Source organism: Gadus chalcogrammus, chromosome 11, assembly GCF_026213295.1.
Source record: "Gadus chalcogrammus isolate NIFS_2021 chromosome 11, NIFS_Gcha_1.0, whole genome shotgun sequence".
In the NCBI taxonomy this organism is placed as follows: domain Eukaryota; kingdom Metazoa; phylum Chordata; class Actinopteri; order Gadiformes; family Gadidae; genus Gadus; species Gadus chalcogrammus.
The window spans coordinates 9,107,593-9,179,681 of NC_079422.1; the positions used below are offsets into that span (position 1 = coordinate 9,107,593).

A 72,089-nucleotide genomic window follows, 5' to 3' on the forward strand; every position below is an offset into this window, starting at 1 on the left:
GTGTGCATGACTCACTGTGTGTGTGTGTGTGTGTGAATATGAGTGCTTTGTGTGTGTGCCTACATATGTGAGAGTGTTTGCTTTACATATACGTATGTACACGATGAGTGTGATGTGTAAGAAGGGTCTGTTTCTGGAGCCGCGTGTCTATCCCTGTGTGTGTACTTCACTAAACCTGTGTATGTTTCATGTCCATGTGTGTGTGAATGTGTGCATAATAGCATGTGCATCATTCGAGCTACACAGTGCACCGGTCGTGGCTGGCAGTAGAGGGGGGCGCTCGGCCACCACCCAAATAACTCCCATGCCTTAGAGGAGCAGGCCTTTCAGGCCGGGACTGAGACAGAGCTCACCACCTCAGCCCCTTACCACCTGCACCTCTAAAGGACCCCCCCACATAGGTCGAGAGACCCAGAACCCTGTCCGGCAATCGCTAGGATGCAGGACGACGCCACCTTAGAAATTAACCGGCCGGCTTGATGTGGACGGAGATTCAGGCTCATTTTGGTGGGGGTGGTGGGGTGGAGGTGTTGGTGGCTTGGGGGGGGGGGGGGGGGGGGGGGGGGGGGGGAGGGTGAGCCGGCCTTGAGCCGGCGGAGTTCTTTACAGGCCGCTTTAGTCTGCAGAGGGCGGTTGGATCCAGTTCTGAGTAGGCCCAGCAGGATATAAATCACCCTTAGGCTCCTTCTCACTTTCCTCTTTCTCTCCCTCCCTTACTCTTTCTCGTTCTTTCACCCTCCCTCTCTCTCCTTTCTATTCCTCCGATTCCCTCTCTCTTCTCTCTCCCTCTTCCTCTCCATCACTCTCCTTGTATGTTGTTCTGCACATTAATCAACTCCTCAGAGCAAGTCTTTCTAATCCCCTCTTTCTCTCTCCTTCTGCACACCCTTATCGTCTCCTTACACCCTTTCTCTCATTATTCGTCATTCTTTTATTCGTTCTTTCTGTCCTTTCTTTTCCTTCCATCTTTATTGGCGGCAGTCTGTGGTTCACGCTCCGTTCCTTTCCCTCTCCCGACCGGAAGAATTAGCCTCTCAGACGTTACCACGTTTTTTTTATTTCATTTCATTTTTCTGAGGGGGAAAAAGAAACTGTACCAAAACAATTCTGGCTCCCTCCGGGGGCCCCGAGTCTCGCGTGCCCCCGGGGCCTCTTACCCTCGCTCTCTAATTAGATTAGCCGAGTCCCCAATATGGCAACACAGAGCTTCAATCTGGCAACATCGGCTACCTTTGCGGCACCATAATATCTGGTCTGAGGAGCAGGAAATGACCTAAATGTCGGTTAGTGCGGTGTTCTGTTACACCCAATGGTGAGCTGACAAATCAGAGCACAGCAGACGCCAGGGACAGAGGATAATAAAATACGAGGAAAGAAAGAAACAGAGAGAGAATAAAAACCTAAATAGGGGGATTTACAGCTGAGCTCTGCACCGGACCAGCGCACATGTGGAACATGGCTGTGGCTGGGCAGCCATTTTGGAGGTGGTGGTGGTAATGGTGTTGGGGATGGTGGGGTTGGGGAGGGAAGGGCTGGGCTGGGGGGTCGGCAGCTGAGGGAGCCATCATGGGTTGCTTGACTTCTTCAAACTGCCAATTAGGAGCCTGTGAGACGCAGTTCAATAGAGGTCCCTACGCATGCTGCTCCTCTGGGACCTATAGATAGAACAGGGAGGTAAGGAAAATAGCTCTCTGGAGCTCCAGGAAATCTGTTTGTTGACCTATACATAGAATGTCCATATATATTTCTATATATATATATACTATATATTATTTATGCATAATATATATATATATATATAAATAGTTTATATTATAAATATATAGTGCATAGAGTATACATTATATATATAGTATATATTAAATATACATCTGTACATAGTAAAATACAAGTAAAATGTGCAATTCGATGAAGGCCTTTATTCAAAGCTACTCACATCCTCTCAACATGGTGAGAGCACACATTTGAGTCTGGGTGGAAGCGGGTGGGAATCGAAGCCCTCGCCCTGGCACCTTATGGGCTCCCAGTGAAGCGCGACAGGAGCAGCTTTGAACTTCGACTCCAGCGACTCTGACCACAAGCAATTAAAGTCGAGACACAAAGGACCCAGTCACTCATGAACACTACAAAAGATGACTTGTCAAATCACACAAGTCTGTGGCGCACTCTGAACATTATCAAACAGGAACAATGAGGAAACGATAGAGAGTTCAAAATGAGACAGAGGGGGGGTCCTCTGTCTAGAACTAAAGAGAGAGAGACAGAGAGAGAGCGAGAGAGAGAAAGAGGGAGACAGACAGAGAGCGAGACAGAGACAGGGAGGCAGACAGACAGAGAGAGATACAGAGACAGAGAGAGGCAGACAGATAGAGAGCGAGAGAGAGCTAGAGAGAGCGAGAGAGAGAGAGAGAGAGAGATAGCGAGAGAGAGAGAGGGAGAGAGAGGCAGAGTGAGACGGAGGGAGAGAGAAAGAGAGGGAGAGCAAGAGAGAGAGAGAGAGAGAGAGAGAGAGAGAGAGAGAGAGAGAGAGAGAGAGAGAGAGAGAGTTCCGGCTGAGTGACGGCGGTTAAACGGCGCAGAGCTTCCTGTGGCGAAACACATGTGTATACAAGAGCGATACCGACGTGCACTAAATTCCACAGCCGGCCCTCTAGATGGGACGTGACAGTCTAAAGCAGGAGTGCGAGCTCGTCTGGAGAGTTGGCTGACAGGAAGTGAACTCCATGAATGATTTCGTCCTCATAAATCATTTGGCAGAAGGGGTGGGTGGGTGGGGCTGGGAGCGTCCTCACCCGCTGCGCAGGTCCCCACAAAGAGGGTCTTCATACACACACCGGTGGTCACACGGTGGGTGTGTGTGTGAGAGTAGGTGAGACAGTGATTTTAAGTGAGTGTGTGTGGGTATCAGAGTGAAAGTGTGAGAGAACATGTGAGTTTTTTTGTGTGTGTGTGTTTTACCATGCACATATGTACGCAGACGCACAAACATATGATAAGGCTTCAACAATGGAAGGCACATCAAGATGTTATGACAGGCCTGATGGCCAGCTCACTGTAGTTGTGTTGGAGGTTTGGCTACAGTGAGAAAATGGTTCCAGTACCGTGCTGGGCCTAATGGGAGGTCATTGGGTCATAGCTCTGCTAAATGAGAAGGATCAAGACTGCAGGACCTACTAGAACCTTTACCTTTCTGCGACTATACCCCAGAACCTAGACCTCGCTTATACTGTATGCCTGTGTGTGTGTGTGTGTGTGTGTGTGTGTGTGTGTGTGTGTGTGTGTGTGTGTGTGTGTGTGTGTGTGTGTGTGTGTGTGTGTGTGTGTGTGTGTGTGTTTACATAGAGCCAAAAACTAAAATCTATCAATCTCCAACCATTACAAATGTGTTTGTATCCAGTACGTATTGCATGAATCATGTTCAATACGTGTGGATTCACGCCATGTTTCCGCCTTAAACAGTGTATCCTGCAGCTGTGGGTGTGTGTTTGTGTGCATGTGTGTTTGGGTATGGACATCCTCTATCTGAAACATACACACACAAATTCTCTCTCTCTCTCTCGCTCTCTCTCTCTCTCTCTCTCTCTCTCTCTCTCTCTCTCTCTGTCTCTCTCTCTCTCTCTCTCTCTCTCTCTCTCTCTCTCTCTCTCTCTCTCTCTCTCTCTCTCTCTCTCTCTCTCTCTCTCTCTCGCTCTCTCTCTCTGTCTCTCTCTCTCTCTCTCTCTCTCTCTCTCTCTCTCTCTCTCTCTCTCCCTCTCACACACACACACACACTGAGCTTGGGTTTGACCGATTGGCGCCAGTGGAGATGAGTGATGAAGGGATATCTGCCAGATGGATGCTACAGAGTGAAGAGAGGAGAGAGAGAAGGATAAGAGGAGGAGCAAGGAAAGGGGGAGAGGGGGAGAGGGGAAGAGGGGGACATGTTGAGTTTTAGAATCATGACATTAGGGTGTGTGAGCAAAGTAGTACGAGGTGGGACGGATGGAGAGGGGAAGAGAGGAGGCTTAGAGGAAGAGATGAGAGGAGGGTGAGAAAGGAGGAGAGGAAAGGTGAGGCATGTGAGAGGGGGGAGAGGAGGTGAAGTTCGTGTTGATAAATAATCGTCTGTATCGCACATGGCTCTGCAACATGGCTGTCAGCATGACAGAGCTCAGCTCGTAAAGGGTGAGGGGGGGGGGGTGGGTGGGGGGGGGGGCACACAGACATTATCCACAGCTGCTTCCAACTACAGCAACATCTCTATTCTCCTCTCTCTTTCTTTCTCTCTCTCTCTCTCTCTCTGGAGGTAGGTGGGAAAGAATGTTCTGTCTATTTTTCTTCCTGTCTGTCCGTCCATCCGTCTTCATACATTTGTGTGCGTCTGCTCGCCAACACACACTGTCAACAGACAGATCCTGTATCTGCTCCGTGTCTCTCCTCCCTTCCCCTCAGATACCGTTCCATGGCTTACCCTCACTTCCTCCCGGTCTCAGACTCCCCCTTTCCAAACCACCCTCCTCTTCTATTTGTGTTGCAATTACGAACAATCTGCACATCATTTAGATGTCCTTCCAGAGATCCCCCCTCCCTGTCTCCATAGTGTAAACTCCCATCACCGTCCAATTAAGCCTCTTCTACGTCTCAGCCCACTGTTTTATACAGTGGCATCATCCCCATTTATTTATTAAGACAGTACACTCACACACACACACACACACACACACACACACACACACACACACACACACACACACACACACACACACACACACACACACACATACACACACACACACACACACACACATGCAAACACTTCCATGCCCACAAACGTACACACACACACACACACACACACGACAAACTCCCATGCCCACACACAAACAAACGCATGCGCCACGCCCACACACACCCGACTATGAGTCATTTTCCCCTGACTCCAGCAGTGATGATGGAGCACCCATGGGTCCATGCCATCCAGCTCCCTCCCGTACATAAATAATCACCCTGATGAGCTATTCATCCTATCTTGATAATTGTGGATAATTGTTGGGCCTAATTTGTGGGGGTAATTAACACAAAAGCTTGGTGAATCGTTGATTTCATTGGGGCGAGTTTTCACATAGGAAATGAACACCGCGTTTAAAAGTTGTTTGTGCATGGGCAGAAAAGGGGAGAATTTCGAAGGATTTTGTTGGCAAATTCTTCCAAATTATGAACAACATACCAACTATAACTCAAATAAATTTTTCAGAAATGACTTGTTCATTGAACTTGCCTCTCTATGACAGGTCAGAGGAAAAGCCCTCTGTGCCACAGGCCTACTAGCCGCACCACGAGCCCGGGGCCAGAGACCGAGCACTGAAGATCGGTTCACTTTCATCGTTGTAGTTCACCGCTTTACATCCTGAATAGGCTGCGATGCAGAGGAGGCGGGCAGCGTGACAGTGTCAAGTCTTCAGTCCATCAGTCATTGATCCCGCTCACCGATTGACAGGGGGCGATCGCCGGGCTGATTAGCTGGCTGACTCCTGCAGGCCGCTGGGTGGGCCGGTGAGCTGGCGAACGGGAGTCTCTCTCTCCCGTTCCTCTTTCCTGCCGACCCGTCAGTTTTCGTCACAGCTGTCAACAAGAGATTGGATGTCCTGCTGAGCCCGCGTGTCCCCGGCACGCCAGCGCAGCGCCGACCAATGACAGCCCAGACGTTTGGAAATGTGGAATCCATTTGGTCCGCGGGAGCAGCGGAAATATGCGGGGAAAGGCAATATAGAGGCGCAGCACGGCACAACAGAGACGTGCGCTGTGGAACATTCCTGCGGGCTCTATTGTGAGGGTCGGACGGTGCGTTTAATATCAACGGGAAGGCCGTGCTGTGTGTGTAAGGAATTATTCACCACTTGGTCAGCTGTGTTTTGTCAAAGAGCCGTCGTCCTGTTGGCTGAAGGCCGGTCACTGTACACTGGTCGTGTTATAAAATAAACTGATATGTGGGTCGTGGGATAGTATTAAGGTGGCCGCAAAGGTAGACTCAAAACAAACACAAACAACAGATAGAATACCCTATTGCATTGGTTTCCAGCCTGTGGGTCGCGACCCATGTGTGGGTCCCACTCCCTACACACCTGTTGATAGCACCGCTGCTTATGTGCTGTAGCGAGGGAGGCAGCGGCCCGAGCCCACAGTATGAGGGCTTGGCCGGGGCTCTGTGATGCCCTGCCAGGTACAGACAGTATAGCCGTTTCTCAATTCGCGTACTTTTGCGTGCTCGTGTGCTCGTGGACTCGTGAAACGTCATCAGTCGTTGCCCGAGCACTGTTCCAATTCGAAGCACGCATCAAGCGAGTACTGTCGTAAAACCCGGAAGTGTTCTGGATACGTGCTCGATATCGCCGTTTCACCGAGCATGCATCGGAGGTGGCTCGTGTGTGCTTGCTCCCGCTATAAATCCCAGGATGCATTTCGCACTCGCAGCAGTACGAGGGCGGACAATATGGAGAAGACGCACAAGTTACAACTGTAGCTTAAGTTACTCTTAACTTATATATTTATATAATATATAGGCCTAATATAATAATAATATATAAATATATATATGTAAGGTCGTGTGTGTGTATAGCTTATACACATGACAGGACACTCATATCTTTTCAATTGTTATTCATTCAGAATATTTACATACTATTTGAAAATGAAAGAGGCTGGGATTTTGTTTTATATCATTTGTTTATATTGTTCAGTAGTATATGCCTAAATGAGGCCGTAGCACAGTTAACGGACGAGCAGAGGTGGTGACGTCATCGAGTCCGCTGCTGTTCCAATTGCAGGTACGTACTCGCGTGCTCGCAAGTATGTGCTTGAAGTACAGACTTGCCAAGTACGTGCTAGCAAGTCATCGAGTCCGTAGTACGCGTGCTACGAATTGAGAAACGGCCTATGTCTGCACCCTGGCCGATACAGCCATGGTTGTGGCCTTGGTATTATAAAGGTGGACAGAAGGTTCAGCTGAACGCTTCATAACCAACTATGAATTAAATAGCTACATTTAACCACCCAGGAAATCCCTGTCAACCATATGTGTGCCAAAATAGCAAAACCACACTTCTTGTTTTGAATATAATCTTGGAACTAGCCAAAAGCTCTTTTGGTTCTTGGATCTTAAACGTCTCCTGGCAAAGTAAGAAGTTAATATCTTGAATACAGAAAGTAAACCAACGTAATTCCTGGTACGTGAGGTCATGTCTCCAGCAGGGTGGCCAACATTTAGTGGTAGCGCGAGCTGTCAGTGGGTTTTCCCCTTCATGACCAATTCTCTATCAGAAGTAGGGATTTAATTTCACCACTAGGTGGCAGTGCTGTCCAGTGAATGCATTGTTGGGTGTAAACATATGTACTTTTCTCGTGTAAATATCAAACAATCACAGCCTTACTCCGATAGTTCCACTCAGTTATAAAACCTGTTGATTGCCAAAGCAGAAGAAACATTCACAGATCAACGATGAAATCATTGCCAGCACCAAACAGAGCAGATACATTACACAAACATGTAGAAGAAAGCACATCGAGATTCCATCCCAGCTGGTGATGGAACAGCTTAAACAGAACAGTCCAGAGCAGACTGTATCCCTCATGGGCATATCACTTGTCTTTCAGACGTTTTGGATTGAACATGACAGCATGAGACAATTTTCTAAGACCCCATACCAGAGCTGTGTAGTCGGATGGTCCCATGAGATTATGAATACCTTCTATGTTATATAATACTCTACAATACATTCACAAATCATGGTTCTTATACATCGTGGCCACAAACGACCACATTCGAGCCCGACCCCTCAGCATGCGCCCTGGCACATCAGATCACAATTTGACGTCCTCCAGGTCTGATCTGGGAGTGTCCACATCTGACACTTAATAATGTGGCGAGCAGCACGGGAATGACCTGACAGGAGCCAAGGTTCAAAGGAGTCTGCAACTCTGGTGCCCCATACATCGCACAACCCTGAGAGTTGCCTTTATTTCAACACACCACAAACACATGAAACACACATCATACACTCCACAACAACGACGGCCTCCCCCGACCCTCCCAGGATCCTTTGCGGCACCCGGACACGTCGACCACGGCCATGAATTCCACAAAAGCGTGTCCCGGATCGGATCGCTAAAGTCTCATGGAAACGAGCAGTGTAGCCGAGGCCATGGCCACATGGTCTAATACTATAGTCTCATGAGACTATGAGACCAGGATCTAGACAAACTTCACGTCCTGGCTTCTGACTGCTGTGTCAGGTGGGCGGGCTAGGTGCTTCATGCTGTGTGAACACGCAACTCTGTTGACTCTTCTTTTTTTTTTTATTAACCAGTGTTATTTCGTCTGCCAAGTCTCTATGTGATCCAGAGCAGGAATCCTTTAGTGCAGGAGGCCCATTTCTCTCTCTCACCTACGCACACACACACACACACACACACACACACACACACACACACACACACACACACACACACACACACACACACACACACACACACACAACCTTTATAATACCATGGCCATGACCATGGCTGTATTGGCCAGGGTGCAGACATACTGTCTGTACCTGGCAGGGCATCACAGAGCCCCGGCCAAGTCCTCATACTGTGGGCTCTGGCCGCTGCCTCCCTCGCCACAGCGTACCAGCGGCGGTGCTATCTAAACAAGCCCTGGCCTGCTCTGAGGTATATTGGCTAATGCTTGTGGCTCTGGTTAGCATAGAGCTTACTCTTCTCTGACAGCACACGTAACCAAAGCTAGCCCCAATGTGCCTCAAGGATACTCACCTTGAGTCACGTCGTTGACTTGAGTTAGACTGTACATTTTCTACCTTATTTTCACGCATGGTGACATATTTTATAAAGAATTCAAAGCAAAGTGACTGTTTTTATCCTATCTTATTGAATCATGTATTCTACTTTCATGTAGCTATATTTAAAATTCAAAATACATAGGCCTACAACTAATAAACAACCATTCTTAGGAACTGAGGAAAACTTGGGAAAATAGTTGACATCACAACGGCTACATCAAAGGGACTAAACTACTAATTATTATTTCCAGCATAATAACGGTCAACTTCATTGTTGTAGGCCTACAACTCACTTAGCACCCCCTAGCGAGATTACAAAACACCATGCTACAAAATAGATGAAACAAAGAATATCATTTTATATCACTTTCTCCACCAGATGTCACTATGCCCAAATAATACAAACCAGTCTCTCAAACACTCACATGCAGTAGCCTAAACGTCACAGAATATAACTGGTTTACCCAGAAAAAAAGTTAGGATATGTGACAAAATATGTTTCTACTATCTTTGTCTTTGATCCATCTTTGATCCAAAAAAATACCCAACCAAACAATTTCCGTGGGTTTTGATTTAATTTAATCTTTTACTTTATTTTTGAAGTGTTCAAATTACCCAGAGATAATATATATTTTTCTTTAAAAGTTTCACATTAATGTCAACCGCATATATATATATATATATTTGATTGTTATTATGTTTTGTACAGTAATAACTGTACACAACATATTTAAGATAGCCTAAAGGTAACCGACTAAATATCAACACCTCAACATTAGAGAACATTTTCGGCGTCTGCATTTAGTGGCCATTCTTTGTTGCTGTCAAATATTGTCATATAGGCTACATAAGTCACCCTCCCCACAAGTCCAGAAGCAACAGCCATTAAATACCTCACCTCAATAAACCAGGAGAGGTGGGTTGGAGTGTGGGTGCGTGCGCGTCCGTGTGGGAGCGAGAGAGATTGGGGAAACTCTGGTGCAGTCATCATTTAATCGTAGGAGAAATGTTTGTCACAACGTGCTTGAAATGAAAAGCTGGAGATTTACAATAACTCTTCGGTAAGTCAATGGACACAGCATAGGCCCGGGGTGCGGGAGTAGCCCCTGGTTTTCTGAAGGGAAAGTTGAGCCAGCCCTCGTAAGCCCTATCCTCAAGGACTTGAGTGATGGGAGCGCTGCCAGTCGGCCCACCTGGCAGCGGGCCCCTGAGAGTAGAGGAGCCAAACAGTGCTGCACTCGTCATCCCTGTCGCACCTATACTGCGACAGGGACGTAGTATAGGTGCATCACAACGACCGCGTCCCTTTTTCGTGAGGTCAATGTTTAGAAATTAATCTTGGAATGACTTGTCAATTTAGAGAGACGTTGTGTTTGGAACTGCCGCATTGTTTCTCATGCGAGATGTGGCGAATCCGAGTTTTCTTTATCCTCGGTTTTGGTATATTTCCGTTGAGGGCTTGCAGTAAAGCTACTTGTTTGAGTCCCTTCAATATGGCGGATAATCTCCTAAAAAGATCCCATGATGCCGGTGGGGGGGTGTTCTGCCCCTCTGCTGTGGTGTGCCCACTAGGCACTAACATCACCCAAGGAAAAGGCCTGCTTCAAAACCAATTATACACATCAAGTCAAGCCAACGTTAGCCAGCATGACCTGTGGTCTCAGTAAGGAATTAACATTGAATGTGGCCCTGAGCCCTAAGGCCTTAGGAAGCTATGATCTGATGATCACACTGAAGATAAATGCGGAAGATGAGGCTTCGAAGGATCAAAACAATGCTACACAAAGAAGGTAGTAAACCATTAAGTGTACTGTGTGTTATCACTAGTGAGCATGTCGAGAGTAGTCATTTACATGCTTCATATTTAACCTTTATACAAGCCTATCTCTTAATAATAGCAACAAACACAGGATTTTACCAAAAAGCATTTTATTTCATGTAATGTTTATTCACAATGTTAGTGTATCAGTTTGGGAAATTAAACCTTATACAGTGTTGAGAAGTAAATATGTTTACATGTGTGAACATTTACATTTACAGTTTCACATACTTCCTCTCAATTCTGTTTGTACTCTTTAGTACAGAAATCACTTGCAAGCCACATTCCTGATCTATTCAGAATTAGAGGGAGATGTTTTGAAATGGAAGAACTTGAATTAAAACGCCTGTCAAGTCATCTACATGCCCATGAAGTTAACCACAACAATCGTCTCCTAGATAATGCATCAAGAATCAAACCAAATTTGGGATTTTTGTTGAACCTTTATGTTTCCCAAAGGGGCCCTTGGAGCATGAATACACATATATATATATACACACTATGAGTGGTATCTTAAGGTTTAACATGAAAACAGCTCAACATGCTGGACATGATTTAAGCCATGAAGCTCATTTCAGGAGATGTCAAATATCCACAGTACGTCATTCCAGGGTCCAACATCACCATGGTTACTGTACGGCTCCCTGTGTTCAGGCACACAGCATCTGCCCGGCCAGGAGGGCGTTTCGGTCATGGATCAAGGTGTAGGTGAGCTCAGCCAACCGCTTCACTGACCCCTCAGAGAACCCGGCGTCCTCCTGGAGACAGAGCAAGGGGAGGAGACAAAGGGGCATGGTCTAATCATTTAACCACTCAGATGATCATAACAAAGGTGAGTTGAGCTACAACAGGCAACTACAAATAATATCCACAGGCCAGTGAAATTATACAATAAAGACAAAGGTTTGAATTTGAGGGATGAAGAGAGCTGTGTCCCGAACGATGATAAACACAGATTAGCTGGATGAAGCAAGCAAAGTGACGTAAAACAGAACAAAATGTGCTGCCACTAGTGACAAGACTGAATAAACAAGACATGCAAGGCCTTGGATCTCACAGAACCCAGCTAATCACACAAATAAGGAAACTACTAACAGAGGGAATCGTAATGATTTGGGCATCATTCCTTGTTTAGTTCAATCAGCATGCAGAATACATTTTCTCATCAGGGGAAAGGACAATGTGATGCATAAAGTGAAGGGTTGGTGGACCTTTGTTGGTTCAAATGAATATCGCCGAATGCAAGCTGTGTGTGAGACAAATGAACGACGGCCTACTTTGTCGTTGATGGGGCATGATATTGGGCAGACTTTCATAGCACCACAAGTCAGAGGAACAAATTCGACCATTCTCTAAGTTCTCATTTGCTTCTGCCTCTGGTTTAAAAATAAAAGCCCAGATACACTGTTGTGGTTGTTTTGATTTGGTGATGCCTCTCTGCTTAATATCCCTTTTTAATTCTATGCCCCCCTCCCCAGTTCTGTGCATTCTACTTATAAGGACTTTGACTGCCTAGACCAGTGTTCCCAAGGTCACAGAAGTCCTGCATTGACTCAGCTTTGATCTGAGAATCACAAGTTTCACAGACGAAAGAGACATAGTCCATAAGGAACTTGCTAGCTTTGTATTTCCCCTACCTGCTATGCACTCCCTCAGAAGATGCTATTTAGTCCCAATATTGAGTTGCCAAGCAATGCAGGTAGGCTGCAGACACTTCGGCGAGGAGTCAAGTATTCACCAGGTTACCTCAGTCCCAAATATGACCACTTTGTTGAAACCCACTTTTGACGTTGCACCGGGTGGCAAACTTGCCACCCGGTGCTGCGCACTCTGCACAGTCATCTGTTTTTATTTCATTAGAAAACCCAGGAAATCATCTCTTAGCGGGTCTCCAAACCAAACCGTCTGCAGCAGCCAGCCATCAATCTGCTCTCCCGGACCTTAGACCTGCGTCAAGGTGCAGGAGCGGCGAGCGCTGACACGAGGCCCACCGACTATGGATAATGTGGAGCTGGAGAGCCAGGGAACCCGGGAATAGCAGATCCGAATCAGAACTAATCAGAACCAGCACCGCTTCAAGAAGGGTGACACACATTTTCCACATGGGCCCGGTCGCGAGCGGAGCTGAGGCGAGCGCACCGGAGGAGAGCCCGGCGAGATGACAGGCTCCTTGTTGATTAAAGCAGCACGGGCAGCAAAGTGGAACCAGAGGAAGACCGGTGGTGGCAGAATACTCCAGGGTCTCTGCATGCCTCAGAAACTGCATGGCGTTCACACATTTTCTGCCTGATTCTTATTGGCTCTCTGCCTCTTAGATGCAAAGTCCGAGACTCTTAGGAAATCAAAGGGAACCACAAATATTTCCTGTTTTCTTTATGGAGCACCAGGGTCAATCTCCTCGGGTTTAATTGCTGAAAGGGAGATAAGGGGGGGGGGGACGTGAGCCAATGCATCTGTAATCCACAGAACTCTGCAGATAACAAACCTAAAACACACAGAGCCCTCTGGAGACCCAGACTTTCATACTATAGTGTCAAGAAATCAAAGCAACTTTGCATCTTTTTTTATCGTTATACCAATTAATTAGATGAAAGCATTCCGAGTGTGACTGTTATCTAGCAGCAATCAGGGAGTTAACACGGACGTCTTTTGAGCTGTTGCATGTGTTGCTGCCGTGGTGTGCAGCCACCACGGGAGAGTGCATGTGATGTGATGAGTGGCCCGCTGCCACCCATGTGCATTGATGAGGAACATTAGGGGAGCTGGCGTCTGGCGGGGCTCGAACACGGCTACCTCTCCCCAAACCACAACTAATGACTCTATTACAGGCCTCTCTTCTGATGGACGCAAAACAAAAACACACTTTATACGTGTACGCACGCACAAATGATTAGTAAAAAAAAAAGAAGCAAACATTAAAAAGAAAAAGAAAATGGGCCGGGATCACCAAGGCGGATCAAAGCTTCGTCTGAGACTCCGCTGTGGAGTGTATTCCCCGTCTCCAGATACGCATTCTTCTCAATGAATCATACCTCGTAAAAAAGAGGAGAATGTATTATTAAATCAAGTAATCGCCTGCACACTGGAACACAAATGCCTGATTTGAAGTGTTTTTTGGCTCGTGGCGCAGATCTACCCCGTCACAACTGCCAGTCAACTCACGCTCCGCATTTGGACAAGCGCAAACAAACCCGGGGATCGCATAGCCTGAAAGGCAACAAACATGGTTGGCTCTGGACATTTGCATACCCGACCGCTCTCAGGCTGAAATGGATCTGGCGGGTGTGCGAGGGAGAGGATAAATAACTGAGTGATAGCTGCTGGGCTGTGGGCTGCTGTTCTTTTTTTTCTGGACTCCAGCTAGTGGATGGGGATGGTCTGGTCTTAAACGAGCTCTATCCTCATCCTGACCCGGGCTGTACCACAGACACATCTTTGCCGTTGCCTTGGGAGTGGTGAGGCTTGACAGAATCCACTCACAAGGATGCAGAGAGGCGGCTGCAAACCAAAAGCACGCTGGCTGCCCTCTTGTTATGGGCACGAGAACGTCCAAGGGTGAGCACCAGGACACGCAGAGACAAAACCGACACGCATACACAAAGAAGTCTCACACATCTTATTTGTCCACAATCGCGCGGGAAAGACCCCGGGATACTGGGTATATTCCCACATTTGACACACATATAAATATAGACACACTATATTAATGCAAGTGTGACCTCTCCCTCTCTCACACAATCAATCAACACATGCACAAATAGCCACACTAATTTATGTACATCGTGCAATCATTCACACACGCAAGAAAAGGGGATAGCTGATAGCCAACACACACACACACACACACACACACACACACACACACACACACACACACACACACACACACACACACACACACACACACACACACACACACACACACACACACACACACACACACACACACACACACACACACACAGCTATCCGATCCGGGTGGGATTTTAATGTCGCCAGAACTCCATCATCTTAATCATCATCACAGCTTTGAACACGTCCTGTGGGGCATATGAAGGAGAGGTTTTTCCACCATGTCTGTCATGGTGTCTCCTCCAGGGCAGTAAGAGGACCTGGGGAAGCATTTAGGAAGCACTAGGGCCCCCAAGAGCCCCTCTAAAACACACACACACACACACACACACACACACACACACACACACACACACACACACACACACACACACACACACACACACACACACACACACACACACACACACACACACACACGTAGCTGTTGGACGGACGTCAGACAAAGAAACCCATCCCTGAAGGACTTGAAGTGTAATAGAGCCCATGGGATGGAAAACCGCTCTTAATTAGCATGGTTGATTTAGCCGTTTGCGCTAGTGGGCACTTTGTATTGTGTGTACGGTGTGGAGTCCTTCACTGCCGAGGACTGTCTTTGCTGCCAAAGCTTTAAGGGCTGTAAACAGGGGGGAGGATTAGGAAATAACGGGATTAACACGATCACCAGTTACCTTTTTATTTGACCCTGATTAGACGAGAGAGAGAGAGAGAGAGAGAGAGAGAGAGAGAGAGAGAGAGAGAGAGAGAGAGAGAGAGAGAGAGAGAGAGAGAGAGAGAGATGGAGAGAGAGAGAGAGAGAGAGAGAGAGAGAGAGACGGAGAGAGAGGAGAGAGAGATGAGAGAGAGAGCGAGAGAGAGAGATGAGAGAGAGAGAGAGAGAGAGAGAGAGAGAGAGAGAGAGAGAGAGAGAGAGAGAGAGAGAGCATTGCGTTCCACTTCAGGATGATAAACTAGCATGCATCATCGCTCCAGGCTCGGACTGCCAGAAGCATCATCATTTATTCACATTAGTGGAGGGGGGGGGGGGGCGTTGGGGGGTTTGCCGTCACCAGGAATGTATGAAATATTAAAAATGAGATAGAGGCACATTTGAGTTCTGAAACGCTTTCCTTTCCACCGACAGGACAAGCCCCTGCTACATCGATTAGTGACACATTCGTCCCCTGGTGGCCTGCATGGTCTTTAATATCGCCTCTCTTGGTGGGTCTCTTGTTAAACTATTGGAACTGTCAGCACACGTATGAACTGGTATCAGGGGGGACACAAGTACGTAATGGTCCTGCTGGAGCCATTGTTACTCCCACCATTTTCCCCTCAATCGTCTCCAAGTAAACACATTCCCGCTCCAAGGGAATATTGAATATTGAAAAAGTGATACGCCATCATGATCATAAACAATTTAATAATGGCTGAACTTGACAATGAACTATAACTAATGCAATATACCTTCATGCGCCTGCCCAGACAGTTGCTATAAGGAATATGTTTTCAATTGCACGCACAAATGCATGAAACCGCCGCGCGGCCTCTTGTTATTCCAAACTGCCACCACAAGTTTACGCAATGGAACTTCAATCATTAGCTTCTATTTTTTCCTTTCTTTTTTGAGAGAAAGGGACTTTGACAAGCCGAATAAAGCGGCAGGTCTTTGAAAAAGAAAAGGAAAGGAGTGAGAGAAGACAGAGTGAGAAAAGACGGAGAGAGAGAGCGCGAGGGAGTGAGAATTAAGTCAGTAAGAAAGCACCGCCAGACCACACAATAAGCCACCTCCAGACTAACAAATCTTACATGGACCAGATGCTATCAATCTTTCCATCCAAGAGGAAGGCACACTGCGCCACACAAGCCGGCATCGGAGGACAAAGTATTCGGCAATTAGGTCTCTTTAGACGCCTGATCATTTGCACGCCTGTGTCGGTCCCCTGTGTTAACCAGTGGCCCCCACACCTGGGGGGATGGCTTTCTTGCTGCCGTGGGCTTCCACTTCTGTTCTCAACTGCGCCAGGGCCCCCCGGTCCCAACTGACAAATGGATCCTGGGTTGGCTTGGCACGGTGCCACTGGCCAAGGTTACTGAAAGAGCTGTTTGGATTAGACTAGCTACCAGGCCCAGTTGTATAATTGCCACTTCATGACATTTTATAAAACTTGGCGGAAGCTGCAGCAATAAAAACGGGATTCTGCTATAGTGGTCTTTGCCGGCTCCGATCCAGGCAGGGAATTATTCACACAAGGAATTTATTTTTCTTAATTTATATATTGGTTCAGATAATGGTCAGATCAGGTCAATTTCGTCTGAAAAACCTCAAGTCAACTCAAGAAAATATTAGTATAGCCCTCAATAACAGTTACAAGAATTATCCAAAACTTGAAATGTTGTATCCGGGCCAGCCTGCATTGAACTGAACACCATCCCATTGGTGTACTGCCCTTGCTAAAAGTAATTACTTAGCAGAAATCTCCCCAAGTGACCTGTGCACCAAGTTCCAGCGCTAAAACGGAGGTGAAATACACCTTGTGCTTCCCTGCAAGAGGGGATACGGTTTCATGGCTTCTGACAGCCTGACCCTTAGTGGTTATTGTAATCCTGCCCCTAACACCCCCCCCCCCCCTCCCTCAATGTCTCACTGAAGACAGGCAGTAGCCAGGGGCTACAGGTCCAATTACTGACCGCTCCGCAAGCCCTGATTAGAACCCTATATACTATAAACACTGCTAATGGAACCATGTTCCATCTCAGGTCTAGGAAGGCTACTGGTTGGATTGCATTTGCTTAAGCTTGTTGAATCTATCGTGTTGGCTGGAGAATAAAATAATGTGGAAACAGGCGAGAAACCGGCAGTTTCGTTTGCTGAAAGGCTTACTATCCAACCGTAATCCAACCGGTCGAGAAATGACTGGGCAGGGAACATAGTTCTTGCTTGGTGTAAGGGGATAAAGTACCTTCACCTGTCTTACTTACACCTAAAACCAGCAACACGTTTGAGAATTACTCAAGGTAGAAGTATAAGAAGCGGCCAATATGGCGCTTGTGATTCTTTTCTTGAGATTGTTCAACACAGGGAGAGTGTTAGTGGATTATGCATATTTAGGTGTTCACTGCAGTTGACTGGTCCTCCGTGGTTTCAATACCCATGTCATTTTAACTCCACACAATATCCACACAGTTGGCAAGAAAGAATAAACGAATGAAAGTATGAATATATGAATATATCTCTGGGCCCATCTATTTTTCCAACCAGTGATTGTATGTTCTTGTAGACTCTCCAAAGATGACGAATAAAAAAAGAAAGAAAAAGAAAAGATAAATACTTTATAGGGCCTCCTGCACAAGCACAACACAATCTCTCTAATGCAGAATAGGGATGAGTCGGTCGCGACCGATTCGTTCACAACGAACGAATCCCGAACGACAAGAACTGGTTCCCCAAAACAAGAAGAACTGGTTCTTTGATTCTTTTTATTTTTAACATAAACCAAAATATGGTCACGTAAATAAAATATACAAACCAACAGAGCTTCGTCTCCCTGTGACTTATATTGATTCAGTCTACAACGTTCTCAAAGATTCAGCCAATGAGAGGTAGCAATGCTGTTGCCATGGCACCTGGGTAAACAAATGACAAGGCGGTACCGTCGAATATGCACGCTTTCTCTGTCTGACGTATCTTGGTGTCTGTCCCTATCTTCGACTTGGGGCCACTCATATATCCCCCTACATTTCTGAAAATAGACTTGACCTCCATCTGTTTATTGGATAAACGCATTTCCCAATCCCAGGAGTCTTTGCTCCATTGTACGTCAATTCGAGAACAAACAAAGAAATTAAACAGCAGTTCGTATTTTTTATTTATGACCATGAAAGTTCTGTAATGCCTGAATAATGAAGAATAAAATGTAAAGTAAAATACAATTATAAGTATAAAACCATGATTGACATATAGAGAGTAAGCAAGTGGTATAAATATTGGTGGGACTTTTAGTTACCGTATACTATATAGTATATCTTGTTGATTTTCACGGGGGTAGAGCCTAGAAATCGCTTAAATTATGCTCAGGGCCGTCTCGCGGGGGGGGGGGCAGACACCAAATGGCGTAATCTGACGTAACGAACGAATCAAACAAACAAATCTTTATAGTGAACTTAACTGAAAGAACTAGTTCCCGGAAAATAATAATTTTGTCCATCCCTAATGCAGAAGGACCAGATCCAAGGTTTGGATGCATTTTCTACAGTTTCCAAAATATCCTGTCCTGTAAGGCGACAGGGGGAGGGGGGTGGTGTGGGTTCCACCGAGCCAATAAAACATCTTTGTCAGCGGAATGTTGGACTTCATCTCCCTCGTCTCTTTACCACAGTGGGCACAACACCACTGGTGAGGAGCGAGAGACCAGAGCACTGCAGTGAGGAGGAGATAATAATGAGAGGAAGAATAATGGCCAGAGAGTGCTGGCTGGTTCCCAGTGGATCGTCTAACTGTGAATACCGGCCCCTTTCACCCGGTGTTGCTGAGTGATGACTTTGTTTGAGTTTGACTCAGCGACAGACGTGTCTCACAACAGTGCGGCGAACAATGAACCTTTAGTCAAGGAGGTATGAACGCACAGGCAGGAGGATTAATGTGCGAGACATACCAAAGCCCCAAAAGCAGTGAGGGAGCCCCGCAACACACACACACACACACACACACACACACACACACACACACACACACACACACACACACACACACACACACACACACACACACACACACACACACACACACACACACACACACACACACACAAGCTGCAGCACACACACACACACACCCACTCAGTCAGTCCAACAGGCAGATAAAAGTCACGCTTCAATTGCTTATCACACCAGATAGTGTTTAACATGTTTATAAAGTCACAGCTATCACGGGTCATATAGAAAGTACACTGGGGGAATCCACACCCACTGTCATTACCTACGATGCACCTTGGATTGGAACGAGACTGACGGAGACACATCCTGGTCCCTGGGTGACCTCACTCCCACTCAACAAAGTATGTAATCACGGGCCTATAGAACCTCAGGAACACATACAAGTCTAGGTGTAGCACGGTGAATTTACACCACTATCCAAATAACCGCACTCGGAAGACTAAACATCAGGGGGGGGGATGCTCAGCCAGGAAGGGGGCGACGTTCAGGAGGAGGCGGAAGGAAACAGCTACGGAAATTGTTTTCATGTGTCAGTTGACTAAACGTGTCAATAACAATTCCTACGCCTGACTTCAAGCCGGGTCTTAAACTAGGGTGGGCTGTGTTCATAAAGGTCTTTGAAACCAGGTTGGTCATAACTTTCTGTACAGGAAATCTGTCACACTTGAAATGGTTTTCCATCACCCCTTGGAGCGAAGTTCAATCCCCATGGTCACGGTTTCACCACGGTTTTATCCGCCTGTTGAGGAACACAACTTCCGACATAGTGGTTGGTTGTTGCCCTGGCTGCTAGCATCCGCAGATCAACTTACCACCCACAGACAGCCCGTACGGGTGGCTGTGCTATACTAGTTTCTCACACTGGTGGCTTGGTGTGTGTGTGTGTGTGTGTGTGTGTGTGTGTGTGTGTGTGTGTGTGTGTGTGTGTGTGTGTGTGTGTGTGTGTGTGTGTGTGTGTGTGTGTGTGTGTCTGTGTGTCTACCCTCTCCGTGCCAATTTTCCCACCAACCTTAAATACACTTAACAAGAAATCCCAAGCAGAGGTCCCTGTGCAAACACACCAACAGGCAAAGCTGACTAAAGGTTAACTCCGGGCTCCAACACCACACATTTCATCCACGTTGAGCTCCTTTCCCCACAACATAATTGAAGTGCCGCAAACTGAAACCAGCTCTAAGGTGGGTGGTCACATGCCGCTCAGCACCAAGCAGTATGGTAAAATAAACACACACAAGAATGCCTTTCTGGACTGGTTTCTTAATGGCTGATTGACTGTTTACAAACCAATTGCAAAGTGCCTTCTTTTTAAAAAGTACACATATCCTGTTTGTAAGAGCTCTCTCTTCATAACATCATCGAGTCCTCTGGTTCTTTTTAATCTAAGATATCAAAGCTGGGTAAACATCGCTTTGGTATGTCTAATTTCTCTAGCCAAACTCCAGCGGTTGAGTTTCACACATACCGACAAACATCTGGCACGCTTGGGAGAGAGCGAGCTTGGGAGAGAGCGAGCTTGGGAGAGAGCGAGCTTGGGAGAGGGCCTGATACGCTGCACATGTCGGGCCGCTCGGGCCTCTCCCCGAAGCTCTGACCTTAACACTCTGCAGATACATCACCACGGAGGGGGCCCCGGGGCCCCGGCTTCTGTCTGGATGGAGACATCTGATGTACGACTGAGGCCGGACCCCCATGTCACTAATCCACACGTTTAGAGTTGGATCACAGGAGATGAAGAGTTATGAAGGACAAACAAGCGTCTGCTGATGGGGCCAGGGAGCCGGTGCTGGTGGACGGAGGGAAGTAGTGTGTGAACAGACATGGCCCATATTGGAGTGTGAGGCTGAGGCCAAGTGCAGGCAATTCAGAGGAGACTAGGGAAGGCGGGCTGTAGATATAAAATGTGAGAACAAGCTTGTGGAGGTCTGCATCTCATCTCGTCGTTACTTTTGCTTTGAAGGCCTTGCAGCTCTTTCCTATGCGATTTGGATTTCCACCTTTGGCACAACCCAAAAAATAAAATTTTCTCTATACTGTTCACATTTTGCTTGAATCTACAGCAATTGAGTTAAAAAATCAAAAATCAAAAGGAAACTAAAATAAACAGACAAGGTATCGCATTAACAGCAGGGAATGTCGGTGTATCTGCCGTGTGCGCGTTGGTGCGTGTTACAGGATATCTCCCACGTCTGGACCCAGAGCGGGCAGCCGGGCTCACGCCGGGGGGCGACGGCGGGGGTAATAAAGGCTGGGAGCGTGCTGTAACCGCAGAGAGACGGCGCTCGCCACCACCCCCGCTGCTCTCCCATGACCCCGGCCCGGGTGCAGCCCCCTGGGTGACTGTGGCTGGCGCACCAGCTGGGGGGGCGGGGGGCGTGTATGGTTTCACCTGTCGTAGGTAGATCTACACAGACAGAGGAGAAAAGACCTATAGAGCCCCTTCCCCATCGGCTCCTTCTCCCCCCTGTATCTCTGCACCTCTCCCTCTCGCTCTCTCTCTGTCTTCTTCGTCAGCCCCTCGCCTTTCTCTGCCGCGCGGCTAATCTCTTCTCGGATTCAGCGCTCTTGTTCGGCACTCTTTGAGGAAAAGGAAGCGCGGGGTTGGGTAAACATCAGGGCTCTCACTGCAGTGGATTACAACCCCCATACATCACCGTGACAACTCGCTTTTCACCCTCTGACAGGTCGCCAGGACCTGCGTGGGGAGGGGGGTGGGGGGGGTGGGAGAGGGGAAAGGTTGGGTAGCTGCGGTCTGGTGACACTTCCTACCACTGCAGTGGTTACCGATAGGTATCCTCCGTCACTGTTTTCACACCATCGCCCTATCGGCTTACCACCGTTGTTGGTCTCGGGTTTGGCTATCGAACTGCCAGACAACAGCTCTGTCATAAGTCATCCATCTTAACACAACTTGTGATCCGATGGTCTGGACGGTCTGCTGGAGTCCGTAACGGGGGCAGAAAGGCCTGACCAGCTTTTGACAACGCCTGTTCCTACTCTTCTCTTGAATCAAGATGGATCAAACTTAGGACACGTTTTATATTAGGAGACAAAGCTAGACTCACTCAGGGTCTAAAGAGGCCTTGTGTGAGGTTGTACAAGGTGGGGCACCGCTGCCACATCAAAAGGAAATTCCCATTCAAACCATTGCTTGTACATTAAATGTAGATTTACTTACATTCAATGGAAATTAATGGAAAGTTATTAACCAAGCTTTTCCAAATGGCCAGTTGTGATTCATGATTTCCTTTAATGTGGTATTTAAAGAATCTGAGTCATATGGTGTTTTACTTTTCGTATTAAATTCTCTCCAGTTGATAACCAGACTTTGTAGAGGCAGAGTGATTTTTGATATTCATTCAGGTTTTGACAAAGAAAAAGTCTGAGAAAGGGTTAAAATTAAACCAACAATACACTAGGTCTGAGAAGATGGAGGGGCTTCCAATCTGTCAAGGGAATCTTTGGATACCCACTTAGTTTGTTTGGATCAGGACTTATTAGAAGATGCTCCCTTGAAAAGGTAGAAAATCTAACTTTTTTCTTTTTTTTATAAAACATGGAATCACTTCATATTATACTCATGAAAGGAAATGGAAAATCTCGGGTCTTGACAACATCATATTTTTGTTCCGTATGAATACAAATTTTATGCCGTACGTTTAAGTTGTCAAAGCAAATAGCCAGTAATCATTTTCTATCCTTCATACTTCATCAGTGCCTCAAAAAGTTGGTAAATATTTGGCTGAAGAACATGAATGAAATTGACAACAGCTCTTTTCGGACAAAGCAATGAAACAGCTAAAGTTCCTTCGTCCGTGTTCCAGATATTTCAGGTATTTACCCACTTTTGATTTGTGGTTACAAAAATAAATGAATGTGAACATTTATGTTCCGCTGGAAAATAAATACTCACATTCAGTATAAATAGTCTTTCAATATCGAAAGCAAAAATATACAAAAACAGATGCTTCATGCCCGAATTTTATAAAGTTTACAAACAAAAATCTTGTTTTCCCAAGCAATAATATTGATGTTGAAAATGTAATCGAAGATTTTGTTTTCTGTTCATCACAAGGACAACGTTGCAAAATTGTTGACACTGCATCATGGTTTCCCATTAGAAGACATTCAAGTAAAGAAAAACACCCAAAACATTGGGTTTCTTCGGAGAAGAAACTAAATACAATGTCTTTCTATTGCGCTGCAAATCTGATCAGTCTCTTACTCTATCGGGTGGTCATCAAATCTAAAATAACATTCACCCACATCTAGAAATAATCTTAAAAAAGACATGGCAATACAATGTTCATTTTAAAATGTATTTCATTTTCTATAATCATATTTTACCATGAAAACAAATTCCGTAGCTGTACCAATCATATAATCATATTTTCAACTATTTTTCAACAATCAACTTTAAAAGGTAGCCATCATAATTTTTTACTCTAAAATGTACTTTGGTTTGAAGGACATTTTTCAACCAAATGGTACCTTTAAAGTCGGGTTGCCAGAATGGGGACCATGTACGAACCCAAGGGCAAGACGAGCCAAGCTCATCATTATAGTTTGAGGGGAGCAAATTTATTATATTATGGTTAGACAAGGACAAGCAATGACAATTCCTACACTGTAAATTCATAAGCTAATTTATACGTTTGCAAATCACAAGCCAGCTCATGTGGAATCCATTTGGAGATCTTTCTGGGCTCTAAGCTGTGTCCATCTTTCAAATGCAATGCCAACAACAAACTCTAGTATGATCCAGTTAATTGGTTTGCTTCCATGGCTGCAGCACGCTTTGTTCATATGCCAATTAGTTTCTTATCAGGGAACCTTGGGTACCCGGATAATAGTATATCATAACACACAGTCCACAGAAAGAAACTGGCATTAGCAGTACCATTGTTTTTGGAGCTTGTTTTTTTATCATGATCATTTATCATGATCATTTTAGTTACATTTAGGTACATTAGTTACAGGTTACACCTTTAACTTATTGAATATAATAATCTATTAACACTGTGAAACCATTCAAATATTTACCAGTTATACTTGTGATTTGTGGTTAAGGAAATCGAGATGGGGAGGTTGGAATGTTTTTTAGTTTACACAGCTTGGAGATGGCAATTTCCTGGTATTCTTTTTAAACTCAGGAGAAATAAAAGCTAAACCAAATGTTCGACCATCATCATTGTCATCAACATCACATCCTTGTGCGCCTCTAAGCCAGACAAGGGAAGAGCTGGCAGTGCTCGTGACAAGGATGAATACGGCCATCTGGGAATAGTTATCGTTATTATAACAACAAAACAAAAATCATACAGTGATTTATGCGAGGCCATATTCGCCGTCTCGACTATCTCATAAGATAAGCAGTCCGTCATGCCGTATGCAGCCCCCGTCATCTCTGATCTCTCCCCCTTCTTCTTCTTCCAAGACTTGGGGTCATATCACGTATTAACAGCATTAGTCTCAATTCATTGCCGGGGGTAACTAAGACCTGGTGGGGTAACACAGACGATAACAGAAGATAGTTCACATGGGAACCATTGCAATTTCACCGGACTTGCCGGCTAAGGAGCGAGCCATCCATCTAGGTATGTCTTGGTTGACCCTGTGAAATTCACTCAGATCTCCTCTCAAATCTTGAACTAACCGACAACACCAAAAATGTGTTCTTTCTTTTTCCTCTTTTAATAACCAGGCTCCATCTGTAGTTCATCCTTCACTTATTTCTCCGCGGGGCCATTCACAAAACTTTATAAAAAACACTGTACCCAGACAGTCTCTGGCATGGGGGTTTTGCCAGTGGTTTGTGAGAGGGAATCAGTCTGCCAGGAGACCTCATTTGTCCCTGATGCTGCTGTCATCAAGAGCATAACTCATGAACAACGACATAAAGAGTCCAACAACACATACGGAAATTCTGCTTTGCTGTGCAAGAAAAAATAAAAAGTGACGAGTAGAGGGTGGGATGACTTGATGATTAGCATATAGTCTGACAAAAGAGACAAATGTGATTGTATGAAATGAATAACCTTCACCGTTATGTAGTCAGATAATAACCTAGTTCTGAATTCCAATTCCCCCCTTAAACTCCACTGACCCTGGTGAAAGGCTTGGGGGGGCAGTCTCAGTCAGGACTCCCAGAAAGAGCAGCTTAACCAGGACTGGTGGCTGACGCCTTCATGGGACATGTGCTGGTCAGATGAGGGGTCTTTTATGCCTTAAGCACCTTTAGAGCCTTTTATTGCCTCCTCTCAAATTAAACCAATGATAGTCAAGCAGAAGGTCAGGATAGCAATGGTGGGTTAGGGTTTTTGGTGCAAAATTGCAGCAATTATTTTTTTTAAATCGTGATATTAATTGAAAGATGATATTATTTGTATTATTATGTTGTGGACTTGACGAAAGGGGCAGGATGGTTTAGCAGCAAGCTGAACGGTTTGGAGGACAATGGCATGAATGTCTTTATCTATGTTATAATTATGTTTATTTATGATTATAACTAACAGCTATCAGTTTATGATTGTTATGTCTGAACTCACGGAGCTCACACACCAGTGTTAATGTGCAACCTTGAGCAGGCTTCAGTTCCCTTACCAGCCAAAGGGGCCACTAATGAGAAGGAATTTGGGATTCTTACACGTAGTATCTTTAAATTAAAAATACAAGGATGGGCAAAAAAAACGTCTCACCTCAGAGAGAAGAAAATGGATGCCGTAGAGTAGAATATTCTGGAGCTTGGCAGCTGATGCAAGTTCCATCAATGGCAGATGCCCCGCCCCAGTCTCACTGACGGACATGCCATCTGAAGTTTCCAAACGCACCTATCAAAACAAACCCAACCGTGCCCAATCAGCATGTATCATCTTCTATGTGATCAAAATGTTCTGGAGCAATTACAGTTTATTTGTTTTCCAACTGTAACTTTATAGGCCATTTTATTAAAAGTTTAACATTCAATAGTATTGCACTTTACAGAGTTTCCTAATGGTAGAACTTTTGTTTTATTAAGTACATCATAGCAAAACCTACTCATAAATAATACGAATAAAGCTTAGTAGAAAACAGTACAACAAGCAGTAACCTGCCTGGATTCTTCTATTTTGATATTAGAAGTATTTAATTCATTCTCTCTGGATATGCATGTAAAGCTATGGGCCAGAGAAATCAATTAAGGTGCCTGATTCACTGAATAAGCCCATTCCCTTTAACTGTCTTATTACTGAGGCTCATAGCCATCACTGCTATGCAATTATTTTGTCATGGAGGTCTGAATAAATGTATATCATTGAAAAACAACCCTGACACACGGTATGTCAAAAGTGTCAAAATAGATGTGCGTAATAATACATAATTATACTCTCATAATGGCTCAGGGTGTGCATTTATAACAGTCTGAAACACTTAGGTTTGATTACATTACTCAATCAGCCTCCTGGAGCCCTGCTGGCGATGCTGAGGGACGCACAGCACAAGGGCAGAATAGAACAGGAGAACCCTTAGCTCCCCTGAAGGGATGGTTCCCTGGCCCCTGTGAACCAGGGGCCCGAGCAGCCATACGGTGTTGGGGGATCCTACAGGATAAACCTAAGTGTTTTCAGGGGCCGTGTGCTCAGCTAGGGGTTTCTCTTGACAGCAGAATTGCCTCCAGCAAACACCAATTTTATGCAGCGCAAATTGGTGGTGTAGAGGAGGGAGACTCTGCGATGTATATCTAACGCCTTGCTTTGCTATTGCAAGACTAAGGGCCCCTGCATGTGCTATTGCATAGATGTGACCCTGCAACACACTCCTGGAGTAGCAAATTCACATGGACACGACAGTGCTGGCCAGCGAAAATACAAAGGTAGAGAAAGTACTAAAGTAGGCATTGACTTGACTTTCCTTTAGCCTCTTTTACTGTTTGTACCAACGTCATAACATCATTCCAAACACTTGAACATTTCAAAGCATTACATTGGATCTTAGGAAAAGCAGCTCTTCTTGTTTTCATAAAGATTTCCCTTAAACTGTGAATTTCATGAATGAATAACATTGTCATGTTTGAGTAACTGTTTCAGGAAGTCGGTGAGCTACAGACAAGGCATTTCTGCCATTTTACTTAAAATTTGTTTCTTTTGCTATGTTGCTATGTTCCGTTTGCATGTTAATATTTTTTTGGATGCTCTGATAATTTGCTGGTTCTGTGATTTGCCACATTGCATCTTTGTGTTAGGAGTAAGGACAATTAGCAATGGTCAAGTAGTATGCTTCTGATTTAATAGAAAAAGAGAAAAAAACAACCAGGGGGAATTAACCTCCACAAGTCAGCTTGACCTTATAAATAAGATAACCATTTGATTTCTCTGGATATTTCTAAAGTAAATGTTACTCTGGTTCACAAGTCCTTTTATGAAACTCCCCCCCCCCATCTGCAGCTGATGCAGGCATTTGAAGTAGACCAAACAGTAGGCTTCTCCCCTGGGACGTATTGGGTTTCTAAACAGCCAAAGAGTTGCTGCGGAAGCCTGAGGTGGAGTACAGGTGACATTTTTTTAAGTAGTACTTCAGGGAAACAGGATCCATGGTGCTGCAGATGTCTGCTTTCATAGACGTGCAAAGCAAAGTTCATTCATAGTGTGGGAAATGTTACAGAGGTGATAGCTGGGATTCTAAAAAGAAAATGCATTTCTTGCAGAATATGCGAAGAGTGCTGTCGTGCAAAATTAACTTAAAAATGTGTTAACTAGCACTTTGATTATAGAAATGATGTGTGGCCGAACTCAAGTGAAAATATTGGAATACAGTTCAGACTTTCAAGGATGAAAGTCTGAATGGAGTAAATGAACACTATCAACATACAAACCATTTGAATAATGTCAAACAGTTTAAAAAGGGTTTCAGTTAAACAAATAGCTGAATTGATAATGTTTGAACCAATGGATAATAGTATGATGAAGCGTTAGTATGATAAGTAGACGTATTATAATAATGATAAGTAGTAGAAGTAGAATAACATGAAATAGCATTAGTTTTATAGGCCAATGCATTTAAGAAAACCTATTATTAGCATTTACAAACATTACCTTAGCATTGTGTGCTCCTCGGGGAGAAGATAACCAGACATGAATGAAGAACATAGCCTCAAACAACAGCCTCGTTCTCAAAACTCTAACTCATAGATATGCGAATGTCCATCTCCAGGGGGATCCGTTGTAATATAAATGCTGGATGGGCAACAAGGATAATTCTAATTGCTTAATTATTTGAAAACCACTGAAACAAGGACCTTCAGCATCTTTAACGTCACAGCGCTTACCTAATGACAAACTATGGAATATTACGACGTTCACACATCTAAAATTGTTGGCCCATCTTCTGAAACTGAGATCTACAAAACCACACAGAGGTCCATGTCTTTATACACCAATTGGAGTAGAGTTGAACAGTACAGTTGTCCTTCTGACTTGTACTTTTAGCCATCCTATAAAGCAGGGGTACTCAAAGTTTTGACAAATGAGGGCCAATTTAGGAACCCAAAATTTGGGTCAAGTGAGGTCTAACGCCTTGTGCCCACTGCACCGTCAGTCAAAGGACTCAGAAGGCGTGGCTGACGGATGGGGGTGGTTTCCAGGGTCGTCAGAGCCCGAGTAGTGTCACAGTGCTTAAATTTGCATACGTGTTCTGATTGGATGACGGATCCGTCGCTGCCGAAAAAAAAAAGTGAAAAAATTTTCAACTTTTTGACGGAGCCTTCAGCGCACGGATCCACAATTCATTGCGTGTCCGTCCCCATTCAAAGTCAATGGGGATCAGTCAACGGACGGAGGTAGTGGGCATGAGGCGTAAATCCCGAAACTAAGGTTCAGCCTTTCAAAGTAATGTACAGTCGGATTAAAACTAACAAATGTAAAAGGATTAATTGAAAGCTAGAGAGAGTCGACTTTTCTATTTATATTCATTTATTTTTGAATAAATGAATATTGATATAATAATATATATAATTTTTATATATGACTTACATAATTATGTATGTCATTGCGGGCCGCCAGGAATGATTCCGCGGGCCGCCATTGGCCCGCGGGCCGCACTTTGAGAACCAATGCTATAAAGGGTAGGGTTTGTTTATTTAATAAGAAGATAACAAAAATAACACGGGTGTGTTGTAACCTACAATGGCAGAGGGGTGGTTTGCCTGTGGTGGGGACTCCAATGAGGGTATGGGATTATTTATGCCTCTTGGCCATTCAGCTGCTTCAAAATAAGCCACTTTTTGAGTTGAAGAAAAACAGCATGGAATTTGAACATTTGAGTGGAAGGTTGAGGAAGTAAAATAAACATCCTGCTCTTCCATTTAAAACATGAAAACCTACCTTGTGTTTATATGCTTTCAAATGTATTTTATTTTATTATGGTATCATCTTTTCTTCCTCATTCTTCCTTCTCCACCATCTCTACATTGAAATGCCAGCACTGCGTTGTGGTGTGGTTGACATTGAGATTCAAATGCTCCTTTGATACCCAACATCAGAGAACATGGTAATCTTTATGCTGGCACTCATCACTAAATTGGCCTAAAACAAGAGGGCTGTCTCACAAGGAGCCATGGAGGAAGAATGGGCAGGTTGTTAGAGAAGACATGAGGGAAGTCTCACTTTCCACCATCATGTATGCGCCTAGTGAGTCCTTGTTTTACCCTGGTTTAAAACACCTTGATACAGTTTTAAATAACTTCACGGCTAGAGTCGAATTGTGGTAATTAGATAAAATAAAACAGCCTACATCTAAAAGGACTAGAACACCTTTAACTTTAATAAGGCATTTGGTTCGAAAAATGCATTTATCTCTGCCAATACCGCTTAGTTTAATCGCCCCATCAGATCAAAAGCAAAAACAACACCTACAGAGATAAACAACACTTTCTTATCCAAAACAACAACAACAACCAAACGTAAGAACCCAAACAATAACAAAACACATTTTCCCAAGCAACAACTAAACACATTTTCCTAAACAACAACAAAACACAATTTCCTAAACAACATCAACAAAATGCAATATTCAGGATAACAACAACAGCAACGTCTACTCACCCAAACAACAACAACAGGGTGGAGCAGTGCTCGGTTGGCAGCCTCCAATGCTTTGACCGTTTCCTCTACTTCAGAAAGACCGGAACCATTCACCTGGAGAGATGGACAGAAATAAGACAGTTTACATACATCACACCATATAGTATGCTTATGTTTGCTCCGTAGTAGGAGCAGTAGGAGTTAAACAACCATGGATAGGAGTTGTCCAATTCTTCTTCATGCTAAACAGAAAGTAACTACATTTCACCATCCCAAATTAAGTGATTCGATGACGTCTCCTTACAAAAAGTTTGATGAAGTTCCATTCTTTTGACAGACGGCTGGCATCCCCAATCGGTTCTGGGAGCACGTCCAGCTCCTGTGAAATGGGCAGAAGGGACCTGATGTTAAAAAGAAGGCCCATTCTACTTCCCATAAGAGCAGAACATTTAAATGACTTTCAGTCGTCCAAACACAGACCCTTGTCTAAGCATCGTTAGGTTATCCATTAGTTGAGTGTCTTGAAAGTTTAAATAATGTTTATTTATCCAGCTATTTGGTACCTTTATCTTCCGACCCATATCATCGATCCATTTCCTAAATAAAGAATTTACAGTTTTTATGATGACCGTAACTGTGGCTTATCACTCAAGAATAATTACAAGCTTGTACAATTACATGTAAGAGATTAGAGCACAAATAGATGCAAAGCTTGGGTTTCTAGTAACTTCTTAAATGCATGAGCCAGTTATGTGCCTGAAAGTCCGGATGGATTTTTTATGACTTTGCAAATTGAGTTAAAATAAAATAATAAAACAGCCAAGAATTTTAAAAGCTACTTTGTTTCCGGGAACTAAGGAAACATATCACATTAAAGTGATTCTGTATTTTTGCGTCATTGAATTTAGCATGTGCCAACTTAGCCATTTGTAAAAAGAGAACCAGGATCATGTGTATAGAAGTTGGACCTGTATGTTTGAGAAATGACTAAAAGGAAAATAGACAGATACAGAGATTCTGCATATTCCATACAGCAAACAGCATTTCATTGACAGGGATAAGCTATTAAGCTATACTTATGAACAGTGAAAGGGATAAAATGCCTAAAATAATGCTACAAAAGTAATATTATCAGTAACAAATAATATCCATTGAAAAAGTACAGAATATATAATATAAAAATAAAACAATGAATAATAATAAAGCAAACATTGTTTGAGACTTGCGTTGTACTAGAAAACGGGACATTAAGTTTTGAGTGGAAAAAATGTCAACTTTACAAATCGTATTTTCCTTTGGGGAATGTAATGATCGCCCTCAGCCTACACTAACAATTCCTTCACAGGGGAAATAAACAAGCATTTAGAGTTTGACAGTCAGATACAGTTGTTCAAACCCTTGGAATAACAAAGTGAATTAGCAAATATCAAATGTCTATGGGAAACACATGGCGTTGGTTTAATTAGTCTAGAAAGATAAATGCCAAAGGCCTCAAGGCGGAAAAAATGTTCTGGATTACAATGCAGATTTTAGGCTTAAATGTAGAAGTGATCTAAAACAGGTTGGCCATGAAACCCCTGAGTGGAAATGTTTGTTTGAATTTCGGAAGGAGCCAACATACTTTTAGACCATCAAAGGTCAAGAGCCAAACTACTAGTTAAATCATCCATTTTAGATTGAATTTTTTATTATAATAATTTGTATTAATAATTTGAATTTAATATGAATAATTTGTTTGAATCAAATTAAAATAATGTATTTGTCTTAAATTCGTTAAAAACAGAAATGGTTAATTGACAAACAAATCAACATACCAAATGTTTTTTACAATTATGCCCCAAATTATAAAAGTCCTTATTGCAAGTCAAACATGATGGACAACATCCGAGACTCACGTGTTTAATATAACAATTAAAGCTGTTGTACTGTGTTAGTATCAAGGTGAGAAACCTCACCAGAAAGTCATCTTTAATCGGAGGGTAAAACAAGTATGGTTTCCAAATTGATTACATCAGTTTGATAAAGGTCATTATCTTGCAATCATCACAGAAACAAGAGAAAGAGCAAGTTCAACCGTGGTTCTTTCGGCATCTTTTACGCGGTGTGGATCGCAGATATGTCTGGAAGGTTTTGGTTAAAGAACTATAGAAAAACATCTCTGGAACTCAATCAGTCTCAGGGCTTCTCTTTCATCTTGGATGTGAGGTATATTATCCTCAGAGAATTAGCAATAAGGCCGGGCGCTAAGGGGGAGTGGATCGTCTTCTTCAAACCATTCGGTCACTCGTCCAATCGCTCGCTCCCCCATCTGCTCTCATTCAATAATTTTGCAGGGAGTCTTTCCTAAATAAACGATCCGTACAAAATGAGTGGACTAGAGTTGGACCAGTGGTTGACGCCACACGACTAGACATTTACATCAAGATTATGGGGCCATACAACTCAATAAAAAAAACACCACCTCGCATAAACTTCAAAGCAGAGGAAAAGAAGATAAAAGGGAATGATCAAAGCACAGATGGAGAGACTTCCTCTTCTTTCTTGCATTTTGCTCTCACGTTACATTAGATAAAGGAAATATTGGGTCATTTTTAATGCAATGAAAGTTGTTTGTGTATACCATGTTCTTTAGTTTGAATGACATTGTAGATAAGCTCTGCTGTAATGCTGTTTGAGGTGGACCGCTGAGCACAGAGAGTCTCTTTTGGAGTAAATCCCCTCTGAACTTCAACCAGAAGAATTCTCCCATCTCTCCCCTCATAAGGAGTCCTGAAGTCTTCCACATGAAGTATAAATAAATAAAGTAAAATTGCTATCGCACCACTTATTGTTAAACAAACAAACACGCACCCAAGTTGCCAAATTCTCCACCTGCTGCACAAAGCCCACCAAACCCCAACCATCCAGGCTTTTCAGTGTCTCCTGCCCAGCCCTCGCTTATTTCTGTATCAGATAGAATATGGCAGCGGGACAAAAAGTAATAAGTCCACCCCCCCACTCCCCGCTTCATCCTCTCAAAAGACTTTCATCTCCCCCCTACTCCCCTCCTGCTAGAATCCTCTGGAAAGGATGTATCTGGTGCGAGACACGTGAGCAGCGCCTGCCACGAGGGGTGGAGGCGTTGAGGCCGGTCTCCATCCATCTCCGGCCCCCTCCCCCCTCACTTCCCCTCCCCAACGTCCAGAACATCCAGGCCAGGCTGACACCGGCCGGCACAGGGCTTGGAGGGGATCCAGCATGGAGGCCGATATGTTTTCTGGGGAGCATGGGGGGTTGTGGGGGTGAGAGGAGGGTCACGGAAGGAAACAGGAACACCCGTTCATCAGGGGACGCCAAGCCTGATCCGCTGTATCTGTCGGCCGCCGTGGCCTCCGTGACAACTCTATGGGGTGTATACGTGTCAGGATTACCCCCGCACCCTTTCTATAGACGGAGTCACATGGCTGCGATACATTCGCCTGGAGTCACGGTGAAGTGGAGAAAAGGGAATGAGTGAGAGTAAGGGATGAAATGTATCCTGGTGATTACCCCAGGACCTCGCGGACCTTATCTTGAGCTGTAGGAAGAAAGGAATCCCACCACAGTTGTAGGACTTTCAGTTCTGGCTCTGAAGTAACAGGTTGTTTTTTTTCAAAACAATTCGGACCTTACATTTTATATTCTCGTTTACATTTACTTCATTTTGCATGACTAGTCTGCTGTAACAGACCAAAAATAAAATATGAATGTTCAGCCCAGCCTTTTTTTCAAATTTAGTATTTCATCATCATCCACTTATGCTACTTCAATTCACAATTCATTTTGTCCTGATCTACTAATTCTTCTTCAATTTAAACCACTTAATTTGGAGGCTTTTGAGCATTTTTACTCAAGGGTAAGCAGTACTCATCCTGTTGGAGCCCAAGAAACTGAATCTTCCAGAAAAGTCCCTACCAAACTTTTTGCCATTACTCTTTAGCTATTTATGAGATACTTTTATCTCACGCGACTTACAGATTTTAGATGCAGGTCATCAATGAGCAGGAAGGGGTTGTAATGGACATTGGGGATCGAACCAAGAACTTCACGACTCTAGTGGTTAGGGTAAAATACCCTAACCACTAGACAATCCTGGCTCAAAATATTGTAAAAACAATACAACTATATAAACTACGTGTGACTTATCAGTGGTTTGGAAAAAATGTTGTGTGGAAGATCTGGCAAACTGTAGGTTATTATGGCTTATATGGTCTGCATACTGTACATCCTTATCATTGTGGATTGGGCCAACCTCTTCCCCCTAACGGTAATGGACAGTTTGGTGGCTACACAGGCAACCGCCACCGTCTTAGTAGTCGATATTGCCAGAAAGCTTACCATGTCTAAAGAAGCCATGAGCTTCTGTAGACACCGCCCCAGCTCCCTGGCCCTCTTGGAGCCATCGGAGGTTACGCAGGCCGACCTGCATAAAGTCTCTGCAGGGAGAGAGAGAGAGAGAGAGACAAGGTTGAGTGCTAGCCTCCATGCAGCGCTAATCAGACATGACAGCCGCAAAGCTAAATGCTATCTCATTGGAATGCTCCCTGGTACTTAGACACATTGAATAAACGAACCGAAAGAGAGTGAAAGAGTGGGGAAGATGAGAATTGTGAAATGGATCCACAGTGAGTATATTTAGACAGACCCAATATAATGCACATGAGCAAATTAACAGACACACGCTTAGGCACACTTGTTCCCACTCTGATGGATGTTGGAAGCGCTTTTCCAAGTGAAATTTTCCATATGACGACAATGAATTCATTCTCACAGCGCCAGCTCTGGTCATTATCGCTCTGCACATGATGTCACCAAGGGCCAGCTGATTGTTGGTGCAGGTGTTTGGAAGAGGGACAAAACCCTGCACTGTGTTTATTTCCACTTCTCTGATTGTGATGGTCTAGACTCTAGGGTAAGGGCTCACTTGTTTGCCTTTGCGTTTCACAGCCTTCACAGACTTAACCTAAACAACGCCATAAAGGAACCACAACAATGGTGGACAACTTTGGCTTCAATGCAGTCTATTCAAACGTAGGTCAGGGCAGCTTCACAAAGAGACACGGCGATGTCTACAGTAGCCCCGCCACTCCCTTCCCCCAACTACACACTACAGCTACGTGAGACCGCTCTATTGACGTTAAGTGACCTGAACACTTCTATGCAATAACAGAAACAACGGTAAACACCATGCCATATTTCATCTCTGTTTATTTTTAACTGTCAAGTGAATATAAGCGGGAACATTCACGAGCCATCGGTAACTATGTTCTGCTTTGGCTCAAGGGTTGAATTCATGGCAAATGAAAGCACAATTTGGACTCACCTTGGTGTGTCCACAACGAGGTGAGTCCAAATTGTAAACAAGTATAATGTGGGCTCAGCACTGTGATTGTATGTTTTTTGCGTTCCATCCATCACAAGTGGTTCCACATAGTGCTTTCTAGCAGTGGTAACGTTTTAGAAGTAGTAGTTTTACTACCCTTGCTCTGGTTAGAGCAAGGGTACTACTACTACTACTACATGAACATAAATGAGAGTGTCTACCTTTGATGATGGACTCGGCCGCAGCCAGGTCTCTCTTGTAGGTCACCTGGAAGGCAGGGATCCAATCTCCTTAGATACAGTATAAGCGGTGGGTACAGCCCAGGGCTACGTGTTTTATTACATTGTGAATCAATTATAACCTGCTCCCTCTTCTCTCTTCCTGACTCATCCTTCATTACCGTAAATATGCTACATCAGTCATTTCTTTGATCCTTATCGCTTAAGCGGTGATGAGCACCCAGCTGGCCTGGAACTGCGGGGCCAGACCCACTGGCCCCTGTCCGGCTCACCTTCCACAGCGTTGGCGGGCCCTCGATGAGCTTGGCTCTGGTGCCGGTGTGCTGTAAGGCCAGGTGGAGACACTCGGTTCCAAAGTCAAAGTCGAACTCGCTGCACTGAGGGGACAGGAGACACATGTTAGGCTGTTACTGACAGATGTGGGTCCCAGTGATGCCTTGTTATCTTAATCCATGTGAACAGTGGCCAGGGCGTATGACCCTCCCCAGCCGAAAGGTAATGGGATCCAACCCTAAGGTCTGCAGACCCCATGCAGGCATCTCTGAGTATTACCTGCTCTGAAATCACATGTACATGGATGATTAATAGTAAAGCAAAACATAACAGGTCATGTCACAAACAGTGAAAAAGCCCATTCCGCTGTAAACACTAGGCAGTGTCTCAAAAAACTATTCACCAACATGTTTTAATACCCATCGTTCATATTCAAAGCTTTTGTTCTGCACGATCTGCAGGATATTGAAGCTACGTTTAATACTCCCCCCACCAAATTGGTCACAACACCCTAGCTCTCAAATAGAAGAATAAGTCATTCTAAAGGCATTGAGTATCCCTCCTTTTATTGTTTTTAAATGGACCAGGCCATCCCTCCTCAATGGGAAGGCTCCCACCCAGCTATAGCTGGTGGGCAGAAGTCCCTAAACGGTCGCAGTACATCACATGTACCTCTGGATCTATGCCATGAGCTCATCAGGTGTGTGATACCTGCACGACACTACAAAGGCTACCCGAGATTACACCGGGGCAATATTTTATCCTGCTATAAATGACAGGGGTCTTTTTTCTTCTCTCTCGGCCCCTGGTACTGGGAAATAAGGGTTGTGGTCCTGGAGTAATTCAACCTTTTGAGTTTTCTCCCGGTACAAAGCCCCACACCGGAGACAGGATAAAGTATCTCCCCCCTATTGTCTTTCAGCCCAGAGTTCTGCACGGTCTCAATGGATGTCAAGACGCTAATGCGCAAGTGCACTTGGAGATGATTGCATCACCATGTCCTACAGTGCTAACCTGAGAGAGCCGTGACACCTTCTCTTCTCTTGACCGCCTGGAGAGCAGGACGAAGGAGGAGAAAAGCAGGGAGTTTTTTCACACCGTTTCTAACTGTACCCACCACCCAGCAGCACCGCCACTCAAGTTCCACCAATTTGTCTTAATTTTCACAACCTGACTGATGGTGCGTTAGGAAATGTAGCTTTCTCTCGCCACATGCGGGGAAGCCAAAATCAACAGGATTCCAATGCAACTTTAAATGATTGTGTGCCATAGGTGAAGAAAATACTGCTGACAAATGGGGCGCCAACTGGGGGCATACTTTAGCGCTTAGCTAAAGGCTGCTGCAGTCTGTCGCCCCCACCCCCCACCCAAACACCACTTTCAGCTTCAGGGAGCCACTCTGCAGGACTCCAGGTTGGAATACCAAGGCGTTAAATCTTCAGTGAAATAAGTGGGGGTTTCACGATCCACTGGCTTCATGATCAAATGTTAACGGCAAAGACTTTTCCATTTGTCAGGCATGAATGCCAAATCGGTCATGCTGCATATAACTCTGATGCAGACACATTACCGTGCTACTTCCCCGGTGTGTGCCTGTGTTATACTCCTAGCGATACCTTCAATGCTTTTCTACTTCGGCCCAACATTTTTTAGCATAGACAGACATCACCATTCAGATCGCACACAGGGACATTTGGTCAGAAATGATGACCTGAATAGTGCTCACCAAAACGAACGTCAACTTCATGTCATAGAGTTCTTAGTCATAAAGGGGCAGTGGGATGCAGCCTCACTGAACAAAACTTAAATCTTATCAAAAAGTTTTTTTTTTTATAAAACAAAAAGCACTCTTTCGAATACAAATATTTTTTTAACCATTTGGAATTGGGATTTGTGAAGAAGCAGCACAAGTGGATTGTGTTAATGTTTGCTTGTAATACAACTAATACATAAATGATGGCGCCCATTGCAACCCATACAGCCCCCAGAAGGAGGGAACCCCCACTCTGCCTTCCTTCTTCTCTTGACCTTTGGGGGGCTAAGGTTAGGGGGTGTCATAACTTTATTGCCCGTAAGCCCTTTGAGACTGCAACTCTGATTAAGGGCTATACAAATGTACTTTACTTCCGAATTATCAAATTAGAAAGAAATAACGTTAGAAATCTTGACTTGTTTCTTCTCTGCTTATAAAAGCAACCCAGATTGATCCATTAAAAACGTCCATATAGCCATTAACCTGACCATAAAACCTTTTTGTGTTTTGGTAAATGCATATCATCTTTATTTGTGTCTTATCGTTTCCGGCCAGTGGTTATAATATTTCATGTTCCATTGGATTCAGGCGAGAACCGTTACTACCGTTACTAGTTCTGCAAATGAATTAATGACACAAAAAGTATCTTGTTATTTAACATCTTTAGTCCCCTGTCTTCCATCGCTAGTATTCAAGACAGATGTGACAACAAAGATGCATAACATGGTTTGTTTGAACCCTGTTAGTCTCTCTAGTCCTCATGTGATTGCTGTTGTGGACACCTATACCAACCTGAAATAAATGACCTCCAGCCAACCTGAGCACGCTTGAAGAAAGGACTTTCTTTCTACTAACTGTTGCGAGTAAGGACAACTAGCAAATAACCCCCTGATGCCTTGATAATTTCAACAGGTTGAAAACATATTCAGGAGTTTCTACATTTATGACCCATCTACAGAGCCTGGGATGAACATGAGAGTTCACAAAAAATGTCACATTGGGACAGGTCGTGATAAACATCCATTTTTTGACCTACTTTTTTAATTTAGGATTTATTTAGTTACGATGATACAATTAATTTTGTAAGCTTATTTAAATATAACATAACCCATGTTTATCCGTTTAACAATGCACATCAACATTTTTGGTGTAAAAGATAACCAAGAAGCAGGCACCATTTAACAGGGTCTGAACCTTTTGTGTGGATGCTCCTACCTTTTGATAGGCCTGATGGATGACACAGTAGAGGAACCCCTGTGGCATCTCACTAGCCCGGTACTTCCCCCTCTCCAGAGAGTGGTCCAGGTAGCCCTCAGAGGTGGTGGCAATCACCGTGGAAACCAGGGGACGGATGGCCCCCGATGCCTTAAAGAAATTAAGAGTGAAAGTAAGGCCTGTGACACTCGTGCAGATAGCGCAATACTTCGCTTCTTGGAAGAAGAAATGGCATCCTATACAGAGAAGTAGTAAAAATATTGCTTTTATGGTGAAGTAGAGACAGCATTGTTATTCATCCTATCTGGAAGTTGAACAGTTTAAATATGAAAATACCAAAGGTGAATACAATAAATTAAGTAAAACGGTATATTGAGATTCATCTTGGATATAAAGACAAAACTCAGCTAAATGATTTTGGTCGTATTGACCTGGCCAGGGTGTTTGATCATTCAGGGGTTCTTTGAGACTTCATCTTTGACCAGAGTAGCCTAGCCCCACTCAATCCTCCCTAACCCCAACAGCTTTCGGAAACCACCCCTCCGTCCTTGGAAATCCTTTTGAGAAACAATATTTATGTGGTATAATCTTTCACCTGACCACGGAAGGAGAAGTGTGTGCGTGTGTCAGCATGTGCACGTGAGAACATGTGTTCTTTGTGTTACACGTGTTGTTGAAATGAAAATGAATCTGCCGCACCGTTGCAGAGATACACATTCTATCATGTGTGAGGTCAAGCCGCATAATGAAGACCAGACCACATTGCTGGAAGAATTCATTCAACACACATGCATACACAGAGCGGTGAAGATCTAGCATAGGTATAAAGAGGAAAAAAGTTGGCGATATATAAGAGCACACACACACACACACACACACACACACACACACACACACACACACACACACACATACACACTTTGTGTCAGTTAGGTTATGCTTTGATCCTAGTCTGTCTGACGTGTACATCCTATAACTGCTTCTATCGGAGGTCCGAAAGTCCTTACAAGTTATGATGAAACTGATCTGTGTTTTCTGCACTGCGATTGCACTGTTCATGCAATCACACAAAAGTTACTTACCAATCTGAGCACACCAAATGTTTCTAAAAAGGTAAACTATAGTATAAAAAAAAAAAACAGCATGAAAAAACACAAGTTATGCAATGAATGCAATTCCTGACTAAAACATAAGCCGCACACATAATGAGCAGTATTAACCAGTGTTTCACCACAGTTGGCACTGTCCCTACTGTTGGACCTTAGTGTGTGGTTGCCTGTAGGCGGTGTAGGAAAGTTGTAAAGAGGGCGAGCACAAAAATTATTCTTTAACTAATCAACTCAAAAAACTTCCCTCCCACTATGATCCCTCCCTCGCTATGTTTCTCTGCCATTAAGAAGTGTTGCATTTTACTCACCTGTGATTGACAGGCAAGATTGAATCTGCAGAAGAAATGCCCTGATTGGTCAGAAAATACCAGGAGCGGTCTGAAATCTAAATTGGCTCAGAAAGATGCAGGCAAGTGCAGCCAGGTGGAAACAGATCTTCTCACTGCGCATTTCCCTCACTAATTGCTGATGGATTAACGAGGCCTTTTTTAACTTAAAAAAAATAGCTCTTAATTCAAACCTACAGCCTCTGTAATAAACATACTCAGTCTGAGTAAACAAACCCCGTTCTCCTTTGCAGCCATGGCAATCTCCAACAGGAAGTCCTCCTCCACAAAGGGCCGCACGGCATCATGGATGATGACCACGTCTGGCGTTGCAGCGCTCTCGCCTGGGTCGAGGGCCTGCACGCCGTTGAATATGGACCTGTGCCGGGTGGCACCGCCAGACACGACACGGACCTTTGTGTGCTGAAAGCGCTTGACGATGTCTCTCATCAGCGCGATGCTTTCTTCTGCAACCACCACCACAATGTGTTGGATCCATGACAGCCTGTCAGAAAACAAGCATGTTATGCTCTCATTGGTTAAGTGATTCCAGGATATGTGTTGATTTTCTGTCTTGCTAAAAGACCCAGGTCATAAGTTGCTCAAAAGATAACACTTTAAAAGAAAGAAATTGGCATTTAAGTTGTATTTACTGTTAAACTTAGTAAATGAATGAATTACAATCACAAGGGTGGTCTAAATCCGGGGCCACAGTAAAAAGCTTAAATTGGACATATTTATATATAAGCTAGCCTTCTTGTTTCTTGTTGTCGTGTATATGTTGCGTTATCCGTGACCAACGGCACACGTCTATGAGACTGAGTCACAGTGATATTGACAAAGTTGACACACAGCGGATGGATAGAGCGGACGGTGGTGGGATCGGGGAGAGTGTTGGTTTGGTGAAGCACTACTGTAGTACGCTACTACTATGTCACTGTACAAAACGCTCCACGTATTGTTTAAATTGTATGTCAAGACAAAATATTCGAAAGACGACACGTTTGGTGTTAGCCTACCTTTCAAAGGCTTGAATGGTGTAGCTTATGAGTGGTCTGTTAAGAAACATGTAAAACTGTTTCGGTGTCACGAGCCCGGTTCTCTCCCCGGTTCCCCCGGCTGGAAGAACCACGGAGACGGTGAAATGGACGCCTGACGTGGCTTTATGTCCGCCAACATGGCGAGACGAACACTCTGGCTGACCAGAGCGGTCCGGGTCACTACTTAGATTCATTACAAATCAAGACATAACTCTCAATGTTGTGTTTCTCGCGTCATGTCTTGACGACAAGCGTGTCTTTGTGGGCGGAGACTCGGTGCCCACTGCAATGCGAAGACGGATTGGTCGAAAAACATAGAAGCCGATGCGTCTTGTTCTCGCGATATGTCGACATTTAATAATGGGTTACATTCAAACCAAATGTATGACTAAAGGGAACATAGAACATCAGCGCTTTTTAATATTATATAGTTTAACTTTTAATTTCCTGCTGAAATATATAGATCAGCCCTCAATGTGTCAGTGATCCCTGTCTGAATATTTATTTTTATTAATTTCAAGTTACTTACTGAACAACACGGTAAACTATAGACTGTCTTGTGGATAGTAGCCTCTATTCCAGTGCCTCTCTGATTTATCCAAATGTTTCCAGTCTGATTTAATTCAAAATGATGGCTTGCAAGATGAATCCTTTTAGCAATAAATATAGTAAAAACACGAGAAGTAGGCATAGCCTACATTTCAACACCATTCAGTCAAAACAACGCAAGTGATTTAAAGTGAATATAAAGTATTTATTTCATAAGAGGGCACAACAATAATATGCAATGCACTGCTCAGTCTTAGCTTATGTCACATTTATTACACCATGAATGAACCAAAGGTTGCGTTAAAAAATATATTACATCATACGTCTCATATTGTGAACTTTTAAAGTGATAATCTTTTGGAAGACCAATATTGATTAAAAAAAAGAAGGTGTATGTACAATTATTCACACATTCTCTGCATCATTCAGGGACGCATGGTTTAATGTCTTTTATATGGAGTGGGTGTGCCTATACACGTGGCTACACATCACCATCCAGATTTATAAAAAGATACACAATAACAAAGACTACATCTCAGGCACTGTTGGTCCAGAAAACCCTACAGATAGTACAGTCCAGTTTTTTATCAGAGGCCGGGTCCATGTGTGCCCTTCAAGAGTGCTCCATCGTCATAGCAACCAGAAACTCCCATCCCAGGAATGCAGTCCCTGTCACCTCGAGTTACAATCCACGACCACCGATGTAAGGACTCAAGAGGATGCCAAACGGACTCCTCGTCACGTGTAATAAAGTCTCTTCGCCACCATAACATGCTGCGAAACGGAGGCCCTTTGCATTCTGTCTAGGCGACATTGGGCCGGGGAGATAAGGGTTCAGGGTTCAGGGTTCGGGACTGGGCCAGTTCTCGTCGAAGCGGTTCTTCCCCAGCTTCCTCTTGCTCTTGGTCTTGTGCTTGTGAACCACCTGGGTCACCGCCGGCGACGCCAGCGCCACCTCCTCCATCTTGTTGCCGGACTCGTTGTGCTGTCGAGAGTACCGCTTGCACTTGCAGGCCGTCACCACGGTGATCTTGTAGGTGCGGGCGCTGCCGTCCTGGCACTGCAGCTGGATGCGCTGTGTCCGCGTCTTGTCGTTGACGCAGCGCCAGTCCTGGCTGCTCCGCCGGCTCCAGAACTTCTTCCCGCGGCTGCCCCCGATCCAGTTCGGCAGCATGGGTGCCGGCAGGCACTCACCGGCACACACCAGCTCCTTGATGGGCTTGATGCTGGTGCACTGGCCGTCCGAGATGTACTTGGTGGAGCGCAGTTCCCTGCAGCCCATCTGCCCTCGCTCTGCTGAGGGGAAACACACACACAAACACGGGAGGATGAGAAACCGTTGCCCTGCCAGAGACTTATAGGGTCCAGTTGGTGACAGCGTCAATGATTACTTTCCCAGACCGCCGGTGAGGTCTGTTGCCTTCTAATCTGTCAGTGTTAAGACACTCACAGGAAGTGTGTTGCAGGATGGTGGGTGTGTCTTGATCCCTCTGTGGTACACTGACTCTAAGCTTAAAGAGGAAATCATGTGTATTCTTTTGATGCGCGCCAGCATAGGATTATGTCTGTATAACCGGTAAGACTATCAACAAGTTTTACGCTGCAAGCTAAACTGTTCCACCCTCTCCTTGTGTCCTCTCCCATCCTTTGCTTCCTCCCCTAACCTCATCTGTACTCCACCCTGATCCACACCCCTACCCTGCTCCTTTCCTCTTTTTTCCTTTCTTTTCTCTTCCCCTGCCTGCTCCTCCTCTTCTTTCCTTTCTCCTTCCTCTCCTCTCCTCTCCTCTCTCACATTCTGCTCCCCTCCTCCCCTCCTATGACTCTCCTCTCCCCCTGTCTCCTCTAACTTCCCTGCAACCTGATCCCTGGTCCATTCAAACAGTTCCATACAAGTCAGCCACAAAGCGCCCTGGCCTCTGTGAGCAGGATGGTTGAATGAACCCGGGAGGGTCCCCCCCCCGCCCACAAGGACCAAAAAAAAAAAACAGGCGGGAGACGGTAAGGTGGTCTGCAAAGGGTGTTGGGATGGAAGGGAAGGGTTGAATGATGGGAAGTACTGACTTCATTCTCCTCTCGGACCATGATTTTATTTATGCTTTTGAGTTAGTGTGCATGTGTGCGTGTGTGTAAACAAGAGCTTCTTAGAAACACCGCAAGATCCAGAGAGTCCCGTTCATGGGAGGACACCTCCATTCACTGAGGTGACACTCGATAAGACCTCAAACAGCGGTCCGTTCAGATCTGAAACCTCCTCATCTATACCGCCTCGTATGTACGCATGCCAACAAGCTGCGCCATAGCCTAGATATACTCAATGACAGGCTCAATTACCCTTAATAACCATTATTACAGTGAGGGTCCAATTAAGAATATAATTTCCTTGGGAATTTCTAAATAACATAACACGAAAACATTTAGAATTACCTTGGCATTTGTTGGACAGTGCTTTTTTTGTTGCATCGTTTAGTTTGATTACGTTGTATTTAAACACTTTTGGGGGTATTTTCTGCGTGCCTACTCACCATTTCGCTCGTGCGCCGTGCTGTCACCTGCGCCCCGTCCTCCGTTTCTTGCTCGGTTCAACGAGACGTTACCGACTGCATCTAGCACCGGCGTGCTCTCGTGCGTGTATAGGATTTCCGTGTCGTCGTTCTTGAAAGCTTGGCAATTCTTCAAAAGGATGCATAGTAGGAATAAGAAGTTGCACGACTCGTACGCCCTCGAGTACATGGTGGCTTCGGGATGTGTGTGCGAAAGGAGAGAGTGGGTCCCGTGTCAGGTGAAGTGATGCTGCGCGCTTTGGAGTTGATCAACTGGTCCAATAGCTGCTCTTTGCCTCTTCTTATAGCCTGTCCTCCTCCTGCTCTGGCACGCGGCTCAGGTGGGTCTCTTGAGGAATCTCTGGTTGGGTCGCACCTCATTGCAGTGAAAAAAATATCCCGCCCATCATTTCTGGAAACGTTGCAGACCCCTCCCTGTTGATGGGATTAAGGGGCTGCCGGAGAAGGTGATCGGGTCGTCGTGTGACAGTGTGACTCAATCAGGTTGGAAAAACGCGCAGGAGTTTCACCAACGACCATTTAATTATGCAGTATCCATACTGAGTTTTTAGCTTGCACCTTTGATAATTAAATTGTTGAAATCACTTATTTTACGATACCATGCATTAAGCAAGATGAATAAACCAACACATGAAGGAATTCATTGTCTGTTTATTCAGAACAATAACAAATAAATAAATGACGGACTCATCTCTCGACCAAAAATATCAGATTATCAGAGCATTCTTTTCATTGCCTAAAATCAAAAATGTCCCTGAGGTTGAACATCTTGTTCTATTTTGCTCATTTTAGTCAGAACTGTATAAAATAACCATGTACATCTATATCAATGCAAAACTCCCCAACAATGAAGCCTTTCCATAAAGATAAATAATGCTGGTCATTAAAACTTCTGATATTTTATTCGGTATCTCGCCATGGCAACAAACCGAATGTCCTCCTTGGAGAAGTTCCCGTTCAGTTTCCCTGACGTCAGGACCATCGTGTTGCCAAACATGTCAAACATTCAGGGGGGTTGGGGTCAGGAGTTATTCTTTCTTACAAGCTGAATCGAGCTAGACTTGCGACCAACCAGCAATTTTTTTGGTTTGGATCCCCCTTGAGTGACCACAGGATCTCTCCCGTCCCACAACAACATGAACCATCTCCTCCTTCCATGCGAAGCATTCAAAAATCCTCCTGTTTTGTCAGACATCTCCTGACACTAGGGACACATTTAAACAAGTAGGTCCATAAATCATCTCTTCAATCAGTAACGTTGGCTTGCTTTTTAGCATGTTTGGAGCATCACTTCAGAAATATACGTTTGTAACCAAAAAACGTGCATTGGAGCAACCAACCAGTGGTTATCTTCTGGATTTCCCTCCATGAGATAACTAAGAAGTAAAAAACACCCTCTGCCTTCAGAAAAGCACTGGTTGGTGGTGTTCCCAGTCAACGGCAATGTTCTCCATCGTATTCTGACTTGTCAGCCCACTTGTTTCATTCAAGGGAGGGAGGACATCGGATACGGTCCTGTGTGTGTGTGTGTGTGTGTGTGTGTGTGTGTGTGTGTGTGTGTGTGTGTGTGTGTGTGTGTGTGTGTGTGTGTGTGTGTGTGTGTGTGTGTGTGTGTGTGTGTGTGTAACTCACACCCAGTGCCTGTCACTCACCCTCGCGCCCAAACCTCTGGGTGCTGTCAGCCCCCAGAGGTCTAATCACCCGGGTCCTAGACTAACTGGAGTCATTGTGTGTGCTCTGTACAAAACAAGGGGAGATATAATTACTCTTGTGGGGAACATTCATCTCAGCCCTTGTCTCCTCGCTGATTTAAAGAGGTGATTTGCACACCATTATGCATTGAGGGTAAGGAGAACCCCATATCGCTATACCTGCTCTGCTCTATGATGGCTGTAAGACAGCGGTAAACAGCATGATGTAGAGCTAGCTATCTTTTCCTGCGCGAGAATATTTTACATTCTGAGAGAATGAGGACTTTTGGAACATCCTTTAAACCACACGGTCGCTCTCTCGTCGTTATAATGATCAAAAGACGGATTATAACAACTACAAAGAGATTGGTATTTGTTATTCAAGCTAATATTCAGCTATATCTGAAATACTGAAATAGTTTGAGCCCACTGTGTACATCAGATTTACTTTCTATATCATGTATGACAAACAGCTGTTACAGCTAACAACATCAAAGCATGTTTCAGCAAGAAAAAGCTAAATGGCACCATAATGGCAATCATTACTCTTAATAATCAAAGCCATGATTTCTAAAGAAAATTACTATTATTCGAATGATTGATGTCAAGCAATAGGCCCACCAAAGAACGCTTCGGTGACAGACATCTCTGGCCTGAATGCATTTCAATAGGTAAACCCCATATCGTGTATTGTTTACACTGCGTTGCTGGTATTGTTCGTTTGTCTTTCCGTTTCCTTTAAGCCTGGAGCTTCGCAAAGCCCACTTCCTCGCGTAAATGAAAGACAACATTTGCATTGCCCTCCTCCAGTTGGACTACGCATCGACGCCTTTAGAAGCACTTTGTGAAACCGAGTGAAATGTAAGCAAAAAAGAATAAGTGAATACGATAGGTGTGTTGTGTTCATGCCATGTAAAGGAGCGGAAACTTGAACCGCCTGGCTTGATTTTGTGTCCAGACTGAGTGGCGATGAGGAGCGAGTGAGGAGTGCTTCACCTTGGCCCCCTCCCATGGGATATGAAAGGTGCGCTTAGTTAATAGGTTGGCCTTTTGATGGGCGCCGTCCCATTGCCCTGTAGACCAGGAAGCGCGCCCTCATGGAGTTGGTAGCGGTATAAGGGGGGGGGGGGGGGGGGGGGGGGGTTATGAGTAGCCTATGACAAAAGAAATGCGCAACAGCTGGAACAAAGCCAAGAAAGAAAGGTCATACCTGAATAGAAGTGGCAAGGTAACCAACAGGGAAAACTTTTCTTAGAATGTAGACAATTGATGTGGCCTGTGTGTTCTTCTTATAATTATTCGAATATTACGGTCTACGTCACGAGAAATAAACCAGTGTGTCTTGTGTGGTTTATCAAACTCTAGTGAAAAGGCGCCCTCGTGTGGTAAGATGCCATCACTGCCGTGCATTTGTATTAAACAGAAGTTACGGAACATAACTCCTAATAATATGAACTAACGTAAAATAACTACTGAAATATAAATAATAAAAATTCTCGTTGGATTTGTATCTAAAATTTATAAAATATGGTTGCAATTGTTATCATCCAAATCAGAATGAGGCGTTTACTGGCGTCTGTGCGTCTGTTGATCAATTCGCGTGAAACGACGGCTTCTTGTGGTAAGTTGCTATCACTGCAGGTCAATTTGAAAATTTGACAATTTTTAACAGAAGATGAGGAAAAAGCAAAAAAATATAGGCCTACTAGGCTACCAATACCAAAAATATACCAAAAGAAAAAAAAATAGGTGTTCTTGGCGGTGGTGTGGTCATCTCAACAGGTTGCTGACATAAATCTTTTTAAAAACAATTTAAATAGAAATATGATAATATCACAAAATATCAGATATCTCCCACACAACATAAACTATTTGTTATGATCAGTTTATGGCTTAGGTTTGTGGTTATTTATTGCTGTTTAAGATAGACTATAAAGCCTATCATAATTTACAGCCCAGTAATTTCAGTTGTTCAGCTTTGTAAAAACTTTTCAAAAAATATAGGAGGGCAATTTAGTTTCTTCTTGTAGGATCTTTATAAAGAGATGTCTGCATATGAATACATAATATGTTAGACTGACATTGCCAAACGAAATGCAAACTGCAATTGTCGGAAACCTCTCTGTTCATTTTAGATTTCAGAAAAGGTAGAAAGTGTCTCTGGCTCAAAAGTAAGAAATCCTCCCAACTACCACAGTGCATTGCCCTCGCTGTACCACCCGCCTGTTTCCGTTTGGAGGGGGAAGGACCCATTAGCGCGAGTTGTAGCGCGAGCAAACTTTGTGTAAACATATCCCCATGATACGTTGACTAGTTTAGACTTCTGCTCTTGTTTTCATTTGTATATTACTGTACTGCATAAAAAGATTTGCTAATTACAGTAGCTTAGCATATCAACTCAACCTTTTCTCCCCAGTTGAAATAAGTGTTATCGGCCTACTTTAGTATAACACACACTTGCAAACTTTTCGCTTTTCGGCGACAATCTCAGTTTTCTTGGTAAATTTGGTCATTCACGTGAATCGCGTAGAACCGGAGAGTTTTTTTTGGGTAATTCTTAGGATTGACATTTCTCTGGGCCAATCGGAATCTCAGCACTTGCTTCAGAATCTTGAAGGACGACGCAGCGCCAACTGAGCTCGACGGATGAGTCGCCTGGCTACCGCGCGAGTCTGATGGAAACTCTTACGCCTCGTGCCCACTGCACCGTCAGTCAACGGACGTGGGAAGGCGTGGCTGACGGATGGGGGAGTAGTCTTTGCAGAGGCATCCGTCAGCCAATCAAATCGCTTCGCCGGGTTCTTCCCGCTTCTTCCTGCTTGTTGCGAGGCAAGATGACCCGCTTTCCCGCTTTCCAGTATCGTCAGAGCCCGAGTCGCGTCACAGTGCTTAAATTTGCATACGCGATCTGATTGGATGACGAAACCGTCACTGCCGAAAAAGTTGAACATTTTTCGGAACCAACCGGCGCGCTACGACTCCTCGTCCTCGGCAACAGGCAAGGCTTGTTCAGCTGCAGCCGCAGCAACCTCCTCCTCTATTTGTGTCAATTCTTCCTGGCTGTATTATGGCTCGTACATATAGCCCTGAATGTCCGAATCAAACAATAGATTTTCAAAATCCACTTTGGCTGTTTCACATTGCAAATTTGCTCTCTAGCTAAACGGTGAAGAAACATGGCGGACATTGTGTTTACATCTCGTACGCAAGCTCCCGCCCCCCCTCATTCCTTATTGGTTGGCTCACAAATTTGCGGAACCAGTGGTTCTCAGTCCTCTGCCCTTCTAGCAGGCAGGCAAATTTCTACTGTCAAACGCGTCATTTTATGTTATCTCAGGAGAGAAATCAGGAAAGCTGGGACAAGGGAAGACTGGGTTAGACTTAGGGAAAAAAAACATTTTTGTTACATTACAATAGCGATTTTATAATGATAGAACGCCGGTTCTGAATCGGTGAAGTATCCCTTTAATACATGATAGCAGAATCAACAGACTGTTATAGATCAGCAGCAGCCATCTTTGTTATCCTTGAAAATTATTGAAATAAACCTTTGAAATATGATTAACACCTTAGCTCCCATTGAAAATGCAAATGCAAATCGATATAATATTAGGCAGGGCCGGCGATAGGCATAGGCGAAGGTGGTCGCCTAGGGCGGCAAAATATGTTCGGGGCGACAAAAGCGTTGGCAGACAGATGTCGCATTAAGGCCCAATCCCATTTCTACCCCTTACCCCTCCCCCTTACCCCTTCCCCTTACCCCTGCCCCTTGCCCCTCAATACAGAGGGGTAAAACGTTCCCCTAAGAAATGAGACGCCCCTCCATTACGTGGCTTCATCGTCGCTGACTGCGGACAGCTGACTGCTATGTCAACAGAGGCTAAGAGTAGGCATGTTTCAGATCAAGCATACGTTGCGTTGCCTCACATAACATAATGAATTAGTGGATAAAAACGTCAGAAATGCTGGCGTTAAACTTCCCTATGTGACGCGTCACATGGCTTTAAAAACTTGCAGGATCTCCATTGTAACTCCCTCCGTCTGCTTTTCCGTGCATATGCTCTTTCAAATAATTGCAGGCATAAGACGCTCCCCTCAACATATCACAACATTGCCATAATTGGTGGGAATGTACAGGGGTGCTGGCTGCTGTCGGGGGTGCTTGGGTGTAGGGCTCCACCATCTCCTAAAGAAACAATGCAAGTCAGTTGTTAGAAGTCATTTTCTTTAGAAATGTTCAGCTAATATCTCATGAAACATGTTTGAATAGCAGTTAGTGAAATTCATGAAACCACATCACCCTCACCATGAGGATAACCATAGGGTCTTCAATAGATGACACGAGGACTGGTGGGTCAATTGCTGGCCGGGCACCAAGAACCTCGTGCATTAAGTCAAAATACTGCCACGTCGCCACAGTCACCTCCCCACTTTCAGTCCCCGACCCAGTTTAGGGAGTCCTCAAATCCTGAAAAGACAAACACACACACACACACACACACACACACACACACACACACACACACACACACACACACACACACACACACACACACACACACACACACACACACACACACACACACACACACACACACACACAGACAGCAAATACTCAATTACAACAAAAACAATGGTCTCGTTTGGTTGATACATTCATTAGGCAATTGGTAATTGTTTATTTCAAACTAGACACATACCTTGTACTTCTTAAGGTTCTCCAACTTCTTTGAAGCCTGTTGCCTGGTCACTTTCCCCTCCATCCCCATTTCTTCCAGAAAAAGCCTACATCACAGCCAACGTACAGTATAACGACGACACAGACATTCAGTGGGCTATTAAGCTCAACACAGAAATACCAAAGTAGAAAACAAACGCAAGAATGAAAGAATTGAACAACGAAAGACTAAAGGTACGGCCACACCAACCGAGTCATAGTTAACTCGCGTTAAGGCCTAAATACACCGGCGCTGCAGCGCAGCGGCGCGCATTTTACGCGCGTCAAAAGCACGCCCCTAGCACCAACAGGAGGCGGCGCGACGGCCGCGCTGCAGTATAAAATCAGGAAGTCACCTGTCAATCAACCGCAGCAAAGAGACGAAACTCAATGGGTGAGTAGCCTATTGTATTCTAGTTTATTTATTTTCCATCTTTTTGGCTGAATAATTTGAAAAATGTATAATCTGCGCAGTGAAAGTATGTTTTCAAGCATCAGATCAACTTAGTTTGTAGGGCACTTTATCGTTTTATTTACTGTCATTTCTTATTTATTTAATATTTTGCCATTATTCATCTACTGCATCAACAATCTCAATAACTGCAGGACCTTCTATAAAGCCTTTTAAGTATATAGTGTAGTCACCTTTTAAGGCCAATTGTTATTGTGTGTATTTATTTTATTGAGCTCCTGGATGGCTTTATTGATCCCCATTGGGACCAATACAGTATCTATCTATCTATCCATCTATATAGCCTTAACATAGCCACACATTTACATGTAAGCAGCCAGTAGTTATCTATTTTAATTGAGCAAGCTCTTTTACATTTTATTGAGTTTTTTTTATTTCAACAGAATAAATAACTGTTGCCAGACAGAGGGGGGCTGCCCTTCTTCTCCTGCGCTGTAGGCGGGCAAGGAGAAAACGAAGGGTTTGGGTGCACCCCATCAATGAACGGAGACAAGAACAAGGGGTATGCCACAATCTGGTCCAGGACCTCCGTGCAGATCCTGAGAGGCACGCCAATATTTAAATTCGCCACTAAGTGTGCAATGGCAGAACCATATGGTGCAGCGTATATGATGACTTATAATCTAGTTATTATCCCTCTCTGGTATACTCTTTTGCATATATATATATACTTTTTTTTTATCCCTCGGGATAAATACAGTGATGTTATTGCTGTGCTGGATTCAGTAGCCAGTGTATTTTACTTGAGTGCTCGAGACATTTCCTTAAATCCAGAGATTCAGTTAATACATGATCTGATACCAGAGAGACAGTTAATACATGACAATGCATTTTTGAGCTTTGCCTGTGTTTTCTTTTACTTATCTATTTTATTGTATGAGAATGTTTCTATGTGAAGCACTTTGAGTCTGCTTCATGCATGACAAGTGCTATATAAATGAAGTTGCCTTGCCTTAAATAAAAATATATATATTACAAGTAATCTGGTTTCTACCTACATGGTGTGATTATATGTGACTTGATTTCGTCTATTTCCCATTATGGTTAATGGTTTGGGTACTTAGTCCACCATTGTTGATTTCTCACCTGAAGAGCCAATCTCCAGAGCTATGGCTCGCCAGGCAATGTCCTTTTTGGTGTTGTCTTTATAATGACGGGAACTTTGGTCCTATAATTCGACATACTTTTCCACCTCGACGACCAGTCTCTCATCGTCCATTCTCTCAGAATAGTTTTCTCACAAACGAAAGAGGGCGACATCCAGTGGTGAGGAGTAGATATAAAGGTGCCTACGGGACCCGGGATGTACAAACCAGCTTTTACAAAGTGCTTTTTCAGGGGCGGCGACGCTAGGGTATAGAACAATAGCCGTTTCTCAATTCGCGTACTTGTGCGTGCTCGTGTGCTCGTGGACTCGTGAAACGTCATCAGTCGTTGCCCGAGCACTGTTCCAATTCGAAGCACGCATCAAGCGAGTACTGTCGTAAAACCCGGAAGTGTTCTGGATGCGTGCTCGATATCGCCGTTTCACCGAGCATGCATCGGAGGTGGCTCGTGTGTGCTTGCTCCCGCTATAAATCCCAGGATGCATTTCGCACTCGGCGCAGTACGAGGGCGGACAATATGGAGAAGACGCACAAGTTACAACTGTAGCTTAAGTTACTCTTAACTTATATATTTATATAATATATAATATATAATATAATAATAATAATAATATATAAATATATATGTAAGGTCGTGTGTGTATAGCTTATACACATGACAGGACACTCATACCTTTTCAATTGTTATTCATTCAGAATATTTACATACTATTTGAAAATGAAAGAGGCTGGGATTTTGTTTTGTATCATTTGTTTATATTGTTCAGTAGTATATGCCTAAATGAGGCCGTAGCACAGTTAACGGACGAGCAGAGGTGGTGACGTCATCGAGTCCGCTGCTGTTCCAATTGCAGGTACGTACTCGCGTGCTCGCAAGTATGTGCTTGAAGTACAGACTTGCCAAGTACGTGCTTGCAAGTCATCGAGTCCGTAGTACGCGTGCTACGAATTGAGAAACGGCCATTGACTCGAAGACTAGTTGGAACGCTGCCGCGCAGCTAGTCGGCGCCGGTGTGGGCTAGTACATCCGGAATAATGGGGGCAGAGTTTTTGACGCGCCGCTGCGGCGCCGGTGTGTGAAGGCCTTTAGGGGCGTCGAAAATCTGCATTTTTGCATAGGGAACCATTGGTATAGGCGCTTCAACGCGTTATACGCGTTGAAGCGCGCGTTAGGGTCGTTAGACGCGGCAGACGCACGTAATTACTCACGTAAACGCAGTAACGCACCCAATGCACCAACGCCCGGAGTTCAAAAAATTGAACTTTCATCGCTCCAACGCGTGACGCTTAGCCGCGATAGCCAATCAGCGTGGAGCTTGACCCGACGTCACTGGCAGAGAGTAGTGACGCTTGCACAGAAGCATACGGCCGACATCTTTCTTTATTCTGGGTGGAAATAGTAACATAGTTACGCCATTAAATGCGTTTATGGAAATTTTTTGCAAGAAATGTGCATCTTACTTTCATAATGTTCGCTCGGTGAATGTGAAGGATGTTTGGTTTGATAGTTATGACGAAGAGGGAACGCTCCGTTCACTTGCATGGACATGGACTCATCTAGCTGCGTTGGCGCGTTGGAAGCGTTGAACCATCACACAATGATCAAGCGTCAGGTTAGGCGCGTTTGGTGTGGCCGTAGCGTTAAGGTACGGCCACACCAACCGCGTTAAGGCCTTCACACACCGGCGCCGCAGCGGCGCGTCAAAAACTCCGCCCCCATTATTCCGGGTGTACTAGCCCACACCGGCGCCGACTAGCTGCGCGGCAGCGTTCCGCGCTGCGCCGCCCAACTAGTCTTCGAGCCAATGTTCTATTCCCTAGCGTCGACCGCCCCTGAAAAAGCGCTTTTTAAAAGCTGGTTTGTACATCCCGGGTCCCGTAGGCCCCTCCATATCTACCTCTCACCACTGGATGTCGCCCTCTTTCGTTTGTGAGAAACAATTACGAGAATGGACGATGAGAGACTGGTCGTCGAGGTGGAAAAATATGTCGAATTGTATGACCAAAGTACCCGTCATTACAAAGACAACTCCAAAAAGGACAATGCCTGGCGAGCCATAGCTCTGGAGATTGGATCTTCAGGTGAGAAATCAACAATGGTGGACTAAGTACCCAAACCATTAACCATAATGGGAAATAGACGAAATCAAGTCACATATAATCACACCATGTAGGTAGAAACTAGATTACTTGTAATATATAGGCCTATATTTTTACTTAAGGCAAGGCAACTTCATTCATATAGCACTTTTAATACATGAAGCAGACTCAAAGTGCTTCACATAGAAATGCAATAAATATACAATACAATAAAAAAGACTGGCTACTGAGTCCAGCACAGCAATAACATCACTGTATTTATCCCGAGAGATAATATACATGTGTATATATATATTATATATATATATATATATATATATATGCAAAAGAGTATTTATACCAGAGATTGATAATAACTAAATTATAGGTCATCATGGCTAGGTTACACCATACGGTTCTGCCATTCGCCTAGTGGCAAATTGAAATATTGGCGGTGTCTCTCTGCACGGAGCTCCTGGACCAGATTGTGGTATACCTCCTGTTCTTGTCTCCGTTCATTGATGGGGTGCACCCAAACCCTTCGTCTTCTCCTTGCCCGCCTACGGCGCAGCAGAAGAAGGGCAACCACCCTCTGTCTGGCAACAATTGTTCTGTTGAAATAAAAAAAACTCATGTTTTGATCCCACGGCCAATTGAGGATATATTCATGAATGTGGTAACACATTATATACATTCTTATAGGCCTACCTTGACATTTTTACTATTTTACAGATGTTTGTTAAATTATAGAGCAAAGATACCCCTAGTGTAAACGAGGAAAATGTTAATTTTTTTATTGTTATTAGTTGTATAGGCAAGGATACAATTCATTGAACATCTGGAAAATCATAAAAAAAAACAATTTTCAAGGAATAGGATGAATATCTAATATGAACACATTCATGAATTCTTCCTCAATTCACCATGGGAAACGTGCTGTTTTTTATGGATTTACATTTAGCTGTTCCTCAGTTGTATCAATTGTCTTATTTATTCTGTTTTGTATGAGCAAATAAAATCTCAATCATATGACTGTCCAAGTTCTTCATTTTCAGTTAATAGAAACTAGAAGGTCTCACTGCATTCATCAGTGCTTTTAGACGTGTTTCCAATGGCTTTGTCAGAGAACGGTCTCCGTTCAATGAAATCGAAACCAAAACTGATTGAGCACCGTTTATAAACAACCCTTCCGGGTTTTGTCCGTTGGCTTGTTTCGATACGTCAAGTGTCGATAAGTCATCTGTAAGCGCAGGACCCCGAGCCGATCTGGCAGCCGAACACATTTGGTACTCACACCGGGTTGAATTCACTGCTGGTCTCTCTTCTTACTGTCCTTCTCAACACTCTGATCTGACTAAAAGGCTAGCAGCACGAAATCAAGGGATATTTAGAATAGAAAAAAACGTGTGATTAATCGCGATTAATCACGAGTTAACTATGACATTAATGCGACTAATTGCAATTAAATATTTAATCACTTGACAGAACTAATATATATATATACATTTGTGCTTGGATGTGATGCAGTTCGATTCAATTCCCATCAATTCCCATAATTTTCAGATTTTTTATATTTCCAAAATTCCCATGGTAATTTACCGGAAAGTGTCCAGAAATGTACCGGAAATTGTCCACCCCTTTGCAACCCTACCTACTACACACCCACGTACACAGATCTGTACATACATATGATAAAGCTGGGGATGAAGACCAGTTAAAAGCAATAGGTTGTGAGGTCTGGCTGGCTACGCTAGTGGTATTCACAAAGATTGTCTACCTGGGGGCTATGAACAATAGACTACACCCTGACGTATAGAGGGGCCATGTCAGCCCCTGTTACGAGTCTTTCCTTTTTGCAACTTTGAAAAGGGCAAAAGGGGCATTTAGGACCATGACAGGGCTGTTCCCTGTGGACCACGGTAACAATGCCTAGGGGGAACAAACACACACATTAGGGGTACATACACACATATAAACACACACACACACAAACACACACACACACACACACACACACACACACACACACACACACACACACACACACACACACACACACCACACACACACACACACACACACACACACACACACACACACACACACACACACACACACACACATACACAGTTTATGCATCATGCTAATTAAACCCTAGCTAACTCTTTGTAACTTATTCCGAAACTCAATAATATGCTCATGATCATTGCACTCAACAACATAAATTGCCAATAAACATTGTAGTTACCTGTATTTACCTAACATGAGCACGAGAAACTTTCACGTGAGCACAGGAAATTTTCTTGTGAGCATGGGAAACGTTCTCATGCCCACAGGAGGGTTCCTGGTGCCCACAGGAGGGTTCCTGGTGCCCATACGACGGTTCCTGGTGCCCACAGGAGGGTTCCTGGTGCCCACAGGACGGTTCCTGGTGCCCATAGGACGGTTCCTGGTGCCCACAGGAGGGTTCCTGGTGCCCACAGGAGGGATCCTGGTGCCCATAGGACGGTTCCTGGTGCCCACAGGAGGGTTCCTGGTGCCCACAGGAGGGTTTCCGCCGGTGCCCACAGGAGGTCAACTCCCTAGACATCAACATCAACACGCCAACATCTCCAAGACCAAGGAGCTGTGTTGTGGGGGGAGGCGAACATCATCCCCCCAACCTCTCTGAACCTCTGAGGAAGAATAGGCAAACATTTGAGCAGGTCGAGGCCTTTAGATACCTGGGCACAGATATTGACACCCACCTGTCGTTCTCCCAACTGGGAAAAGGAGTCAAGGTCGACCAAAAACAACCTGGCGACGTGACCGCTGAGCTGAAGGAGATGAACCTTACATTGTGAGAGGCACAGCATACAGCGCAAGACAGGGCCCGATGGAGGCAGATTGTCGAGGCCTTATGTCCCACCTGGGACGAAGGGGATTAATAATAATAAACCTGTCCTTCTCCCAGCACACAGACTCTGTGTACAAAAAGGCACAGCAACGCCTGTTCCTGCTGAGGAAACTCAGGAGCTCTGATGTCAGACAGGACATTTTAACAGCTGTCTATAAATCACTTATAGAATCTGTACTCACGTTCAACATCACATCCATGGTTTACCCTCACCTCTGTCAAAAACAAGTCAAAACTTTCCCGGATCATCAATTAAGGAAGCAAAATAACTGGCAAAACTCAAAATCAATTATCAGTACTCCACAGCCAGGCAGTTAAAAGGAAAGCCAACCTCATTACACAGGATCCCACCCACCCACCCCCTGCAAAAGTCCTTCCAACTTCTGCATTCAGGCCGCCGATATATAGAGTACCCCTTTCTAAGAAAAACATACACAAAAACTCATTCATACCAATTGCCATAAACAGCTTAAATAAACAATGAACAATTAACAAATAAACCCTGACGCACTTTACACATATCCATAGCTTTTATCTTGTTTAATTTTTCCATTTTTTATTATCTATACTTGTTTTAAGATCTATCTATGTGTGCTCTCAGAAATCAATGTTGTATGACTGCCTCAGTACATTGTCCTGTTTGAATGTCGAGCCACGTCAAAGATGATTTTCTGTTACGACAGACAATATAGTTTTCTGAATCTGAATCTGAAAGTGCCAAGTAATAGGCTTCCTAAAGATTCCAAACCACCAAAGTAAATTAAAACTGTGTTAAGTTTTATGGTAATACACAGGGATGTGTTGGTAATATATATGAATAGTAGTAATGTTATTCTAAACGCAAAAAAAATAAGTAAACATGACAGCTTCAGTCTCTCAAATATAAAGATTCTAGTATATGTATGCTATATGATTGAAACTGTTTATCCTCTCCGTGTTCTCCGACATGATGGAGGAATGTACTTTCATGGACATGTGTCCCTGAAAGTACATGTGACATGTGTCTTACGAACAAATTAAGGACTGTTTTTAAATATTGCTGTTTAAAATGAATGTCCATTCGTTCACAATTCCAGCCAAAGCCTCTTACAACATTGAGAGTGCATACATGCTATTGATTTATATTCTTTATTTTTTGTTTCTTTACGATTGTTTGGTTTCCTTATGGATGAAACGGTGGGCTGTAACAGAGAAGGAATACTGACCTAATGACAATAGCCACCGGGGGTTATAATTGGTCTTGTAGTCATACCCAATATGTATTATTTGGATGTGGATTACGTGCGCAAAAACAATTTGTTTTTCTTTACCCATTTGAATAACAAATTCCCCTAAACATTTGCCTTATACGTTAGCTTTGAATTGTACTGAGGAGAAAAAGGCTATATGTATGACATCAATGACATTTTGTCTAGACACATTTGAAATCCAAATAAGTCCTGCTGTACCTCTAAGAGCAACAACAGCCTAGGATTCACTACATTGCAATCACATTTACATTTGCTCATTTAGCTGAAGCTGATACTAAAATGCATACAATTTAGGCTGAGATAAATGTATCCATACAATCAAAGGATAGATGTATCCATACAATCATCAGAAGGAACTGATCACTTAAAAAAACTCACCACAATGCTTCTGCCCATTCCCTTAGCTTTACTGCCCCAGTGTCTATGGCAATGAATTCTTAACATGAAACCATAGAGCTGAGTATGATTGTATGTAGTGACCAAGTATTGATTTTTGATGTGGTTATAACAACTCCATTTTGTGAATACACGATGTAGCAAGACTTTCGTAATTATTATGCCATGTTTTTGTAATTGTCCACTCCAGTTAACGATGAATGGGTCCTGGAATTACATGACGATTTGTGCACGTAAGTAGTAAGTAAAATGTTTATAATTATCTTTCCATGGTAAATAATAGTAATTGTACCAATACAGTTATAGTAGGCTAGTAATAATGTTACAAATTAGGAACATTTTAAAATGAATCAATTTATTCTAGACACCCTAAACTATTGGTTGTCAAAGATGGCCTGACCATGACAGAGGTTATGATCAAATGTAGGCCTATTTATTATGGGCCGTTTCGTCCTATAATAACAATAATAACAAAGTGGCAAAAACTGAGAAGTGATAACCTTGGTATTATATTAACTTAAGCATTTTTGTTGGTCTGATTCCTCAAAGAGATCTTACATGTTTCTTTGTTTACTCCCCTTTGGTTACTTTGTGTTTTTTAAATCTATGTAAATAAGTAATGCGAGAGGCGTGCCTTGTGTGTTTGTAGTGGGCTGGATTATCTGACTATTTATGGTTTCATTCATCTGTAATTTAATTCAAACACCCAGACAACTGCAGATCGGAACGCTGACATGTAAGTAGGCCTACCTTTCAATAGATAGTTGTTTCAGCCATTGTTGATGTGTGTAATACTAATAATAAGATCATCATTAGATAAAACCTAGCGATGACCAGCGCATTGTTGTTGTTTTGTGGCAAAAAGGCTATAAATGTTTTGCAGTCGTAATGGCGCTTGAAGAAAATATATTATGTTTGTTAATTATTCTATGAATTGAGAGCTTTCAGGTTAACCTTATTTAGGTCTATATAGCAATCGTGAAAAGAATGACAGGAAATGTAGCTCTGCAAACTTGAGCTATGACACAAATGCAATTTGACAAAGATCAAATGCATACACAGACATACCTCTTCCACACAGGGGTGTTAAGGACCATTTTGCGCCAAGTCTGTCAATTGTTAGCCTAAACGAAAACTTGTCGCTTGGTTGTAACAATTCCCATGTATATTTATGCATTGCAAATTTAACCATGTTGATTGATTAAAGTGTCATTGGTATTTTATTTTGCAGTAAAACAAAGTAAGCCTATGGATACCCGGGTGCTCCTGATGCTCGTCCTTTCAGGTAGGCCTATAGTTATGGTGTACATAAATGTCATTCATTTTCACTATGAATGTCACAAGTCTCATTCAAACATGTGACGTTTCTACTGCAGCCATTATAAATATCTTGACTAGAAAAATCTGTCAATAATAACCAAGGCCTACTCCAATCACGAGTCAATTCATCCAGGGAAATTTTCTCTATGAATTGTGTTAGTCAGGTCTACTTAACAAAATAAATCCAGCTGAATGTGGTTTCCAACAGTTTCACATTTAATATAGGCTATGGTTAAAGTCTGATTACGACCCATAATGTTCGTACGGTCACCATTAGCCTACATAGGTTTATGTGGTAAAAAAAAGTGCAAAAAGTTACCTTTTTGCACAAAACCTTCTGATAACAACGATACACCTCTTTGCATTCAAAGGAGTATCCTTCTCTGTTGCTGGGCCCGTCAACAAATACATTGCAGTTAACATCCCGATGAGTTGGAGCGCTGCTCGGGAGTACTGCAACAACACTCACCTGGACCTGGCCACCGTCACGACATGGGAGGACCTGCTGATGCTGAGAGCAGCGGCGGGTGGTTCGACGCACTGGATCGAGCCGAACGAGGCCCTAGAAACTACAGAGACCATACCCGTGAACCCAAACCCATGGAAATGGTCCTTAGGGTCTATATCAGAATATCTTAATTTTAAATCGGGTGAGCCTGTTGTTAAATGTGCCATCGGGGTGTGTGCGAAGATGGAGTCAAACGGTACCTGGATTGACCAAAAGTGTTCTTCTCTATACGATTTTGTTTGTTTTGCTGGTAAGAGAAGATTTTGTGTTTGACACATCTTTTGATTTTAAATCCTATGGAATTTTTTATATCTCAATTTAAAAACAATTGATTTGATACCCTTTAAATATTACTTTCAAAACAAGGTAATCTGACTGTATTCGCTTTCAATGTCAAATATTGCATTTCAGGTTGTAGTCCTACTGTTTCAAAAACAGGATTACCAAAATAAATAAATCAACACTCACTAATTCAGATAAAAAAATTAAGGTTGCAGATATTTGAAATACGATATCCAATACTCTCCTATTGAAGTGGTCAAAATACGGACAAGAAAATTCAAGGCATAAAATTTTAACTGAAGTAGGACTGCAAAGGAAAGGCTCAAGCAATCAAAACTGAATGTACGCGAACCGACTGCTATCATCGTAGCTGTTGTTTTGTGTTATGCGTTTTCTGAACCCCTTTTTTTCTGAAACGCTTATTGAGGTCCGAGTTTGACATAACTAACATAAACCGGACAACTTACCGGTGCCCCAACAGTCCTCCCTGTTGGCCAGTGTTGGGTTTAATTCTCAAGCAGTTTTCCTCGATCACATAAGATGCGATTGCATTCAGTTTCGATTGCTTAGGTCTTTTCTGCTGCTGCTGCACTTCAAGTTTTTATGCCTTTAATTTTCCGGTCCGTATTTTGAACATGAATATGAATAAGGAAAATCGTATTTCGAATAACTGAAAATAAAATGTTGTATCTGTCGTAGGGATCAATGTTATGAATGAAATTGTTTTTATAAATACGACATTCAATATAATTTAAAATTGATTTGACACATTAGTCTACGCTGTTTTCAAATGCAGCTAACTTTACTGTATAAACAACTGTGACGACTGAACGCTATATATTTCTGCCTTAGGACCTCTAACAGATAAATTATACCATCTCGTCCAACTGAAGCTGACGTGGGAGGCCGCCAGAGACCATTGCCAATTGTACTACTATGACCTCGCTGTGATTGAGTCTGCCGAGGAGAACGAAGAGGTTTTGTCCACATTAAATACATTAACTACTTCTGCATGGATCGGTTTATACAGAGAGCCGTGGGTCTTGTCTTATGGGTGCAAAGACGTTCTAATTTACTGGTCTCCAGAACCAGAAGAGCCTTCAGAATTAGAAATGCCTCCAGAATCAGATAAGCATCCTCCCAGGGGCCCTCAAAGTAAAATTGAGGAACCCACAGCCGACAATTTGGCGCAATGCGCCAAATTGGTTTCGGGCGGATTAAGTGACCACGACTGTGAGGATGTGCACCCATTTATCTGCAATAGAGGTGAGCAGCCGATTAAACATGCAATGCATCACTTTTTCTCATCATACATTGCCTATCTTATTTCTGGCAGTATTATACTGGTCTAAATATTAATATATTCCCTTCTCTGTGTTGCTCAATGCTCGCACAGCTCTAAGACAGAGAAGAACAAAGATAACAATGCAGTCCAGCTTGGATCTGACAAACCCAAACGCTCAGGACAACATCCTACTACAAGTAAGACTACACACATATTTATCTAAAAGCTGCATTCAACACTTTATTCAAACCCCAGAAAAGTAACCACCTTCAGTTAAACACTTGTTATTTATGAATAACAGAATCAGATGATCCTGAACACTTATTTACCTATACCCTTACTATTACCTATATTATTGCTTTATATATTTACTCAACATTAATATTCCACAATCTTCATCTCTAAATTAACATCTTTTTGTAATTTACTGCAGAAATAACCACCCTTGAAATCCAAGGGTGGTTATTTCTGATTTGCTAAAGTTGTCTGTGAACATGGAACAGGAATGTTACTTGGAGATAACTTGATCTGTGTGTTCGTCTAGGCTAGTCAGCAGTTTGCATTTAGTTATTTAACTTCCCAATTCAGATTGTGTCATGTTCATAATGAACAGTTACCATATCAACTTTAACGGTCTCTTTGCTATTGATGAAGACAAAGATGGTTTTAGAAGAATACATAGTTTGTTACAGCTGTTTCTGTTCCTCTACTCAGATGTCTGCACATCTAGCCAGCACCGGAATGACTGACTTCCACCTTAGCTGGAGCACTCTGCCACAGAAACCTGATCCAACTGTCTGGAAGGCTGATAAGGACCAATCGTAATGTTAGGTTCACAGAGTTGCATGGCTTGATCACTGGCTCCCGCTTCTTGAGTAGTAGAACTATATTTTAGTTTGAGAAATGTATTAAAAAGTATGATGGTGGTTAATTCATACATTACTTTGAAAAACTATAAAATAATAGCTGTTCTTTCGTTGACAACGATGCAAAATGTAGGGCTATATCCCTGTGTACTGTACACTGGAACATTTATATTGATATGTATTGTTGGAAGCATATATCTTGTGTGGCTATTTGGTAATTTTTAAGACAGGACGGCCCTGTCTTAAAATTTTTAAGTTAACTTTTTTTCACTAAACTCTTTACGAGCAAATTACCATAGAACGCAACCTCGTCACATGTGTGGCATGTGGTCACAACCATGTATGCATCTTCATTCTCAGAACCCATCATCCAAGGGAAAGCGCTGCATAATGAGCAGAGTTGTAGTTCATGCTCAAGGCCCTATGGAGAGCAGTCAAGACCATGTCACTGAGTCTTGGCTGATGCTTGAGAGAACAGATTCTAATGGCTCCGTTGAATTGTCAAATATGTTGTCATAAATACATAATCTTAAATGTTATAAAACTTTATTATTTACCTGAACTAAATCATAGATGGAAACATGTATTATGATATAAAATGTAATTTGATACAATTTGTTCTAAGATATAACATGTAATCATAGACATTGGAAACAGACATGTTAGATTTGTAAAGACATTAATAACTTCAGTTATGTGGTATCTTCATGTGTCAAGTCTTTAGAAAGTGAAGCTCAAAACATTTGTAAACATGTCTCCACATATTCCTCTGATCTCAAATCTTAACGGCAAAATAAAACAAACTTTTCCAGTCTCCAGTCTTTACCCCTTAAAAAAACGATGAGAGTTCCTTGACGGAGGAACTCTCCACCTATCCAACCAATTTCATGTAAACAACTTTAATGTACCCATCAAAATACAGAGATCTCCTCAGTTATGACTGTTAGTCATAACATAAGTTAGTCATCAGTCAGTTCTTTTTTAAATTCTCTGTCATAGGGTATACACATTAGCTGTGTATTACAACTTTTATCAGTGCATGTGTAACTTTTCAAGGTTTTTAATTTCCCTTTTGTACAAACAAAATGGATGACATCTGCCAGCCTCTTCACACAAACCATTTAGTTCCTGTTTGAAACCATAACCCAACCACCAGCCTGGATTCGGTTTCTGATTTTACAGATTTCAATAGCCAGAAAAATCGAAATCAGCAACGTCTGGTCGTTCATGGTTCCTCTAACATACATAAAATGTAATACATCCTAACAATCGAGGTACGGTTATTCAATGAGGTATGAAGGGAATTGTGATATATATATATATATATAATGTAGAACACAAACTATATAATCATGGGCTGCCACTGACTGACTATAAGGGTTTTACACTGTTCAAAAGACAACCGTCTTTCCTCTTCTTGTCTGTGATATCCCTCTTGGATTTCCAATCCTCACTGGCTTTTCAAACCTAGAAAAGGGGCCCCGACACCCGTATGCCCACAGGGGCAATGCTGTTTATTGCAGTGGTAATCTGATGAAGGGCAGATATGTCTAAGAATATATCCCCTCATAACATGCCATCCACTCACGACACGCCCTTAAGGAACCTACACATGACGAGCTTTCAGCCTCATCGTACCAATGTTATCCTATAGAGTTGAGACGTCCAACCTTGCGCTGAGGCTTGCCTTGGCGTGGCACACAGCCCAGGTTCGTTTCACATTCTAGAACTGACGTGATCTAAAGACGGGCATTTCTTTGTTTCTAAACTGTGATCCAAGCTTAATGAATTAAAGAACTCTGTAGTTGGATGGCTTCATTCCGATTCCCACCCTAGCGCCCTTTGCTTTGCTGAAAGCTCATTATGCATTGACTACTTTGTGCTCAGCTTTAATATGTCTGAGGTTATATGTTTAAACACCCTGCCACGAAGTGGAGCTTTCAATTTATATTGAGCCTGTATATTGCCATTCCACACATTACATATTAAAATGAGTGTTAAATTCAACCACAGCAGGCAAGGGGAGGGAAAAGTGTGTGAAGGTGGTGGCAGGCATCTGCATTGGCCCATAGTACAATATTCCCCAGGCCTCTCCAAGAGTGTATACCAGTCATGGCATCTGTTAATAGTACGCTGCCTTCAGACATAGAAGCAGGAGTCTAGAGGTTGAGTGAAGAAACACATGGGCTGTGGGACAGAGCCGATGTGTGGCACTCCACTCCAGCGGTTCTCCGCTCCAGACAGGTTCCTCTTGGGGTACTCCCCTCCAGAAGGGTTCCCTTTGGGGTACTCCGCTCCAGACAGGTTCTTCTTGGGATACTCTGCTCCAGAGGGGTTCCCCTCTCCAGACATGTTCCCCGCTCCAAACAGGTTCCTCTTGGGTTTCCCCTCTCCAGACAGATTCCTCTTGGGGTTCCCCTCTCCAGAAGGGTTCCCCTTGGCGTAATCCTCTCCAGGCGGGCTCGCCTTGGCGTAATCCTCTCCAGACAGGATCCTCTTGGGGTTCCCCTCTCCAGAGGAGGACTTCCTCTTGGGCTTCTCCAGGTCCTTCAGGTCCTCCAACATCTCCTGGATCAGCGGGGGCATTGAGATGGGGATCTCCGTCTTCAATGTGACTACACGCTCGGCACCTGTTGTCACATGATACGCTTATCATGAGCAATAATTCCACTTCCTTCTCCATTTTTTACTCAAACCATTCCTTCCCTTATATTGAACTATATTGACTTGACTTTGACAAATATCCTTTATGCATATCCTTTTTTTTGGTTAATCAAAGCCTATTGACGGACCTCCTTTGGAAATCACGAGAACTCAGACCATTATGTTGAGTTCTGAATTCAATCCTCCCCTGGATTCCCACCCAAATCACCAATATGGCCGCTAGGTCACTGAGGCCTATTTCGCAACCCGGGTTACCTTTGGCACTGATGCAGCGCAGATCAGCGATCTTCATGAGGGCCTTGGGGAACACCAGGGGCATGCTGGGCCGGCGCTGGCGGGAATAGACCTTCAGGGCCTCCAGCAGGGGCTCCTGCAGCACCTCCACCTTGGAGGGCTCCTCCAGGTCCTGGCGGTCTGGGTAGGAGGTAGGAAAGACCGCACGGTGTCAATAAAGGGCTGGTCGGGAGTCACACGACGTCAACCCTTTGAGGGCACTCTGAAACCGAAGTACCTCCGGACACCAGGCAGATGGCGCTGAGGAGCCCGCTCTCCGTCTCGTCCATCTCCAGGGGCAGCAGCTGGCCGGCAAACGTGAACACCTGATCGGTAAGCGGACCGAAGCCAGCGTTGTGGACCTGGGTCCGGGTGAGGGTGAGGCCGTCGGAGAAGGTCATGGTGTCCTGGTCCGGTGTGTAGCGCGTGCAGATCCTCAGGATCTAAATCAGGAGACATGATGTGTGTTGGGTGTGAAATGATAAAGGTCTGATTGTTTGTGATAAATGCAACGCTTTGTATATTGTCTATTATTTACTAATTTAGCACCTAACAAGCGCCTAACACTGTAATGTTATTTTACATACATGTCATTAAAGAGCAGGTAGAGGTTAGGCATCTTGTTCAAAGACGGTTGCAGGGAGCTTGCGGTAATTGGTGTTTTAACCCAGGACCTTTTGACTGGGACAAGCACTAGCCACACTTAATTGTTACATTCAAATCGTACATTCCCATGTATATAGAGTGATGTAAATATTCAATGTACATGGAAATATCGAAGGGATAATTTCAGGATTTCTCTAGCGATAGTGGGGCTATCCACCGGCTACTGCTTAGTTTTAATGTAAAATGGATGATATTTGATTTAGGTTATGTGATCAATATGCTGAATGGGGAAATTATCAAAAACATTTTAAAGGTCTCTCGTCCTCAACAACCTCAGCACCCTGGTAACGGAGAGAAGGGAAGCAGAGACTAATCAATACATTAACTTGGCCTTTCAGCTTCCATGGATCAATCCCTGCAATTTATTGATGTAATTGTTTCACAGAAAATAACCAACATCTCCAGGGCTAAATAAAGTACATCTTATCTTCCAAATGACATTAAGGCCAATTCCTGCTTCTACTCACCAGGATGTCAAGGCAGGCAGTTTTCAGCAAAGTGATCTGGTCGGCCATGGTCAAGCCTGTGAAGCCTGGCACTCGCTTGGCGAACTCCACCACCTTAATGATGCACTTGGTGGCCAGTTCGCTGAACTTATCCCAGAGCCCAAGGTCCAGCCGGACCCTGTGGTCGGAGCTCGAATGCTACGATGGGAGAGGGGGGGAACGATGGGAGAGACTAGTGGTTAAACAACATCAAATGACCCACAAATACCCACGGAGGACTACAGAGAGTAGTACACAGAACATTCAAAAAACATAAAGCATTTTTAAGGACTGTTGTATAAACGTTATTATTTATATATAAAAAAATAACATTTATAACAAGGACACTCCAATTTATTATATAGGGATACTTCTTTCTGTGCGGTCCTCAAAAGGAATATATATTTGTTAACCGCCCAGAGAGAAGCGTACAGTTGATCCATGATGTCACCATGGTGACCACAGGGCTTACCATAGCGACCTGGGGGATCACTGTGTTGTCGACCTACCATGGTGTACTTTCCCAGCTGGCCGAGGGCGGGGAAGGTGTCCCTGTGGGCCCGGCATATCTTCTCCACCACCAGGCCCAGCTCTGTGCTCAGCTCGTAGGTCTCCAGCACCGCCATCTTCACTGCCGCCGTGCGCTCCTTCTTCTTGTTGCGGTCATTCCTCACCGCTGGGGGGAGGACCGGAAGGAAGAAGGGAGATCAGAAACAGAGTATGAAAACGTTGAAAACATTTGAGTGGCGTGGGAAACAAACAAGGGTCCATGGGAGGAGACACGTGTGTTTAAAGGCCTTTTTAGGACATGCTTTTTATATTTGTAAAGAATCTCTCCCCGCACCTCCCCTCCCCTCCTCTCCACCTCCCCTCCTCTCATCCCCTCCTTTCCTCATCCCTCACTCTCTCTCTCTCCCCCGCCGGTCTAGCTGCCCTACATACGAGTGCTGTGTAAATCCTGGCTAGCAAAGAACTCACTCGATTCTAGACCAATCGGTGTAACAGCAGCAGCAGCAGTGGTCTAGTTACAGATAATCCATGCTACATGCATTTGACAGATGTGTGTTATCTGATCTGTCTGATTGCTATTAAGGAGCTGTGGTGTAGGCCCCCTACCCCCGCTGTAGGCTATAAATACACACATAAACATGCACGCACGAGCGCACACACACAACAAAATATGTTTTTTGTGTTCATCCCTCATTGAGTTAATCTGGGTCAACTGAGCTTTGTGGCGATGTGGAGCAGAATATGATGGTTTCAGAGGATAGCTGCCTAGTGGAGGCACTTACTACGCTTCACTGCACTCGCATCATGCAACGTTTCACCCTCTCTCTCACACACCATAGAAGGACAGTTCCCCCTGTTATATGGTCATCATTATGTAACTATTAAAAAAATAAAAAACATTTTTACATAACTTCCTCTGCAGATGGAGGAAATGAATCAGTCATGTATGGGCTCTTATAAAGACTGCAACGGGCTTACACGCGTGGCTGAAAAAAGTTTCCATGATCCAATCAAATCCTGAATGATCAAATCTGTGAATGTGTGTGCATGCATGCGTGTGTGAGTGCATTTGTGTGTGTGTGTGTGTGTGTGTGTGTGTGTGTGTGTGTGTGTGTGTGTGTGTGTGTGTGTGTGTGTGTGTGTGTGTGTGTGTGTGTGTGTGTGTGTGTGTGTGTGTGTGTGTGTGTGTGTGTGTGTGTGTGTATTTGTGACACCCTGCAATGGACTGCATTGATTAAGTTTGTTCGATTAGTCAGGTTTGCTCAATATATTTAGTCTGACTGATTGAGTTAGTTAGTTCGATTTTAATTAGTCTGGTTTGTTTGATGGAATTAGTCTGATTGATTGAGTTAGTTTGATTGATTCTGTCTGATAGACATAGGGTGTTGGGGAATGGTTACTTACATTCCCTTGACATGCCCACAGCGAAGCACTTGTGCAGCCGACAGTACTGACAGCGGTTCCTGGTGATCTTGTTGACCATACACTTCCTGTCCTTGTGACACTTGTATGCCATGTTCTTCTGGACGCTACGTCGAAAGAAGCCCTGCGTTGTCATGGTTAAAAATCTTAAGTTTGTATTCATGATGCAGCTCTTTGTTATTTCTCAGTGGTATTATTTAAAAAAATTCCTTTTCCATATTAAGCAACTTCTGATCCAGGCTTCATGTGAAAATCGAATGGCATTACTTTAAAACATTGCAGTAATACATTACACACAGTTATACCCCACTCAGGCCAAAAGCCCCTAAATCCTTTCGCGAGCACACCACCAATATAACATAACATGTTAAATCAAGCATTGAAATAAATGTAAATGTCAATTTTGAACCTTTCGGCTGACAGTGGAACACCCTGACATGCTCACCTTGCAGCCCTCACAGGCACTGACGCCGTAATGGTAGCCGGATGACGTGTCCTGGCACACGAAGCAGGGCTTGTAGGTGCGAGGGGGCGGGGCCAGAGGAGAGGCGGGGCTAGTGAGCACGTCGTCCGAGCTGGAGCTGGAGCTCTGGCTCTCACCTGCGGCACAGTGGACTCACTTTAATAACCATCATGAGGAATCTGATGTTAACTATTACTAATTAAGATCAATCATGTTCATAAATGATTAAGGATAAATAAATAATAAACTGTTAATTATGATGATTAATGTTATACTATTATTTCTAAGAAGAAGAAGAAGAAGAAGAACTCATATCTTCAAGAATGATGAAAAATAAATTCATCCTTCTCAGAATACATTTATATTGACATTTAATACATTTTATGAAAACATGAACATACTGACTTTGATAAATAAAATAAGAGGATACAAGGAATGCAAATAAATAATTAAACATCACTTAGTTTGATTTTGGTAAAGGGAGCATAACTATACCATGGTACGAGCTCTCCTGCTCTTCATAAGACTGACTGAGAGAAACTGCAGAAAGAAAGAGAGGGAGATTTTTTAAACCACAGGTCTCTGCAAGAGGTTCAATGTAATTGCAAGAGATTTCAAATATTTTACATCAACACCCCACCTTTAAAGGTCCCATGACATGCTATTTTATGTATTCTTTAATTTAGGTATTAGTGGGCAACTAACACAGTATTCAAAGACGTTCCCGAAATTCAGCCGTGGTGCAGAGTTACAGCCACTCCGAGCCAGTCGCACATTGAGCTTCCCCCAAATGCGCTGTTTTGGTGTCTGTAGCTATAATGCAAATGAGGAGGAGCGAGGCGTGTCAAGGAGGAGGGTGGGGGTGTGGCCCTGAGCAGCTTGCAGCCACGGTACCATGCGCTCTGTTTACAGTGGATGTATCGCAATGGCGAGGCGCACACAGCCATGAGCCGTGTTCTGTAAATATTCTAGAACACACGGGAGTCCTGGAGCTCTATATCTAAATATTATCATATAGCCTACATAAATATCTATATCACATAATATATATTATCACGGCCAAAAGCTGTGTGAGCCGATATTATGAATCTCAAACGACCGCGTTGGGTTCTCCGACGTTCCTGGTTCTTCAACGTCCACATCAATGTGAAGTAGACTGAACCGCGACAAGGAGGAGAAAGGGATTGTTGCCGGGCAGCGCTTGGGCACCTCCGCCTCCGGCGGTGGTCCCTCAGCGGGGCTCAAGCGGGAGACATTCGGCGCCAACAATCCCTTTCTCCTCCATGTCGTGGTTCATGTTCTTGAGGGAGTCAAAGCCAAAGTTCGTTCCCCCCCAATTCCTTCTCTGCCCGCTGCCTGGCGATGGTGCCTCGTGGCAACCGGCGGCATGTCGCAGTTCATGTAGCCTACTTCAGCGAGTCAAAGCCAAAGTTCCTTTCCCCCAATTCCTTCTCAACCATGGCTCAGATAACCCCCACGACAGTGTCGTTGTGGAAATACAAGAGACGTCAAAGAACCGACAAGAAACACTTGCGTTACAGTGTGTGTATACACACACACACACACACACACACACACACACACACACACACACACACACACACACACACACACACACACACACACACACACACACACACACACACACACACACACACACACACACACACACACACACACGTACGTGGCGCTCGCACGGTCGAGTCTCATTGGCGGGCCAACGTCTCTGGGCGGGCCAGGCAGAGTAAGGGGAGGAGCTTAGATGCTTTGTGAGTTTATGACGTTCTAAATTAAGACATTCCAAATCAGCGCGCTTGAGCCTCCATTTTTTCCAAAGGCGAGCAGAACAGCTAGTGCTCGTTTTACACCAAACGCAAGTTTTAGCCACTGGGGGACCATAGGCAGGCTAGGGGAACTCATATTTATGTTAGAAATGTCATGGGACCTTTAAGGAATATATATATATATATATATATATATATATATATATATATATATATTTCACTTAAAAGGTGGGGTAGGTAATAGTGAGCTAGAATTTTGTAGCATCCAACCCACAAAATCCCATCACTCCTTATAGGCCTCCC

At 43.8% G+C, this 72,089-nt stretch overlaps 3 protein-coding genes across 5 annotated transcripts in view; all 3 read right to left on the reverse strand.

Annotated features, from left to right (window-relative positions):
- Window positions 1-10,720: 10,720 nt before the first annotated feature.
- crppa (CDP-L-ribitol pyrophosphorylase A) lies at window positions 10,721-41,803 on the reverse strand. 2 transcript variants are annotated; one of them, XM_056602179.1, is made up of 10 exons: window positions 41,518-41,803; window positions 40,736-41,003; window positions 39,064-39,213; window positions 36,095-36,199; window positions 35,805-35,850; window positions 34,599-34,696; window positions 30,547-30,621; window positions 30,264-30,356; window positions 25,884-26,015; window positions 10,721-11,399 (listed from the first exon to the last, which is right to left on the reverse strand). In XM_056602179.1, the coding sequence occupies exons 1-10, from the start codon at window positions 41,730-41,732 to the stop codon at window positions 11,292-11,294; spliced, it is 1,290 nt and encodes a 429-aa protein (XP_056458154.1). In that variant the 5' UTR covers window positions 41,733-41,803; the 3' UTR covers window positions 10,721-11,291. The 2 variants fall into 2 exon arrangements, with proteins under 2 accessions (XP_056458154.1, XP_056458155.1); XM_056602180.1 differs by lacking the exon at window positions 25,884-26,015 and having other exon boundaries at window positions 41,518-41,797.
- An 883-nt stretch (window positions 41,804-42,686) lies between these two features.
- sostdc1a (sclerostin domain containing 1a) lies at window positions 42,687-44,992 on the reverse strand. 2 transcript variants are annotated; one of them, XM_056602188.1, is made up of 2 exons: window positions 44,613-44,992; window positions 42,687-43,380 (listed from the first exon to the last, which is right to left on the reverse strand). In XM_056602188.1, exons 1-2 carry the CDS (start codon window positions 44,818-44,820, stop codon window positions 42,929-42,931), a joined length of 660 nt encoding a protein of 219 aa, XP_056458163.1. In that variant the 5' UTR covers window positions 44,821-44,992; the 3' UTR covers window positions 42,687-42,928. The 2 variants fall into 2 exon arrangements, with proteins under 2 accessions (XP_056458163.1, XP_056458161.1); XM_056602186.1 differs by having other exon boundaries at window positions 42,687-43,383; window positions 44,613-44,989.
- Window positions 44,993-64,823: 19,831 nt separating this feature from the next.
- Window positions 64,824-72,089, reverse strand: part of LOC130391860 (retinoic acid receptor beta-like) — a 9,527-nt gene continuing 2,261 nt past the window's right edge. The window contains exons 2-9 of the mRNA XM_056602177.1: window positions 70,498-70,542; window positions 69,985-70,139; window positions 69,522-69,663; window positions 68,117-68,283; window positions 67,590-67,766; window positions 66,695-66,899; window positions 66,439-66,597; window positions 64,824-66,149 (exon numbers count right to left, since the gene is read on the reverse strand). Coding sequence (XP_056458152.1) covers window positions 65,659-66,149; window positions 66,439-66,597; window positions 66,695-66,899; window positions 67,590-67,766; window positions 68,117-68,283; window positions 69,522-69,663; window positions 69,985-70,139; window positions 70,498-70,542 — 1,541 coding nt within the window. The 3' untranslated portion in view covers window positions 64,824-65,658. The remainder of the gene's footprint in view (window positions 66,150-66,438; window positions 66,598-66,694; window positions 66,900-67,589; window positions 67,767-68,116; window positions 68,284-69,521; window positions 69,664-69,984; window positions 70,140-70,497; window positions 70,543-72,089) is intronic.

What these genes read in the sequence shown, in the direction of transcription:
- crppa (XM_056602179.1), bottom strand. Translation starts at nt 41,732, where the DNA reads ATGAATCTAAGTAGTGACCCGGACCGCTCTGGTCAGCCAGAGTGTTCG. An exon ending in GCCCGCCAACGCTGTGGAAG is followed by an intron (nt 35,851 to 36,094) that starts GTGAGCCGGACA and finishes CCTGCCTTCCAG; the next exon opens with GTGACCTACAAGAGAGACCT. An exon ending in TCCATTTTCTTCTCTCTGAG is followed by an intron (nt 11,400 to 25,883) that starts GTGAGACGTTTT and finishes CTCTGTCTCCAG; the next exon opens with GAGGACGCCGGGTTCTCTGA.
- sostdc1a (XM_056602186.1), bottom strand. Translation starts at nt 44,820, where the DNA reads ATGTACTCGAGGGCGTACGAGTCGTGCAACTTCTTATTCCTACTATGC. An exon ending in CACGGCGCACGAGCGAAATG is followed by an intron (nt 43,384 to 44,612) that starts GTGAGTAGGCAC and finishes GTTTCCCCTCAG; the next exon opens with CAGAGCGAGGGCAGATGGGC.